General features: G+C 33.8%; 3 protein-coding genes and 2 long non-coding RNA genes across 6 annotated transcripts; 4 read left to right on the top strand and 1 right to left on the bottom strand.

The window, feature by feature from the left end:
- Positions 1-7,927: 7,927 nt before the first annotated feature.
- LOC132603893 (uncharacterized) lies at positions 7,928-15,554 on the top strand. Its single transcript, XM_060317196.1, has 3 exons — positions 7,928-8,246; positions 10,571-10,651; positions 14,851-15,554. The coding sequence occupies exons 1-3, from the start codon at positions 8,088-8,090 to the stop codon at positions 15,247-15,249; spliced, it is 639 nt and encodes a 212-aa protein (XP_060173179.1). The 5' UTR covers positions 7,928-8,087; the 3' UTR covers positions 15,250-15,554.
- An 18,827-nt stretch (positions 15,555-34,381) lies between these two features.
- LOC132603895 (light-harvesting complex-like protein OHP2, chloroplastic) lies at positions 34,382-36,859 on the top strand. Its single transcript, XM_060317197.1, has 2 exons — positions 34,382-34,953; positions 36,531-36,859. Exons 1-2 carry the CDS (start codon positions 34,532-34,534, stop codon positions 36,643-36,645), a joined length of 537 nt encoding a protein of 178 aa, XP_060173180.1. The 5' UTR covers positions 34,382-34,531; the 3' UTR covers positions 36,646-36,859.
- Positions 36,860-41,303: 4,444 nt separating this feature from the next.
- Positions 41,304-43,561, bottom strand: LOC132603897 (uncharacterized). The gene is made up of 2 exons (XR_009568566.1): positions 43,041-43,561; positions 41,304-41,917 (listed from the first exon to the last, which is right to left on the bottom strand). It is a non-coding gene; the product is annotated as an uncharacterized LOC132603897 (long non-coding RNA).
- A 4,190-nt stretch (positions 43,562-47,751) lies between these two features.
- LOC132603898 (uncharacterized) lies at positions 47,752-48,468 on the top strand. Its single transcript, XR_009568567.1, has 2 exons — positions 47,752-47,891; positions 48,056-48,468. It is a non-coding gene; the product is annotated as an uncharacterized LOC132603898 (long non-coding RNA).
- Positions 48,469-67,022: 18,554 nt separating this feature from the next.
- LOC132603896 (uncharacterized) lies at positions 67,023-68,078 on the top strand. Of its 2 annotated transcripts, none has more exons than XM_060317198.1 (2): positions 67,023-67,153; positions 67,571-68,078. In XM_060317198.1, exons 1-2 carry the CDS (start codon positions 67,072-67,074, stop codon positions 67,915-67,917), a joined length of 429 nt encoding a protein of 142 aa, XP_060173181.1. In that variant the 5' UTR covers positions 67,023-67,071; the 3' UTR covers positions 67,918-68,078. The 2 variants fall into 2 exon arrangements, with proteins under 2 accessions (XP_060173181.1, XP_060173182.1); XM_060317199.1 differs by having other exon boundaries at positions 67,574-68,078.
- Positions 68,079-72,089: the final 4,011 nt, after the last annotated feature.

Below are 72,089 nucleotides of genomic sequence, written 5' to 3' on the forward strand. Positions count from 1 at the left end.
GATGGGAAGTGAGGCGGTATTGGTGCCGTGCTCCTTGGCTCTTGAGGTGGGGTATTGGAGACGCATAGCATACCCAAGTTTCTAACACGTTCAACTTCACCTTGCACATCAGCAATTTGTTGCTCCAAACGAGCAATATGTTCATCGTTAGTAGTGGCATCCTTAGTTCCCGAATATCATATCATGAGCTTTAGGGTCTCTAGATTTAGATTCATCGTCACCATTATCACTTTCATAACGCGTCTCTTATCATTATCTTATGGGTAGCTCTTAATAATCGTAGACTTATAATTTCCGGAATATGAGAAAGTCATCGAAAGATAAAGGAAGTCATATTATAGGAATCATGCCGTAGAAAAAAAAGGGACTAGCCTCACATACCTTTACGTCGCTCTAACTTCACCGACTAAGTGCTCCCCTCCGATACTCACAATTCTACATTCAAGAGAATTCGTACTAAAATTAGATAACCGGAAATATACTTGAAGCTAAACTAAGGCGACTAAGAGCTAACGAAAATTGGGCAGCACTTCCTTTGTTTCTACAACGTTCTCCATATAATATAACAGCTCCCAAACATCAATAACAACATCCATAATATTATAATCAATAAATTTTGTTAAGCTAGACATTATTCATTCTCAAAATTGCCTCTCAAGGTCATCCATAACCATAGTTATCACCCAACGTCATGTTCATTCACATATAATGCTTCTTCAATACTCTTAATATCATTCATAACAAGATTATACTCATTTCATGCTAAGAATCATGACTCCAATCAATTTACTACTCAAAATACCATTTTTGCCATATTTGAGCTCATATTATGTCTCCTTCTCTAATCCAAGTCTTTCAACTACTCAATAACTTTAATAACATGAAACAAGTGTAAAACTCACCTTTGATTGTGCAGGAATGGGTTTTGGATGGAAATGCTTCACTTGGAGAAAACCCCAACTTCAATTCTAAAGAAATTTCTAGCTTTCATTAACCCTAGTTAGCATTCTTGCACTTGATTCTACTAGTTTTTGGTATTTGATCTTTGATTCACCTTGGATATGTGTTAGTAAGGTCTATGGAGTGTTCTAGAGGTTTCAAGAAGTAAGGAGGAAATGAGGAATGAAAATAATAACTTTGGGTCTTATATTTATAAAATGGACAAAGCTGCCCGACGAGAATTATACGGACCCTTATACAGTCCGTATAACTTATACGGTCTGTATAAGTGGCCGTATAATACCTCCAGTGAAAGGCCCCTCTCTGGACAGGTTATCCGGTCCCTTATACGGACTGTATAAGTTATACCGGCCATATACGGGTTGTATAAGTGGCCATATAACTCAAAAATTCTGAAATTGCTCCCATTGATTCGTTTAACTCCCAATCCTTATGGAGCCTTCTTAATACTTGTTTAATACTTCACTAACCATCTAAGGGGAATTATAGTTTCTCCTCGAGACATTACTAAATTAACATTAGCTCGGTACTTTGCAAAACCATTCCAAAATGGGACTTGGGATTCACTTTCCTCAACGAACTTTCTTCTCTTGCCCCGAGTGTCTTTGGAACCTTAATTAGAATCGTTAAGTACCCCTTCTTACTTGTAGGAATATCATATGCATCTTACCCTGCGTTAGTCTATTTGCCTCACAGCGATATGAAATTTTCCGAGGTGAAAAATCATCCTAAGGCAAGAGAGGAAAAGCCCTAAGCCCCAAGAACCCTCCAAGGTAAGTTCTATGACGATTCTAGGTTAATTTCAAGTCTCTAATCCCTTTCTAACTTGAGTAAACCTTTCTAATCAATAGAGTTGTGATTGGAACATCATAGTTGAGTGAAGAAACCCTAGAACTCTAATTCAAGAGGATAGAACTTCAAAAAGGTAATATTTCTACTCTTAATCACTTATAGTTGTGAATTTATGAGTTCTTGGGAGAATAGTAAATGAGTTTGATAAAGAGAATCATATGAACTATGCTAGGCTTTTGGATTGTTAACTTGAGATTGATGTAATCACATGGGTGATGAAAAATGATGTTAGTTATATCTATTTGGGATGGAAGAATCATCTAGAAGCAAGAGAATGAAAATTAGGTGAAGAAAACACCATTAATTAAGGTTGTGGAGCTTTATGCGCACCGAGTATTTGATAAAACGCTTAGATGACCAAAGCATGAACATTATTGCTAATATGGAATCCTTTTGACTTGTATTGCTATATATTAAAGTTGAAAAGGTTGACAAACGTTGTACTACGCTCAAAAGCAAAAAGTTAAGGTATGTAAGGCTAACTCTCTATGTTTGGGAATGTTAATGATTCTCCCTATGCCACGTTCTTTTACGACGTTACTAATTGCCTTAGAAATATAGTTAAACTTAGTTTCTTGAATAGTTGCAGAACTTCTATTCTCTGGTTTCGTAATTCGTTCATGACTTTCATTCCGAACATTGTGAGCTCAGTACGTAATCAATATAGACTTGTGTTTGATACCCATAAGTCTCAGTCTAGAATACTCAGCATGTTTATAAATAGTTAAAGCTTCAGTTCTCATAATCAGTTCATGAATACATCTCTCAATGAATCATTGCTCAGTATGTCAGTGTTGTACCTTTCAGCATGATTCTAAGTTCTTTTATGTAAATTGTTTTAATGTTGAACACCTGAGTTTTGGGCCTAAGGGCCACATTTATGTATACATATACTTGGGCCTGAGGCCACAGATTATGTTTTTACTTACACAAGTGATTCACCATTTAGAACTGGAAGTATTCATATATTTACTTCTTTTGTTCATTTCAGTTATTAGTTATCAATCTCAGTTTCAGTTTCAGCACTTATTACATGTTTATTGATTTGGGTTGCCCTTTCCTCGAGCACCCCACTTACAGTTCTTTTTTCCCGTTACTTTAATACTAGTGCAATTCAAATGTATTGACGTCCCTTTTGCCTGGGGCCTACATCTTACGATGCAGGTAACGATTTACAAGTTGATGGGGCAGGGTGCTAGGATTCTCGTACCAGCTATTTGGTGAGCACCAATTCTTTCGGGGCATTATCATTACTTTACATTCTTTCAGTATTTACAAACAGTCAATGTTTTCAGTACTTCATTAGCGACTTCATAAACTAGAGTAACAGTTAGACAGAGTCGCAGGTTTTTCATGTTAAGCAATGTTGGCTCCAGATATGTTTCAGACTTATATTAGTGTTTTGCACTTTGATTTATATCATTCAGACTTTTAGCATATTAGCATGTGTTAGTTTGTTTTCCGCATTCAGTATGTTATGATATCGCATGTTGATTCAGCCAGCCAGTTGATTCGCTCGGTCACATGTAGTTAGGTACTGGATGCCGTGTTACGTCTAGACCCAGGTTCGGGGCGTGACATAGATATAGTCTTGTGGGCTAAGGAAAATCTCTGCGACCCGAAGTTTTTATCCAAAAGGCAGCCCGATTTTGACAGGATTGGACTAAGCCAAGAACAGCAACTTCTAATCATATAGCGATGGGAACTGACTTTGCAATTAAATGGTTTCCTCCTGATGAGAATATTCTTAAATGTAACATTGATGCTTCTTTTGATCTTGCTTCGGGAGTAGCAGGAACCGGTATGCTAGTCCGGAATTCTAATGAAAACTTCATAAGCGTCGCTCTAGTCGGTTAGATAGGCCACCTGACTCACTCATGGCAGAGGCTTTGGGTGTTCGACAAGCACTAAGCTGGCTAAAGAATCACTTTACATCAACACCTATTATTATGGAGATTGACAACCTTTTGATTAAACAAGTTTTGGAGAAATCTTGCAGCAACAACTCTTATTTTGATGTTATTATTCATGATTGTAAAGCACTCATGTGTGACTCTACTTCTATTTCTTTGTCTTTGGTCAAAAGATCAGCGAACAAGTGTGCCCATCTGTTAGCTCGAGCTTCGGGTTCTATGTCTGATGCTATGGAGTGGATACTAGATCCTTATATTTGATTCATGATGTACTCAACTTTTATTTGATTAATAATTAATCAAAATGCCTTTAAAAAAAATATGGAGAGAGGTAATATGGTGAACGAAAGAGTAGTATTAAATTGAGATCAAAGAATAATTAAGGATAATTTATTAAGATTGCCCTTTTAGTTTAACATTTTTCTTAAGGAGCGTGTAAAAGCAAAACAAAACAAGTAAGATGGGCTGTAGTTGCTGAAATATGTGCACGTATTTTTAAAAAACTTAAAAGACAGATAAAATTTAATTGGTTTGATGTGGTTCAAATATTTTAAGAAAACAACTTAAACAAATTGATTCTTTTCACAAAAAATCGAATCAAATCCAACAGTAAATTGATTCTTTTCTCGGAAAACCGACTCAAACCCAACATTAAATTGGTTCTTTTCACGAAAAACCGTCTCAAACCCAACAGTAAACACTCCTAATTCAAAAGAACTTTAAATTGCTTACAAATTTGAATTGGAAATAACGAAATGGTTAATTCAAATTTGAAACTTCTAAAAAAATCCAACCAATCCAAACTTATTTGGTAGAATTTGAAACGTTAATAATCATCTAATTCGGAAAACTCATAAATTAAAATCCAAACTTTTGATAATCCAATGGCAACAATTATTCTAACTTGAGTAAACCCTTCTAATCGATAGAGTTGTGATTTTAACATCATTGTTGAGCGAAGAAACCCTGGAACTCTAATTAAGAGGATTGAACTTCAAAAAAGTAATACTTCTACTCTCTAATCACTTATAGCTGTGAATTTATGAGTTCTTGGGAGAATAGTAAATGAGTTCGATAAAGAGAATCATATGAATTATGTTAGGGTTTTGGATTGTTAACTTAAGATTGATGTAATCACATAGGGGATCAAAAACGATGTTAGTTATATCTATTTGGGATGGAAATATCACCTAGAAGCGAGAGAATGGAAATTAGGTGAAAAAAGCATCATTAATGAAGGTTGTGGAGCTTTATGCCCACCAAGTGTTTGATAAATTGCTTAGATGACCAAAACATGAATATTATTGCTTATATGGAATCCCTTTAACTTTTATTGCTAAGTTGAAAGGGTTGACGAACATTGTACAACGCTCAAAAGCAGAAAGTTAGGTATGTGAGGCTAACTTTCTACGTGGGAATGTTAATGATTCTCTCTACGCCACGTTCTTTTACGACGTTACTAATTGTCTCAGAAATATAGTTAAGCTTAATTAGTTCCTTGAATAGTTACAGAACTTCTATTCTCTAGTTTCATAATTCGTTCATGACTTTCATTCCGAACATTGTGAGCTCAGTACGTAATCAATATAGACTCATGTTTGATACCCATGAGTCTCAGTCTAGAATACTCAGTATGTTTATAAATAGTTAAAGCTTTAGTTCTCATAATCCGTTCTTGAATACATGTCTCAGTGAATCATTGCTCAGTATGTCAGTGTTATACCTTTCAGCATGATTCTCAGTTCTTTTTATGTAAACTGTTTTAATATTGAACACCTGAGTTTTTGGGCCTAAGGCCAAAGTTATGTATATGTATACTTGGGCCTGAGGCCACAGACTTGTGCATTTATTATTGGGCCTGAGGTTACATATTATATTTTCACTTACACAGGCGATTCTCCATTCAGAACAGAAAGTATTCATATCTTTACTTCTTTTGTTCATTTCAGTTATTAGTTATCAATTTCAGCACTTATTGCATGTTTATTGATTTGGGCTGCCCTTTCCCCGAGCACCCGACTTACAATTCTTTATTTCAGTTGCTTTACATACTAGTGCAATTCAAATGTACTGACGTCCCTTTTGCCTGGGACCTGTGTCTCACGATACAACTAACGATTTACAGGTTGACGATTCAGAGCGCTAGGATTCTCGTACCAGTTATTTGGTGAGCCCCAGTTCTTTTGGGGCATTATCATTATTTTACAGTCTTTTAGTATTTACAGACAGTAAGTGTTTTCAGTACTTTATTAGAGGCTTCATAGACTAGAGTAACAATTAGACAGAGTCACGGGCTTTTCATATTAAGCAATATTGGCTACAGATATGTTTCAGACTTATATTAGTGTTTCACACTTTGATTTATATCATTCAGACTTTCAGTATATCAACATGTGTTAGTTTATTTTCCGCATTCAGTATGTTATGATATCACATGTTGATTCAGCCAGCCAGTTGGTTCGCTCGGTCACATGTAGTCAGGCACCGGGTGCTGTGTTGCGTCCAGGCCCAGGTTCGGGGCATGGCATAGAAATAGTCTTATGGGGCAAGGAAAATATATGCGACCCGAAGTTGTTATCCAAAAGGCAGCCCGATTTTGACAGGATTGGACTAAGGCAAGAACAACAACTTCCAATCATATAGCGACGGGAATTGATTTTGCAATTAAATGGTTTCCACTTGATGAGAATATTATTAAATGTAACATTAATGCTTCTTTTGATCTTGCTTCGGGAGTAGCATGAGCTGATATGCTAGTCCGGAATTCTCATGGAAACTTCATAAGAGGTCGCTCTAGTCGATTAGATAGGCCATATGGCTCACTCTTGGCAGAGGCTTTGGGTGTTCGAGAAGCACTAAGTTGGCTAAAGAATCACTTTACATCAACACCTATTATTATGGAGATTGACAACATTTTGATTAAACAAGGTTTGGATAGATAGGCCACATGACTCAACAACTCTTATTTTGATGTAATTATTCATGATTGTAAAGCACCCATGTGTGACTTTACTTCTATTTCTTTGTCTTTTGTCAAAAGATTAGCAAACAAGTGTGCCCATTTGTTAGCTCGGGCTTCGGGTTTTGTGTGTGATGCTATGGAGTGGATACTAGATCCACATCTTTGATTCATGATATACTCAACTTTGATTTGATTAATAATTAATCAAAATGCCTTTAAAAAAATTGCAGAGAAATAATGTAGTGAAAGAGAGAGTAGTATTAAATTGACATCAAAGAATAATTAAGGATAATTTATTAAGATTACCCTTTTAGTTTAACATTTTCTTAAGGGGCGTGTAAAAGCAAAACAAGACAAGTAAAATGGGCCGTAGTTGCTGGAACATGTGCATATATTTTTAAAAAGCTAAAAAAATCGACAGAAAACCGAGTCGGCGATAAACCAATTAATTGGTTTGATGTGGTTCAAATATTCTGAAAAACAACTTAAACAAATTGATTCTTTTCACCAAAAACCGACTCAAATCCAACAGTAAATTGGTTCTTTTCACGGAAAACCGACTCAAACCCAACATTAAATTGATTCTTTTCACGAAAAACCGACTCAAACCCAACCGTAAACCCACCTAATTCAAAGATTGAACTTTAAATTGCTTACAAATTTGAATTGGAAATAACTAAACGGTGAATTCAAAATGAAACTTCTAAAAATAATCCAACCAATCCAAACTTATTTGGTAGAATTTGAAACGTTAATAACCATCTAATTCGGAAAACTAATAAATTAAAATCCAAACTCTTGATAATCCAACGGCAACAATTATTGTTTTCATACCCAAACATTTGCTTTACAAATACAAATACACACCAATATCCGCTACGAATCTCACAAATACAAAAACCTGGCAAGTAAAATGGGCCGACAGAAGTAATTAATTTGGTAATATTATACTGGAATATAATTGCCGAAATATGTGCACATATCTTCAAAACAAAAAGAAAAATCAACAAAAAATCTAATTGATGAAAAACCGACTTAATTGATTTGGTTTAAATATTTTAAAAAATCAACTTACACGAATTGGTTCTTTTCATGGAAAAAAAAACCGACTCAAACTCAACCGTAAACATTCCTAACTCAAAATTGTAACTCTAAATAGCCTACAAATTTGAAATAACTAAACCATTAAATTTTAAAAATAAATTGAACATATTTGGTAGAAGTGGAAACGTTATGTTGTACTACCAAATAAATTATAGAAAATGGAAACTTTTCACAATTCGAATGGCAACAATTATTAGTGTTTTCAGACCCAAACAAAATTTGGTTACAAATACTCCAATTTTGACACCAACCTCCGCCTTGAAATCTATCGCCTCAGATAAGAGAATATCGTATCGATGGGGAAGAAAAGGAAGTCAGTAGCATCTAGGCTTGATGAAGTGGATCGAACCATGTATTCCACTTTCTGTAGCGCTGCTAATTCGCTATCACAGCTTTATACACAGGCTATGAATCAACAGAAACTTTCCTTTCTTTCTGGTGAACGCCATGGAATGGTAACCCTTTTTTTATAATTATTTGTTCTTTGTTGGGTGTGTAGGTTTTTCTTTAAATTTTGGTGTATCCAGGATTCTCGTAAAGTTATTGTCACGTGACGAGAGGTCATAATAGCTATAAGGATTCCTATAGTAAATACCAACTAGTTTGGATTGATGTGTATTTATTTTTCATGTTTGAGGATTGGGTCATAGTTGATTCACTTCCAACAACATCAATAATAACAACATACCCAGTGAAATCCCACAAGTGGGGTCTGGGGAGGTTAGAGTGTACGCAGACCTTATTCCTACCTTGGGAGGTAGAGAGCCTGTTTCCGATAGACCCTCGGCGCAGAAAAAAGCAGGTCACATAGGAAAAAGGAGCAGCAACTACAACAGAATAGTATGCTAAGCGAAGCCCAAGAGATGGTGAATAATAACAGAAATCGAAGGACAAGAAATTACGGGAGAAATACTACGACTACTAGTAAGGAAGGATAAGCGAGACACCGCGCTGCTACCTACTAACCTTCTACCCTAATCCGTGTCCTCCACAACCTCCTGCTCGGTAAGCTGCAACTGCGCCATATCCTGGCCAATCACCTCTCCCCAATACTTTTTCGGCCTACCTTTCCTGAAGCCATCCAAAGCCAACCTCTCACACCTCCACGCTGGGGCATCTGCGCATCTCCTCTTCACATGCCTGAACCATCTCAACCTCGCTTCCTGAATCTTGTCCTCCATCGAGGCCACTCCGACCTTTTCCCAGAGCTTGTGGGGAGGGAATTTCTCAAGTCCATATAAGGAGACCAACAGCCCTCTCCACTGCCAATGTTGGACTCTAAACCACTCTAACAAAGTCATTAACATAAGCAGTAAGGAATTTTTATGCAGTTAGTTTGCAGAAGGAGATAACTAATGGATAAAACATGCTTTAGACTATATAGGAATCACATTGTGAAATGACATAGGGATTCAGTTTCGGGGAGAGGCGTGGCAGAACAATTCTAGAGGAAGCATTCCCCCAGAACTTGAAGTGGTAATTAGCACTATGTTACTGCGAGATAGCTTAACGTAGGACTATTGATCTTTGGAGGAGATTGAGGAATTCTTCACTGGTGCATGAGCGGCGTACACGAGGTGAAGGGGATGATAGGATAGTTCTCCTATTTTTTGATTTTTTTTGTTTGGGGGGGCGGGGGGGGGATTGATGAAGTCATCTACCCTACACACATAAGCAGGAATGGTGATGGGGATAGAAAGGAGGCAGGGAAGAAGTATGGGATACCAAGGCACCTAAGAACTTTATTTTAATTGGTTTGTGGTGCAACATGCAATATTAGCAACATATAATTTAAGGAAATCAGGATTGTGGTGAATTAGTCTTGCTTGTGTATAGAATCGGAGAGAGCACAGACCATAATCTGATGCATTGCATGGTCACTGCATGGATTTGGAATATCACACTTTTTTTGGTTTGGTGTTAGATCGATAATGTCAAGCAGAGAACTAAGACGACGATCCAACATGGAGAAAAGGCAATCTGAAGAAGAATGCCATCGTTTTTTTTTTTTTTTTGGGGAATTTGAATTTAGAGGAACAGGAGATTATTGCATAATTGAGAGAGTGTTCTCCATGTTTAGATGTTGTATATCTTGATTGACAATTGGGTTGAGCCACTCACACCCTTCGTAAAGTACTTTTGATGCTGACTTGGTATGTAATTAATGAACGGTCATGCCGGTAAAAAGAAACAAAGGGTCTATGGATCTTGATTGGACTGTGCTATTGTGAAGTATTTCCTGATACTTAATGATACTTAGGTGCCGTTTGGCCATAAAAATTATTCACTTTTTTCCGGATTTTTTTCACTTTTTTCACTTTTGGGCGTTTGGCCATAAATATTCCGAATACAACTTGAAGTTGTATTCCGGAATACCAAAAACTCAAAAAACTTGTTTTCCAAAAAAATTTCACTTTTTTCACTTTTTTACAACCACATTTCACCAAAAACTACAATTTCAAAATCTATGGCCAAACACAACTCCAACTCCAACTTCAAAAATTCCCAAAAAAGTGAATTTGTTTTTGGTATCTATGGCCAAATGCCTACTTATAATATGTAGTTATGGCTTTACATTAGCTCGTAACAGTAAGTACTTTTGGTTTCTAAGTATAGATTTTTCTAAGGCTTCTAGTTGGTTTTCTTAGAAGACATATGCTGTGATCTTTAATGTAAATTGCTCTACTTTTCTTTGTCAGTATTCTAGTTTTTGATGAATCTCGGCATATTGTCCTTTTGATGGTGTTTCATGATAACTAATCTCACATTGTTTCAATAGGAAAAAATGTATCAATGGATCTTGAGGCAACAGGAGGGCGGATCCAGAGTAACAACTGTTGACATAATGAACTACCTGCAGGTTTCTTTTTTATTATCTCAATTATGTAGCCACATTTTTCATGGTTGATATGTTTGATTTTCCTTACATGTTTTTAGTGTTATCTAAAGCGAAAAGTGCAAAAAAGCTGTGAGGTCCATTGGGGCTTTAAGCACAAAGAGCAAATAAAGCGTGGGTTTTAATAAAAAAACGCGCAAACGGAGAAATAACACAAACATATATATGTTTAGTCCAAGACTAATAATTATAACCATGAATAACAAATATATGGACAAAGAAATTGAAAAAAGACTATGATAAAGTGAAATATCAATTGTTTAGTGTCGCTTCTCCAGAAGAGGCTCATTGGCAAGGAAAAGTATGTCTTAGAGCCTTGATGACGACACTGAAGCGCACATTAAGCGAGGCGAAGCGCTTCACACGTTTTGAGCCTTGCTTCAGGGCGTAAGCACGCCTTTGACAACACCTGTGCTATGGAGCTTCATCTTCTTAGCGAAGAGCAGACAAGTTCCTTATTCTTCTAAAAGTTTAATATACTCCTGAAAGCTTGACCTTGATTTGTAGTCCATGAATCACCACGTGATCCCTTTTCTCTCCGAAAAGCAAAGCGAAAAAAGTAACTTGGAGTCTCATTCTTTTTTTGCTTTGTCCATTTGAAATGTTGGCACTGTTACAACTCACAAATTTCTCATTTGTGGGTGGAGATATCGTGTAGATTACCTAACAAACGAACAAAACTTGTTTTTGTATGTTAATCAACAATTTCATCTTGAAATCCGGAAAATAATATCAATAGTATGTTTGTTTGGTTTGAGGAGTTGTGTTCTCTGTTTTACTACTTGGGATCAAGAACGGAGAATGTCCAAATTCAATTTTTCAAATTTACTTAGAAAGAGTAAAAGGGGTAGATTTAAATACTTGGCAATTTGGAAAGGGCAAATGGATTCAACATTATCAATAAGTACAGGAATTAAAGAGCATGAGGTTTTTGGTATTACCCAGATTCATTCTATCCAAAGATTCTCATGATCTGGTCATCCAGAAGTCCTGCAGCTACAGATACAGTTGAGACTTTTTGAGTTTTGTTACAAATGCCTTATTGCTTCTAGGAGAGAGTGAGAAACCAGTGGTTCCTCTGTGGTTTTTGCGTGTGCAATCATTTGAGGTAGAGCTTCAAAGCATGCTGGGCATTATGTTGTTGAAACATTTGCCCTCATCATTCAGTGAGTGAATGAATCACACGAAGAACCAGTGTGGACGGTAATTTGACCCTCTTCCATAGGTAGTTCTAGTGTCAGTCTATCACTGCTCATGTTCTTCTAGAGCCCAACACCATAAGGAGTGTTTATTTTCTTAATACTCTAGTGATTATTTTTCCCATAATTAGCATCAATGATATCATTTCATAGCCCAAGTTCGTCTCGTCATATCTCCATAGCCATTTCAGGAGCATGGTTTGTTGTGTAATTGCAGATCTCTAATATCCAAGCCTCCTTAAGATCCTGGTTCAGTTACCTTAAACCATTTCACCAGTGGAAATTTGTATCTCTTACTGCATCCCTCACATAAGAATTTCTCGTGAGTTTGCCCATCTGCTTTAGATCTGAGCTTGGGATTGGAAACAGTGACATGTGATATATGGTTAGACTGTCTAAGACACTGTTAATTAGAGTTAATCTCCTTATCAAAAAAAAAAAAAAAAATTGGAGTTAATCTGCCATCCACAGATAGGTACTGTATCTGCCAGCTTGCAAGCCTCTTTTCAAACTTCTCTATGACTCCACTCCTAACTTTATTAGATCTGTATTTGTCCCCAAAGGGGGTCCTTGACTCCTAAATATGTGGTAGGCAAGGTATTTGTTTTGCAACATAGGGTTTCTGTCAACTCTTTTATGTTAGGCACTTCATTCACAGGATATATAATGTTTTTTATCATGTTGATGTGGAGTCTAGGTAGTGCATCAAAGATCATCATTGCTAAGTTGGGATTCAGTACTTGTGAACTTTTAGTACCACAAAAAATGAGAGTATCAGCTGCAAAAAGCAGGTGAGAGACTGCGACTGAGCTACCATGATTCGTTCTCACTTGAAAGCCTTGTACCCATTGCAGCTGTTTAGCCCTCTCCAGCATTTTAGTGAGCCTTTCTATAGCCAGAATGAAAAGAAAAGTGGAGAGGTCTCCCTGCCTTAGGCCTTTTTGAAGAGAGAAAGAACCAACAGGGCGTCTATCACCCAAAATAGAGTATTTGCCAATTGAAATGCAATAGCTGATCCACCTTATCCATTTTCCCCGAATGCCATACTTAACTGATCAAACGCCTTTTCAATGTCCAGCTTACAGAGTACACCAAGTTCCCCCATTTTCATTCTCCGATCAAGCACCTTTTCAATGTCCAGCTTACAGAGTACACCAAGTTCCCCCATTTTCATTCTCCGATCAAGCACCTCATTAAGCAATTGAGGCATCGGAAATCTGCCTATTCTTGAGGATGACATTTTGTTCCCCAGAAACTAGTTTGTCAATTACCTTCTTTGCCTCTCTGCTAATATTTTGAAGTCAGTATGTACACGCTGCCTATTAAGCTAATAGGCTTGTAGTCCTTGAGTTCTATGTCACCCTTCTTCTTTGTAATTAGGGCAATAAAGGTAGCATTGAAGACCTAACCATATGAAAGCTGTGATGAAAATGGCTGAGGGCAGGCATGATATCTGTTTGAATGGTATCTACTTTTTGGTAGAAATCCATGGCGAAGCCATCTGTTCCTGGTGCTTTGTCAGGAGCGCATGATTTCCAGGCTTCAAGTACCTTTATTTCTTCAAAGGGAAATTCCAGCCAGTCCTTTTCCTCCATGATTAGTGTAGAGATGCCTTCAAAGTCAGCATCGGGCCCTCAAGGTACCTTTTCATTGTATAAATCCTAGTAAAATTCCTAAATTTCCTTCTTGATCAATACTTTATCCTCAATGGTAACATTCCTATCTTCAGCTTATCAATAAAGTTACTTCTTCTGTCATAGTTCGCTTTTCTTTGAAAGTACTTGGTGTTTTGTCTCCCTCCGTCGGCCACAGACACCTTGATTTTTCTCTCCAGGAAGTTTCTTCCGTAATTGCAATCTGTTGCAGTTCCAACTTTACATTAGTTAGACAATTTTACTTTTGGGGTTTGAGTAGTTCTATTCTCTGAGATTTTATCCAGATTTTTCCGCTCATCAAGTTCCTTGCTTCTCCTAGCTTGAATTTTACCAAAAGTTACCCTGTTCTAGTTGCAATGTCTTTCTTAAGATACCTTGGCTTTTATGTGAGGATAAATTCTGGGTTCCTACCACACTGTAGGATAGCCACCAATCTTTAACCCTATACATTAATCCCTCCGCCTAAAGTCACATATTCTCAAATTTGAAATACGAGGGAGCTTGCGTCTTCAAGAATTTTGTTATATCTTGAATGGGTCTTGTAGCTGGTTTTATATGTGTTAATCCCGTTATCTCTTGAATAGTGCTTTATTTGAGATTATATAATAACTGGATTAGCGATTGCAAGAATCATTTTGATATATTTGATTTGATTATTTCTGATTCATAGTGCTATAGTGACGAGTTGGTTCTTCAGAGAAATTGGAAATCATTGGCTTTTCAGCTATACTTGATCTTCCTGTCCTGCTCATGTTTGAGAAGTTTTTTTATTTATTGGAAAAAAGGATATTTTCTTCTAAGGCTGTATCTCTCACGATGCAGTATGCAGATATTTTACAAGTTTTTTTTGTAAAATTAGATTTACTTAAAATTGTACTACATAAAATAAACTTTGTGCAACTAGCAAAACTTTCACTTCGTGTATATGGTTGAGTGAAAATTATTAAGGAAAAAAGGGAAACAGGCAGCAGACTGTAATGATAGAAGTGTGCTCTTGACATGCTTAAATCTGCCTTGTTTAGCTTTTGGCAATTTATGGGGGATCAAACTTGTGGAGATCTTTTTATTTTAATTTGTAAATAAGAACCTGATTTCCCGCTTTCTTCAATCTTAATCATATATGTTCTGTTTACCTACTATGCTGATGTGCATAGATCTTCTGGAACAGTAATTTCTTTTGGTTGCCTATTTCACCATTCTGGTTGCCAATTTTTACTGGTTATACTTATATGGATACCTCCAATCCTTGTTTGATCGTTGACAGCCTGTTTTGATGTGTCTAAAAATATTCATTTGCTGATCTTGTCAGTCTGAATTGGATTGTAATGGAGAGGACCAGTCGATGTCACCTAGGCCACCACCTCAACATCAGCATGCCCAACAGTTGCATTTTGCAAACTCAGGCCTCCAGGTGTCTTCAGGTCCAATTGGCGTAGCAGCTCCAGGACATGGCTTACGATCTGATCATGATCAGCAACCAAAGAATAATGTTTTCTCGAATGCTCTTTCAAGCCCTGTTCGCCGAAGCCTACAAAATTATCACATTGCTCAAGGGGGTCACTTTTCGAACAATGCTCAACCTCCCAATGGTACAAGACACAATGAAACTAACTCCCAACACCAAAATAGAGATTCTAATAGTTACAACTCTGCCGATGCATCTATGGATATGCATTCCGATAGTCCAGGTCACGACTCTACTTACTGATGAAGTAATGTTTTGGAAGCTGCCTTTTGTCATGCCAGGGTGTTCATACTGCAAGTTCAGGTAAGTTATGTATACTGTCGTGCAGGTGTTAAAGGTGAAAAAGTAGATTATGAAATTGGCTGCGTGATGATAAGACAAGAAGTGTCGAGACATCGATATCATTGTGCACATGCTCATAGATGAGAGCACCATACCTTTTGAATACACCTGTTTTCGGACCAGCTAGTTTTATTTTGGATCTTTTGTGATATTTGTGAATTGTTTCATTAGTTACCAAACTATGTGATTTGGTGTGGTGTTGGTTCCTTCCTTGTGTTTCTGCCTTTCTACCGAAGTAGCTGTATGGAATATTTCTTAGACCAAATTTTTAATGATTCTACAAGTTATGCCAGTGTAAAGAGAGATATAACCTTTAATCAAAGTGAAAATAGAGCATAATCCAGATTCCAGAACCAGGTTTATTAGCTTTTAATTTATGCTGCTCTCTGCATTTGAGTTATCATTGTTTGAGTACTTGTCATTGTTCAGGGTCTTATCCACTCCACTTTTGAAGTGTCTCCTCCTTAAATCTAAATGAGAATAACAAAGCATTTAGTAAATTATACATACATATACATATATAAATAGATATATAATATCTCAAGTAATCATGTATGTACTAGAGTCCTGCTATCACAATAAAATGCCGCTGATTAAGATGTTAAAAGTAACAGAACATACTCTGCTACTTGGAAACTCAACCATTAGGCTTAATACCTAGATGGACCTTTAAACTTGGCATGTTTTGTAAGATAGGCATATAAACTTATAAGGTGACCAGATAGACACTTAAACTTACTCAAAGTGTATTTTTCAAGTTCTTCAGTTGTTTTGAAAACAAAAATTATATTTTTCAAACACTCACAATTTTCATGGCCAAACAAGCCCTAAATATATCACAAAATATTTTTTTTAAAATGCAAAAATAAGGCAAACGCATATACATGAGACTATAAATGTGCACTTAAACCAATAAATACTCGCTAATCGCAATTTTGCAGCTTTCAATTAACTCGGATTTTTTTTTACACTTGAATAATTAAAAAACAATAACTTTAACCAATAAAAATCCTTAAAAAAAGAAATTTCAAATTAAGAAATTTCTAAGTTCAGTATTTCAAGTGTAAAAGAAATTTCAAATTAAGAAAACTGTAAAGCCGAGAAGAAAATCCTTAAAAAAAAGAAATTTCTTAATTTAAAATTTCTTTTTTTAAGGATTTTTATTGGTTAAAGTTATTGTTTTTTAATTATTCAAGTGTAAAAAAAAAACCGAATTAATTGAAAGCTGCAAAATTGCGATTAGCGAGTATTTATTGGTTTAAGTGCACATTTATAGTCTCATGTATATGCGTTTGCCTTATTTTTGCATTTTAAAAAAAATATTTTGTGATATATTTAGGGCTTGTTTGGCCATGAAAATTGTGAGTGTTTGAAAAATATAATTTTTGTTTTCAAAACAACTGAAAAACTTGAAAAATACACTTTGAGTAAGTTTAAGTGTCTATCTGGTCACCTTATAAGTTTATATGCCTATCTTACAAAACATGCTAAATTTAAGGGTCCATCTGGGTATTAAGCCCAACCATTATTTCAGTAGTTAAAAAGAGGTGAAAGTTTATCAACGTACATCAGCTATCCAACAAATTTCCCTTCAATGATTAAAAAAATACTAAAGACAAAATAAAGAATTCATAGTGAATAATCTCGTTTCAATTATTAATTTAAGGGCAAAGGGTCAAATTTACCCTCTAAGTATGGTTTATAGTTTAAATTTACCCTCCATCAACGTTTGGGATCAAATTTGTCCTCTCCGTTAGGATATTTGATAAATTTGCCTTGATTATGGATGGAAGTGTGACTAGGACTCCTTATCAGTCCACATAGGCGCCATGTGTATAAATAAATTTATTTTTCCTTTAAATCTTAGTGTAAAAATCATACTAATTAAATTTTGTGATGTATTTTCTTTTTTTAATCAATAAAAAATAAATACAATATCTAATCTTCTTTTCCGTCAAACCATCGCTTCCCCTTCTTCTTCTCCCCCACTATCATCACCGTCCACCGCCCTCCACCATCAATAGGGACCCTGAATTTTTCAATCAAGAACAGAGATATTTCACCACCCATAATTCCCAAAACAAGAAAAGAAGAGAAACTCATGTAGTATTTCAAGAATTTGGTACACCTCAAGTAGAAAAGTAACACCAAAAGAAATGTAACAGCGGTAACAACAACAAAGACTAAAGCATTCAAAACAACAAAGACTAAAGCATTCAAAAGGGCACCTTTTAATTTGTCTCAATTTAAGTCAGAGCTGTTTTCAGTATAGGCATATGTGGATATAGAGGGAAATGAGGTGCCTGAGGAATCTCAATCATTGTTTAGTACTGAAACAAGAATGACTACCAAGAGCATGCAAATTGAGACTGGTTTTTACATGCAAAGGGCGGTGGACGGTGATGATAGTGGGGGAGAAGAAGAAGGGGAAGCGGTGGTTTGACGGAGAAGAAGATTAGGTATTGTATTTTTTTTTTATAATTAAAAAAGGAAAATACATGACAAAATTTAATTAGTATGGTTTTTACACTAAGATTTAAAGGAAAAATTTACACATGACACCTATGTGGACTGATAAGGAGTCCTAGTCACACTTCCATCCATAATCAAGGCAAATTTATCAAGTATCCTAACGGAGAGGACAAATTTAATCTCAAACTTTGACGGAGGGAAAATTTGAACTATAAACCATACTTAGAGGGTAAATTTGACCCTTGGCCCTTAATTTAATAACCTCCAGTGCTACATACTCTTCTTCAAAAAACCAGGGCCATATGTCAACAATTTAGCTCTGGGAGGTAAATTTGCTTTAAGTTGATCATCAGCACACTCTCGGTGATGGGAATAAATAGACTCGCAAAAATAATATTCACGGTATTAGTGATAAACGCGGAACACTAACTTATGGTTAAATCAGCAAGAATAAAATGCAGCAATAATGACACCAAGATTTTATGTGGAAACCCTTCTGAATAAGGGGAAAAACCACGGCCAAGAGGAGCAGCTGATATCACTATAGAGGAATTTTACACTGTGTAGTAACGAGTACAAATACTCCTAAGACCACTACACCCTCAAAAGAAATAACACTCTTTTGATTTTCCCACCTCATTACAATATCACTTACACTCTATTTTTCTTCACAGACTATTTTCTTACAGTCTATGGAATACCTCACTTTTGCTCTCACTCAGATGTATTGTCTGAGATTTTGGTGTGTTACAAATGAACCATAAGCTGCCTATTTATAGGAATGAATTTCCTATGGTGAGGTAAGCGCTTACATCACGATTATGATGAGGTAAACGCTTACATCATGAAAATGTGAACAAAGAAATTGGCTTGTTAGCCAAGTCCACAATTGTTGCCAATGTATAATTTGTCAAAGGAAGAAAAATCTTCCTTTCTTAAAATATGGGATAGGGGACTGGACCCCACAAATCTCCCCCTCCAGTCCTATTCACCTGAAGGAGGGTACACTGGCTTCTAATTTGAGTGCATGCCGACAAGTTCTTTGCACGATTCAAACTTGTCTCTCGGTACCGCCTTGGTCAGCATATCTGCAGGATTTTCATTCGTGTGAATCTTCTTGACTTGGAACAATTCGCTTTCCAATTGCTCACGAATCCAATGATATCTGACATCGATGTGTTTTGTTCTCGCATGGTACATGAAGTTCTTGCTCAAGTCTATTGCACTTTGACTGTCACAATAGACAACATACTCCATTTGCTGCAATCCGAGTTCTTGAAGGAATCTCTTGAGCCATATCATCTCTTTGCCAGCTTCAGTAGCCGCAATATACTCCGCTTCCGTTGTAGACAGTGCGACACACTTCTGCAACTTCGACTGCCATGATATAGCTCCCCTTGAAAAAGTAAACAAATATCCAGTAGTGGATTTTCTGTTATCAAGGTCACCTGCCATATCAGAATCTGTATAGCCCTTCAAAATTGGATTTGATCCTCCAAAACACAAGCATTCATCTGATCTTCCTCTTAGATACCTGAGTATCCACTTCACAGCTTCCCAATGTTCTTTCCCTGGATTTTCGAGAAATCTGCTAACAACACCGACTGCATGAGCAATATCTGGTCGAGTGCATACCATTGCATACATTAAACTTCCGACGGCAGAGGAATAAGGAATCTTGGCCATTCTCTGTTTTTCCTCTGTTGTTGTAGGACACATCTTTTTGCTCAATTTCAGATGACCAGGAAGAGGTGTGCTAACCCACTTAGCACTCTTCATATTGAAGCGCTCTAGTACACGTTCTATGTACTTTTTCTGCGACAAATAAAGCTTCTTTTCATCTCTCGAACGAGTAATTCTCATGCCCAAAATCTGCTTAGCATGACCCAAGTCTTTCATTGCAAAAGACTTACTCAACTGTTTCTTCAACTCGTCAATCCTGGAAGCATTTTTGCCTACAATCAACATATCATCCACATATAGCAGAAGGATGATAAAGTCACCATCAGAAAATCTTTGTACAAACACACAGTGATCTGAAGAAGCCTTCTTGTAGCCTTGCTCCCCCATAACAGACTCAAACTTCTTGTACCACTGTCTGGGAGCTTGCTTCAATCCATAGAGACTCTTCTTGAGTTTGCATACAAGATTTTCTTTACCTTTTGCCTTGAAGCCTTCAGGTTGTTCCATATAAATCTCCTCTTCTAAGTCACCATGAAGAAAAGCAGTCTTCACATCCATCTGCTCAATCTCCAAATCAAGACTAGCAGTCAAACCAAGAACTGTCCGAATGGAGGACATTTTCACGACAGGAGAAAATATTTCGTCAAAGTCAATACCTTTCCTTTGACCAAATCCCTTAACAACCAATCTAGCTTTGTATCTGGGCTTCAAGCTGTGTTCTTCGGCTTTAACTTTGAACACCCACTTGTTCTTCAAAGCTCTCATGCCCTTAGGCAAGTTCACCAACTCATAAGTATGGTTCTCACGCAGAGATTTCATCTCATCTTGCATGGCTTCAATCCATTGATCCTTGTGCTCATCTTCCATGGCCTCCTCATAACATTCAGGTTCTCCCTCATCAGTGAGTAATACATACTCATTAGGTGAATAACGGGAAGAAGGAACATGCTGTCTAGTAGACCTTCTAAGTGGAATATCTGACTCATCCACGACTTCATGAGTAGGAGCATCTACTTCATCAATAGCAGCATCGTTATCATCATCAACATGCTGATCTGGAACATGATTCTGGGCATCACCATCGTCATCGAGCCCACCAACTTCATCAGCATTTGTATGAGGAACTTGATCAAGATTAACCAAACCTTCAGAACTTGAAGATTTTATCTTCTCCGCTTTGTTAATATCTTCAATGGTTTGATCCTCTATGAAGATAACATCACGGCTTCTCACAACCTTCTTCTCAATTGGATCATATAGCCTGTAACCAAACTCATCAAGGCCATAACCAATGAAGATACACTGCCTTGTCTTGGCAGTTAATTTCGACCTTTCATCTTTAGGCACATGTACAAAAGCTTTACAACCAAACACTTTCAAGTGGTCATAGGAAACATCCTTTCCATACCAAACTCTGTTTGGAACATCACTTTGCAAAGCAACCGCAGGGGATAGATTAATAACATGTGCAGCGGTCAATAAAGCCTCACCCCAAAAGGAATTCGGCAACTTTGCTTCAGAAAGCAAACATCTGACTCTTTCCATCAAGGTCCTGTTCATCCTCTCTGCTAAACCATTAAGCTGAGGAGTCTTAGGAGGAGTCTTCTGGTGTCTGATACCCTGTTTCTTGCAGTATTCGTCAAACGGTCCACAATATTCACCACCGTTATCAGTACGAATACACTTCAGCTTCTTTCCAGTTTCTCTTTCAACTGAGGCCTGAAACTGCTTAAAGACACCCAACACTTGGTCTTTAGTCTTTAAGACGTAGACCCAAAGTTTCCTTGAGCAATCATCAATAAAGGTAGCAAAATAAAGTGCACCACCCAAAGTCCTTGTCTTCATTGGACCACATAAATCTGAATGCACCAACTCAAGCAACTCTGTCTTTCTTGAAGGAGGATGAGACTTGAAAGAAACTCTATTTTGTTTTCCAGCCAAGCAGTGCTCACACTTTTCTAATTTAGCACTTTCGAAATTTGACAATAATTTCTTTTTGGCCAGAACATTTAGTCCTTTCTCGCTAATGTGGCTAAGCCTCTTATGCCATAACGTTGAAGAGCTATTGCTCTCAACTGCATTCACCATATCAACACAGGTAGAGGCCGTAGTCCAGTATAGACCACGACGCTTTTCGCCACGAGCCACAATCATGGAACCTTTAGTAAGCTTCCACTTTCCAGCACCATTGGTACTGACATATCCCTCATCATCCAAAACACCAACAGAGATCAAGTGCAAACGAACATCAGGTGCATGCTTTACATTGTTTAAAACTAGTTTAGTTCTAATACTAGTTTTCAAACAAATCGTTCCAACACCAGCCACCCTGGATACAGTCTCATTACCCATACTCAAAGTTCCAAAGTCACCCGGAGTATAGGATGAGAAAAATTCCTTTCTTGATGTCACATGAGATGCGGCACCACTGTCCACAACCCAGCTTGACTCATCACAAGCAATATTTATCAGATCCGCATCAAGGACAGTAACAAGATCTTCTGTAGTGACAGCGGCAACACGATTGCCATCTTCTTTCTTTTCCTCCTTTTCTCTATTCTCTTTTTTCAAAATCCGGCAGAACTTCTTTGTGTGCCCTTTTTTCCCGCAATGATAGCAGTCAATATCTTTAAGTCTGCTTTTGAACATGCTTCTATGATGTTCTCTATTTTGAGAACCACGATTCTTGCCTCTCCCCCTAGTGTCAGTCACCAAGACATCTGATGAGGAGGAACCTTGAGATTTTCTTCTCATCTCTTCATTTAAAAGACTGCTCTTGGCAAGATCCATAGAGATCACACCATCCGGAGCAGAATTTGATAATGAAGTTCTAATAATTTCCCAAGAATCTGGTAGGGAACCAAGTAGAAATAAGCCTTGAATTTCTTCATCAAAATTAATACCCATAGCAGATAACTGGTTCATGATCCCCTGAAAAATATTCAGATGATCTGTCATTGCGGAACCATCGTGGTATTTTAAACCCAGCATTTGCTTTATCAGAAACATCTTGTTATTACCAGTTTTTCGAGCATACAAACTTTCAAGATGCTCCCATAGGGTCCGAGCATGTGTCTCTCTAGAAATATGGTTCAACACATTATCGTCAACCCACTGTCTAATAAAGCCGCAAACCTGCCGATGCAACAAATTCCACTCTTCATCTGATTTATTATCAGGCTTTTTATTTCCAAAGACAGGTTGATGAAAATTCTTGACATAGAGCAAATCTTCCATTTTGCCCTTCCAAATGGCATAATTTACGCCACTCAAAGTAACCATTCTACTAGTGTTGGCTTCCATCATTTATCACAAATACAAATATTATTTTATTCGAAGACCAAAGTAATTCTTTTCTGATGTGGAAGTTCAGACTGTGCTGCAACCACAGAGCATACTCAGACAAAACCTTGGCTCTGATACCACTTGATGGGAATAAAATAGACCCGCAAAAATAATATTCACGGTATTAGTGATAAACGCGGAACACTAACTTATGGTTAAATCAGCAAGAATAAAATGCAGCAATAATGACACCAAGATTTTATGTGGAAACCCTTCTGAATAAGGGAAAAACCACGGCCAAGAGGAGCAGCTGATATCACTATAGAGGAATTTTACACTGTGTAGTAACGAGTACAAATACTCCTAAGACCACTACACCCTCAAAAGAAATAATACTCTTTTGATTTTCCCACCTCACTACAATATCACTCACACTCTATTTTTCTTCACAGACTATTTTCTTACAGTCTATGGAATACCTCACTTTTGCTCTCACTCAGATGTATTGTCTGAGATTTTGGTGTATTACAAATGAACCATAAGCTGCCTATTTATAGGAATGAATTTCCTATGGTGAGGTAAGCGCTTACATCACGATTATGATGAGGTAAACGCTTACATCATGAAAATGTGAACAAAGAAATTGGCTTGTTAGCCAAGTCCACAATTGTTGCCAATGTATAATTTGTCAAAGGAAGAAAAATCTTCCTTTCTTAAAATATGGGATAGGGGACTGGACCCCACACTCGGATCGCCTTCTTCCTTGTGGAGGATGGCCAAAACTCATTTAGATCATCTAAATCGGTGTCAGAACAAAGGGTCATTCTCTTAAGAGATCTAGCAATTCGCAGCAAAATGCAAAGCAAGTTCATAATCACTTGGAGACCCAATAAAACCAAACCACTTCACTACCTTTAGACATTTATAACAGGATGTCATAGCTTCTTGTGCTATAAGATCAGCAGTGCGCGCTTTCGCCTGGCCCTTCTCAAATGAGTCATGCAAATCTCCATAACCCCGTACAACGTGTCCCTTAGTGCCAGTAGAGAAGAAAGGAAGGAATATTAACCGGATAGTTAATCTAGACAGATGAGGAGAACATTTAATCAAGAACATGAAGAAACAAATTCCATCACCAAACTTTGATGTGATATCTAATTGCAACATTTTAAGATGGCAGAATTGATGAAATTAATCGGGAATCACCTTGCAAAAGGAAGATACCTTTGGAAGACACTTTCAGTTTAAGCCTCTTCAGGTTGCTGCAATAGGTCGAATGCTCTGGAGTACTCTTAATAAAAGAAATGGCATAAAAACCTCCAAAAGTTAGGTTAGCTTAGATAGGAAGGGAACTTCCTCAAAAGACACGAGACTTGGAGCACGAAACTTCAATGTCTTCAAATGTTTACAATGAGATATTTCCATGGACCTTAGCTTAGGTAATGAACCAACAACCTTCAAACTCTTCAGAGAATTTGAGGATGAGATAGAGACTTTTGTACAATGGAATACAAATCTGTGCAACTCTTTCAACGATTTTTTTAGGGTTAAGGGTAAAAAATGTTGGGTGTGCGAACAAAGTACCACATTGATAGCTGAAAAGAAAAGGAAGCTATTTATAAGGAGTTGGATACTCTTAATGATGTGATGCCTTTTGGGGAAAACCGTGCAGACTTTCGGACAATATCACATTGTGTTAAGAGTATCTTTGGACCGTTTAGCCTAACAACTGGTATCAGAGCCAATGGTTTGGCGGGATGAGTATGAAGATAGCGGAGTGTGGCGTGGGGACCGGCTTAATGCCTTACCCGTAGCTGTAGTATGATAATGAGCCACGTGGAACTTAGTTCAAGGGGGAGATTGTTGGGTGTGCTAACAAAGTACCACATTGATAGCTGGAAAGAAAAATGAAGCTATTTATAAGGAGTTGGATACTCTTAATGATGTGAGGCGTTTTGGGGAAAAACCGTACGGGCTTGGCCCAAAGCGGACAATATCACATCGTGTTAAGAGTATCTTTGGACCGTTTAGCCCAACAACCGGTATCAGAGCCAATGGTTTGGCGGGACGAGTATGAAGATGGCGGAGTGTGGCGTGGGGCCCGACTTAGTGCCTTTGCCCGTCTATGGGCCGGTTTACGACCTTTACCCGTAACTTTGAAGACGCATTCATAGCCTTTGGGCGTCGGTGACCGTAAATACTCTGACAGTGTGGGTGGCACACAGACATGTTGAATCTCTGACCCGTGGTATGATAATGAGCCACGTGGAACTTAGTTCGAGGGGGAGATTGTTGGGTGTGCAAACAAAGTACCACATTGATAGCTGAAAAGAAAAGGAAGCTATTTATAAGGAGTTGAATACTCTTAATGATGTGAGGCCTTTTGGGGAAAACCGTGCGGGCTTGGCCCAAAGCGGACAATATCACATCGTGTTAAGAGTATCTTTGGACCGTTTAGCCCAACAACCGGTATCAGAGCCAATGGTTTGGCGGGACGAGTATGAAGATGGCGGAGTGTGGCGTGGGGCCCGACTTAGTGCCTTTGCCCGTCTATGGGCCGGTTTACGACCTTTACCCGTAACTTTGAAGACGCATTCATAGCCTTTGGGCGTCGGTGACCGTAAATACTCTGACAGTGTGGGTGGCACACAGACATGTTGAATCTCTGACCCGTGGTATGATAATGAGCCACGTGGAACTTAGTTCGAGGGGGAGATTGTTGGGTGTGCAAACAAAGTACCACATTGATAGCTGAAAAGAAAAGGAAGCTATTTATAAGGAGTTGAATACTCTTAATGATGTGAGGCCTTTTGGGGAAAACCGTGCGGGCTTGGTCCAAAGCGGACAATATCACATCATGTTAAGAGTATCTTTGAGCCGTTTAGCCCAACAAAAAACACACCTCAAGTATCACCTTTTTTTGAGTTTTCTACCTAAACTATCACCAACTAATTTGCAAAACGCACCTCAACTACCACTTGTTCACTTTTCTTGCTTGATCTATCACCAACTAGTTTGCAAAACAAACCTCATTAAAGTGAATAACTGATAGTTGATGTGTGTTTTGCTAACTAGTTGGTGATATTTTAAGTAAAAAAAGTGAACAACTGAAAGTTGAGGTGTGTTTTGCAAACTAGTTGGTGATAGTTTAGGTAGATCGCAAGTTCAGGTAGGAAACTCAAAAAAGGTAATACTTGAGGTGTTTTTTTTTACCATAATCTTAGTACCAATTCAAATTTCAATTTGTATCGGTGCTCATCATCAGAATAGGTTTTCTCTAGGCCAAACATGAAGATCCAGTCCATTCTATGAACCAGTATTGGTCGTTCCGCCTGATATGACATTTATTATTTACCAGTGAAATCTATCGCGCTTCGCAAGTTCGCATGGATTACTTCCGAATATTAATTTCTTAAAACTTTCTTTAAATATTTAACACTTAGTTTATATAGTTTACTATGGTCTTTCATTACTTAAAAAGAGTTTTGTCTTCTAAAAAACTTGTAAAATCTATGCATGGGAAACAATATTTTTTCCCTCTTATAAAAAATATCTTAAAACAACATGGTTACTTCATTGTACATTTATTATATGCGTATAATTGGAGAAAATATATGCGTTTTATCATCTAATATTATAAATCTCTTCTGTAATTTTCGCCTTATTTTTTATTTTCTTTTTCCCCTTTTAACCTCTTTATCTTTTATCTTTTATCTTTTTTCTTCTTTTTTCTTCTTTTTTCTTTCATACTTCCCTATATGAATTGCTCATTTTCTTAAAAAAAAATATCAAATATTATTTTCTTTCTTCTTTTAATAAAGATAAATAACCAAAAGATAATATTCTAAAGTCTAAACATAAATAAATAAATAAGTATATATATATATATATATATATATATATATATATATATATATATATATATATATATATAAGACGATATTAAAGAAATAGTGCCTAAAAACATATTATAGAATATGAAGAGGTATATATATTATTATCCATTGATTATTCAATTTAATTTGAGAATATGTAAAGAATCAATATAGTTCGCGACATGATAATGACCAAAAATTTCGAGTGTGTAACAGTGAAATAATTCTTTTTTAAAATGATCGGTCGAAAAATCAATATTTTGTGAAAGACTATTTGAATAATCTTTCATGAATGCAATACTTTTTGATTGATCACCATAATAATTATCAAGTAAAGCGATTCAGAAGATCAAAAAAACAAAAGGATAAGAAGATGAAAAAGTTAAATAAATGCATAACTTAATATGAGCTAGATCTCAATCTAAAAAATCTTAGTGGTCTAATTGTTGGCTAACTAAACTTTACTATACTGGTGAGGATTCAATTTTCTTATGTTCCTCATTTCCCTTTCCCCTCTTTTCTATATATAATAATGTAAAAAAAAAAAAAAAAAAAAACTTTGTCAACAAAAAGAAAAAAGATAAGAAACAAATAAAAAGAAACTTTGTTTTGCAGACAAACAATTTCTTGCTTTCTTAATTGCTGTAGAAATGACAAAACAATCTTGGCCTCCGATGTAAACTAAAACGTAGAATCGAGAAATAATTATATATAGTTTTTGTTTGCTAAAGAAATATTATCAAAGAGCCTAAATAAGTAGAGTAATTGGGTAGAAATAATGCAAAAAAGAACTCATTTAGTTTCTCAGGTTGAAATGAGCTTTCGGACAAAAACATACTTCAAGATTCCTCCAAACTAATAAGTTTATCTTTAAGATTCCTCCAAATCAATATCTTTCTCCTAATCAATTTCTTTTTATTTTATTTTATTTACACCATAAGACCATTCTCCTACTTAAAGATCATAATTTCAAGCTCCTCTTTCAGCAAAAGTTCATCCTGCTGTCAATAGAAAATAGTAAATATAGTTAAAAATTAAGTTCATTTACATCAACAAAAAAAAGTCATGTTCTACAGCTTATATTCCATTTCACAGCAAACTCTAGGCAGATCATCATTTCTAGATTTTGCCTCTATTTTTTCGAACATTAAGTTAAATATAGTTTCCAACATTATACCATGTCAGTTTCTAAACAATCTAATCGAAAAAATTATGCATTGTAAAAGAAATTAGAACAAAATTAATAGGAGTATACAAAAGTTAATTATTGAATTTAGAGAGCGCTTATAATTACCTTGAAAAATTGTATCAACGTTGAGGTAAATACTACCACTGAGTATACCAGGCCTTTGATGCTGATAACATAGCACGAAACACCAACATGTAGCAAATACCGAGCAAGAAATAATTATGAAACGTAAAAGTGTGTAAAGTTTTCAACCAAAATGTTGGAAAAGAATGTTGTCAAATCTTTTGTGGCTAAGAAATGAGTCAATTTGAATTTACAGGCAAGATAGCACATACAAGTAAACTCAATCAAGATAAAAAATTTACTAACACATAAATTTCACAAGATAAATTGTTACTATACAAATTAAAAGAAATATACTGAGGACCTGATACTGGCTCTAATGCAGCATTGGAATGGAGGTAAGATGGATGAACCATATATGAATAGGTTAAGTTAGTTCTTCTCTTTTTATCTCCTCTCTTAATTAGCACATTACTACACATCAATAAGAATTAATGAAAAGGAAGGGAGAAGAACTAACGTTTTTTATCTTCCACCTTTAGGACGTTATCACCATAATGCTTAGAGAATTTAATAGAGATCGACCCCTAGGCATTTTAATATAAGCTAAATTAAATTAATAGGATGGAGAAGAGGAAAAAATTCAAAAAAAAAAAAGGAGAAAAAACATAAATAGCATTTTAGGCCATAGAGAGGTGCGACATCACCTTATCTATGCCTAGCTTTATATTGTATATAGATTACTTAGGCCCCGTTTGGACATGGTTTGAAACCATGTTTGGACATGCAATTTGGATATTTTAAGGAGTATTTTCTCTTATATACATAAAAACCCCACAAGTTGTGAAAACTATAAAAACATTCTCAATTCTTATACAATCTTACCAAATGAGCAAGTCATAGTTCATAACAAAATTAATACGCTAATTCATAACAACCGGCTCAAAATTAAAACTGGAAGACCTTTCTAAAAATAAAACATCAATTGATCAAATTTTAGTTCAATAAATAAAATTAAACTATGGGTCTTTTTTACAAAATTAAAAGGTTGGTAGACATAAATAAAATTTGGTGGAAGTTAATGAAATTGGTAAATGATTGATGGGGGTAATTGTTAAAAATATCTACCAACTTCTGGGTCTTTTTTTACAAAATATAAACTTATGGGTTAAAATTTTATATTAAAAAAATTGAAACCATGGTTTCAAACCCCAAATTATGCCTTTTTGGATGATTTAGGGTTTGAAATCATGGTTTCAAACCATGCGTAAAAACGCATGTCCAAACGCTGGTTTGAAGCCATGGTTTCAAAAATCATGGCCAAACGCCTACTCAGAAAACAAAAAACAAAAAAAGTTCACTTTGATCACAACTTTTTAATATAGTTGTAACTTATTTAGTAGTAACACTTTTTATCTAATTTATAATTATGTAAATTTTATTTTAAAAGAAAACAATGTGCTAATAGGAACCAAAAATTTAAAACTTGAACTTTCTAATGAACCCTTCATTTATTTTGATACGAAGTGATTGCAAAATAACCAGTAATACTTTTTTTTTCTCAATATAATCATCTTACTAACTATTTTGATGAATCTAAATTTATATCGCCTAAAAAGGAAAACTTTCCATAAAAAAAGTTTCTCCATTTTGATATCCGCTACTGAGGACCCTTTGGACATATCCATGTTTGTTTATATACTACACTGATTTTTTTTTCTCTTTAATGAGTTTCAAGTTTGAAAAAGTGATTTTGACTAGTTTTTCAAGTGAAATTTATTTTTCACTCACAAAATTTCTATTTTTTTAAGTTAATTGCATGTACAAACACAATTTCAATTTTTATATCTTTTCCAACTTATTTTCAAATATTCTGTAGATATTTTTACAAATATATACAACCTAACATAATATATTATCGCTACTAGAATCAAAGGTTTTCCCCCTTGACGTTCAGTGGGAAATTTGTGCTACAAAATATGATTTTCTCATTTCATTTCCGACGAATCGGCTCACTGAAAAACGTATGGTTGGAAACAAGTTCCCATAGAAACGGTGAGAAACTTTCTAATATTTCTATGTGAAAACACTATTATTTAGGTTTTTTCCACTGACATTCGGTGAGAAATAACCACTAAACATTTTTCAGTGGGAAAATAAAGATTTTTTAGTAGTGTATACCTACATATATAACTACTAGTTACACGAGGCCCGTGCTAAGCCCGGGCCCAAACTCAAGATATAAAAGTAGTAATATTTTAATTAAAAAGGTTTAATTTATATCATATTTTTTTATTGCATAATTAATATAATTCAGCGGCATGTTAAATATGTATTGTTGATAAGTCTTCTTAAGTATTAAAGTTTCTTAGTCACTTAATTAGATAATTTTTAAACAAAAAATTATTTATGAAGAAGGAAGTTTGGTAGGAGAATTATGAAATATCAAAGAGATGCAAGTGACTCGACATTTTGTAAAGTAACATGATCTAATTTTTATTAAATAATTACGACTCGGTGAAAATCATAAATTGATTTTTTTTTGACATTTTTATGAATTTATGAGTATATGATTTCCTTATTTATAGACAGAAATAGATTTTTTTTCTTATTTATTAAGTTTTAGTTTCACTCGTGATATTTCATGCTGCCAGAATTTATGTTAGTTAAATGTGGTGATTTAAACTTAGTTTTAAACTAAGTTTAAGAAAAAACTAAATTTGTTAAATGAATCTCAAAAATGAATTTAATTCTTCATATGAATTAAAGAGCGTAAGGAGCTAAAACAAATTGACAAAATACTGCAGGGTCCACGTCAAATGGGCCGAAAAAAACAATTGAATGTTAAAACTTAAAAGTGGGACAGGCTCCTACCAAAAAAAAGAAAAGAAAGTGGGACACAAGGAAAAGGCAGCAACAGCCATGTGTAAGTAGCAACCAATCAAAAGTTTTGTTTTACAATGTGAGGACGACAAAAGATTGAGATTAGCTCTTATATAATATATAAATATTTTCAGTTTTTACTCGCATAACTGATTTTTTTTTTTTTTTTTGCAAGTGTTTATACACACAGTATATAACATTATACTGTTATATTCCGTATTTTTGCATATTCGGAAAATTCGAAAATAATTTTGACTTATAAGAAATAAGGCCACATTTTGATTTTATTTAATATATATGTGTTGTTCATGAAATATTGATGCGGAAATAACGAGGAAGGCCAAAGGGCCAATACAGCGCGAACGCGCCCCCACGTGGCGCGAACGCGCTGAACAAAACTCTGAAAATCAAGTTCGGAATGAAGGTTGTGTTATGAGAAGGTAATAATAACATATATATGACATTTGGAGACCATATGGTATAAATTAGTTCACGTGTTATTTGATGAAAAACCCTCGTTGCTGCAAGCCAAGTGGGGCCCACATATCGGAGTTTTATAAAGGACATATGACGAGACATATGAATAGTATATGGAAAGTTGAGTAAGTCCTAAGAAGGACCCATAAGCCAAAAATGAGTGTAGACCCTCCAAAGGGACGATTTAAGAAAACGTTTTTGGGTGATCCGACTTGGAGGGGCAAAGCCGGCATTATAAGTTTGGAATTTTGGAAAACCCCCAGAAATAAAAGTTGTAGATAATTGAATTAGCTTTCCAACCATAGGTCGTGGGCCCTCATACGATATCGTGATCAAGAGTTATGACCATTTTACTGAACGAAGGTCCAGTCAGAAAAGTTAACTCTGCGCGAACGCGCAGAAGGAATTTATTTAACTCTGCGCGAACGCGCCCACAGGGGGCGCAAACGCGCAGAAGGAATTTTATGTCGGTTCCAGCAGAACCGAAAACAACTATAAAAAGGGGGAGACCCCCTCATTTTCAGCCAAAACCCACGAAAAACACTCCAAAAATCTGGAGAGTTCTCCCCAACTCCCCAAATCAAATTTTTGCCCAACCCAGGTATAATTTCCCAATTCCAGTCCGGATAGCGTATAGTTTTTACTGCAGAATCGTATAGCGGGCGTGTGGTGGCCTAAAATTAGCGTAAAAAGGTGGAGATACAGCAATATTAAAGGGAGAATGGTATGAATCTCTTCCTATTTGTGTTAATACTAGTTTATTTACGAAGAAGACGCGATTAAATAATTGTATACTGAGTTAATTAGTTGTGGAAAGTTGGAAAACAGCGTGTGGGCTGTTTTATGGAATATTTTGATATGGAAAAGGATATTATTGATGTTGGTATTGTTGTTGTGTTGTTGGCTGCTGAATTAAAAATTCGGGCTAGGCATATAAACAGGGGAGATGCTGCCCAAATTTCTGTAGAAAAGTGTTACTTTAAGATTCAATTCCTAAAGGCTTATAATTAACATTTGGTAATTGTGACCAATCGTAGATTTTGGAGGAAACCGGATTTGAGTTTGGACAAGCGAAAAAGGCAAATAAGGTATGTAAGGCTTCACTTTTCCTTCTTTTGGCATATCTTAGACATTTTAAGTTTGAATACGAGCCTCGGGGACGATTCTATTCCTAGAAATCCGAGTTTGAATTTGACCCCTTTTCATTCAATAGAATTGAACTAAGTTTTGCACGCCTTGTTGAAATAATTGCATAAACACCTATAACTTGCCCAAATGGAACCGAATGACACTAAGACTTTCATAAGTGACTCCATGAAGCTTAATGTACGTAATTTGTGTACGCCACCTCTGTTGACCCGGGGTGGGTTCACTATTCCCGAACCCTCTCCTATTGTTCCATTTGACTTATTCCCGTACGATAGTTAAAGGAAATTTTTTGTTATTGTTCCAACTACTAAACGATGGTTGTTTTAACTATTCCGTTGAGTTCTATGATATATTTGGACTTGTACAAACGGTCTCGAAAGGTTTTGCTTTGATATAAGTCCGTCGGATATAATCGAGATATTATACTATTGAGTAATGACATAAGTATTCTAATATAAGTATTTTGATATACGTATTCTGACATAAGTATTCGGATACAAGAATTCTGATATAAGTATTCTGATATACGTACTTTGATACAAGTATTGTGATACAAGTATTTTGATATAAGTATTTTGATATGAATATTTTGATATAAATATTCTGATATAAGCATTCTGTTTAAGTAATCTGTTACGAATGTTCTGATAGCACGTTCAATCATTCCATCGAGTCTTTGTAAATGTTTTATGATGCATATAGTTTCTCACTACTCTATTCGTGGATGTCTCAATGTTTCCTTCACTGAGCCCGGGCCAAGATATGTTATCACACGTATTCCACTGCATTGTTCGCCGTGCCTCGATGTGAGGGGGCAGGTATATATGTACATGGGTTGTGGAGTATGATGTGCCATGTACACACATTCTGATATATGATGATATGATATGATATGGCCATCTGATATGTTTGATATGTGCACATTCTGATATGATATGATATGTTATGGAGCTATTCCCTACTCTGGAGTATGCTGTGTTGTGGCGCCAGTGACGGGGTGGCGACCACATTCTGTTCACCGTGTCCCATAATGAGGGCGGATATGACATATGTTCTGACATGCATTACCTATGTTTTATGAGTAAGCATTTTTGATACTCCGGTTACTATACTTATTTTCTGTATCCTCTGTTCAGATTATGATTCTGTTTATTGCACCTTATGCTTTACATACTCAATACATATTCCGTACTGACCCCCTTTCTTCGGGGGATGCGTTTTCATGCCGCGCAGGTACACCCAGATGATGCAAAGTTATTATAGAGGATGTTCCAGCAGAATTGGCAAGCTCCTTTTGCTCCTGGAGTGCTGCCGAGTCAGAGTGTATGCTATGTTTTCTGATTATTTGTTAGAGACTTTGCAGACAGAGTCGTGGGTATAGTATGTCAATTGTGTATGCGGCTTCATCAGCCGATATGTCATTCTGTATTATGTGTTAGATTCTGTATGATTATAGATTCTGTTTGATTCGGAAAGCATCGAACAAGCATATTTTGAGAGTTTATTATATATTTTATTTTTATCTGATTTAAAAAGTCTACTAAGATTTTGTGTGTCCCGAAAGTCTGTGGATTCGCTCGGCTCCGGATGTGGGGCCGGGTGCCCATCACACCCTAGTGGAATTGGGGTGTGACATATACGACATTATACAAATATTACATAGGATTATAAACTTATAGTAAATAACGTGTCCACCTTGTATAAAATAACGTGTCCACCTTGTATAAAAATGTATAATAATGAATAAGAGGTGTTTAAGAAAAACTGAACTAAATCACATAACTAAAGAAAAATTGGGCTGAACCAAATGAATATTCTTTCTCAATAGGCATAGAGCGTAATTCCCCCTTTCCAAGCGCCTACTAAGTGAGAAAAAAACAAACTGAAGAATTTCTTTGAGAGTTTATGACTATTCTTGATTTCTGACTAGACAGAGTAGTTGACACTTGACAATCACCTACGAGACTTGGCCACATGTTATCCACAAAACACTTCCACTTCCATACAATCTCTTTCTGATAACACTTGAAAAACCAAACACTATCCATTCTTCTTCCATAATCTGACATACAAAAACACAGCACACAGGAACAAAAAAATCAAGAAAATGTCAGTAGCATCATCATCTACCTTCCCTTGCATTAAAATCCAAAACTACCCTTCTTCATCTTCTAGTTCTTCTTGTTACACTTTGAGATTTTGTACAACAAACCCCACAATACTTACTATAAGGAATTCTCAAGCTGAAGGTCCATTTAGAAGACCAGTTGCACCATCACCACCTAAGCCTAATATCCAACCACCATCCTCACCACCACCACCACCACCACCACCACCAAGTAGTACTACTAATGTTCCACCTAAGAATGTGGCTGTGACAACTTCTGAGGGTAAGAATGTAATTACCTTGGAATTTCAAAGGCAAAAGGCTAAGGAACTTCAAGGTTACTTCAAACAAAAGAAACTTGAAGAAGCTAATCAAGGCCCCTTCTTTGGTTTTATTGCCAAGAATGAAATTTCCAATGGCAGGTAAATAAATAAATTCAAGAATTCATGTTTGGGATCTTTATGGAAATAACCGGCCGGATTCACTGTTTGCTTTTTCTAGCTGGTATACATAGATTATACACTAATTATATATGGTTAATGTTATACATGCATTATACATATATTATACATCCAAGGGCTATTTTTAGTTAAAGTGGTTGGGTAGGTGGTTATTTAGGTTAGTTCTTTATAATTTTTTTGTAGTAACTGTCTTTCTATTGCTCCAAATTTGAAGTGGGAATGTGTCAATACTTTTGGTTTTGGGCATTCCATGCTGGCATACTGTTTTGGTTTGTTTTCTTGTAGTAGGATTTTAGCCTTAATTTAATGTGTGTGTGATGCTATATTTTTTTTTTTCGGTTGAAGAAGATATGTCATAATATTGAAAGAATTCTCACTGTGGGTTTCAAAAGTCCAGCTTGGTGTAACTATTGACTTAGAAGAATGACATAGGCACATAGCTCTGTTCGGTGGCGAAATTGGAAATTTCGCTAAGGGTGTTCCAGGTTTAATATATATGTATAAAGGGTAAATTTTGACTTATATATATGGTATAATTTTCCGATGAGGTGTTCAACTGACGACCTTTCACTCTATGTGTCTAATAGGTTTTGTCAAATTCCTACTTTGGCATGTGAAAGCCTAAAAATTAGACCTTAGAAGTGGAATTTGAGATAACTTTAAGCATTTTTTGCTGGCACTTTGGCAATTCTTTATCAATTATAGGTGTTCTTATTTATTGAAAACACACTACGGCCTGGCCCCTCCCGATAAAATGCTGCTGAAAGTAAAATATTGGAAATGAAAGGTCTGTTTGCTTGAAGCTGTGCAATGTCTAATTATGAGTACTGTTTCTTCGGCTATAAACTTAAATTGGTTGCATCCGAAGTATGTGCGGAAACTGAGCTGAATGAGAAGTATTTTTGATTTTGTAATCGTGCTTCAGTCCATGGACTCTCCACTGGTTTTAGAATACCTACTTTTCTTTATCGCGTACAAAATAAATTGTACATTTCATCAACTAATAAACTAATATCATTCCATTTGGCAATCACCGTCACGTGATGGAACTCTGGCTAGATCATGATTCAAATGCCATTTTGAGTTATAGCTGCATTTTCTTTCTCTTTAAATGGAATAACATAACAATGTTAATTGAAACAGAATGTACAACAGTAAGTAGACTCTGGGGCTGTATATTAGTAGTGCCAAAGATGAAATTCCCAATTTTGCTTGTGACATATATTCATACACTTATAAGCTTACTTTCATAAGTAACCTTTAGAACTATCTGCATCATTTGATCGTTGAACCTTGGAAAAGAAAGAAATCCTAGATGGTGCCAGAACTTGAGCTTACAACCTTTTTTCTCACTATTGGAGTGAGACAGACGAATAGATGGGCAATAAGTGGGAGAGTTACTTCTGCATCATTTTGAAAAAAAAAATTGTGTCTACAAATTGAATAGTTCTATTTGCTTTGAGCCACGCCTTTGGATTCTTTGTCTTCACATAGTAATCTCTAACTTCTTGTCATAATCTTGAATATCGGTTGAGCAGATGGGCAATGTTTGGTTTTGCTGTGGGGATGCTAACAGAGTATGCAACCGGTTCTGACTTTGTCGATCAAGTAAAGATCCTTCTCTCGAATTTTGGGATAGTAGACCTGGAATGAGACTCTGCTGTATATGTATCATCATGAGAGCTTATAGATTCTCTCCTCTGTAATTTAAGTGATAAAAATCCATCGTTTTTTTTTTTTTTTTAAAACTTGTCTGTCCAATTTTTCAAGTTTATTTGTTTGAGCCACTTATATTGGAGTACAATTGTACTACCTTACAACTTCTTTTACTTTTGATGAATATAGAAAGTTTGTAATTTTTGCATAACACCTCATTTTCTCTCAGTTTGTAATATAGTGCAACTCTTTTACCGCTCGAATTATCTGCTAGTTTGCTTACTAACAAGGGAGTGTCTGAGAAATGAATGATCTTGGTTCATATGCTGGAACATTACTTTGATGTTTTGTTAGGTGCCTCAGGCTTCTACTGATATTGGTTTGCTAAATTGATGAAACTTTTAGCACATCCAGAAAAAAGGAACGAACTTGAATAGTAGTAGCAATACTGTCCTCATTGTCAACATCTTCCTTTTCCCCGTTTCATCTTTTTCACTTTGAAGGAGGTACTTTTTGGACGCTTAGTCTTGTCACAACGGCCGCCTCCTTTAATTATACACACCAACTTTAATTGGAATAACTCTGAGGTTTACGACTTATTGAGGCTGATGAGTATAATTAAAGAAGATGACATATTTAAGTTGTTAACTTATCCATGTAATGCGTGTTTGAGAACACGCACAAAAGCTTTTTAAAGTTTGAGTTGGAAGTGTCTAATAAGAACACTTAATCATGTGTTTAGGTAATTGGAACGAACCTTAGTTCGAGTGTTTAAATAAAATATATTGGTAAGTACTAGTCATTTTGACCACAAAGTTTTTTCAATTTCACCAATTAGGAACTTTATTTTATTATTAGTTAACTATTTAATAAGAGTGAGTCCCATAGTACGACGAAGGGTAGTTTCATAATATCATCATTTTCTATGGGCATTTTGGTACTTTATGTCCAACCCTTTTTATTCCCTTTGTTGGTGACATGTGTTATAAGCTTCCATTTTAGGGGGCCAATTAATTATAGGTAATAAAAAAGTTTTAAAATTGAATAGAGGTAACTCAAGTTTTAAATATTGAGTAGAGGTGATAAAATTTGGATTAGTAATTTAGAATTTTTTTACCATTTTTCAACTTGCCCAATAATTTTGTTTTTAATACTTTAGCCCTAAGCATTATTTTTAACATCTAAGTTTTATTTTTTACACTTTGGCCAACTTAATAAAACCCTAATTACCTAAAATTGGTGAGGGAAAAACCCCCAAAAAACCCACCAGCCTCCCCCTCCTCCCTCCGCCCGCACAACACCCCCTTCTCCCCCCCCCCCCCCCCCCCCACCGCCCCCCAACCAATTTTTTTTTTTTTAAAAGTTTTGAAAAGTTTTTTTTTTTTGCACCACCCACCCCCCGCGACCCAACATCCCCACCACCCCCACCCTAAAAAAAAAATTGTTTTTAAAAAGAAGTTTGAAAAGTTTTTATTTTTGGTCCCCCCCACCCCCCACCCAAACCCCCCAAAAAAAAAATCTTGAAAAGAAGTTTTGAATTTTTTTTTTTTTTGGGATTCTTGCTCCACTCACCCACCCAATTTTTTTTTTTGTTTTAAAAAAAATTTGATTTTTTTTTGGTTTCTTACTCCACCCACCCACCCCGCCACCCCCTCCCCCCTCCTCTTTTGCTGCTTTCTTCTTTCATTTAGAAAAAAGTTGTTCCAGAAAAAAAAAATCATCCAATTTATGTAATTTTAGTAAGTAAAATAATGCTATTTTATTTCAATTATTCATCTGGGTATAGCTGTTGATTTTCCAACAAGTTACAATTGTTGCAACAAGTGCTAAAGATGTATAAGAGCTTCTGAATTTATTGCAATAGCTGTTGTAGTTTTTGCAACAATTGTAACAATTTATGCAGTTGTTGCAATTTTTGTACTAATCTGTTACAACAACTGATAAAATGTGTATAAATAATTTAGCCTACTTGTTACAACAACTGTGAAAGCTGTTGGACAACTTCTACTCTTTCCAACAACTCACTGACTTGTCGCAACAAGAATTCGAATTCTTGTTACAACAACTACATTAGTTTTTGGACATATTTTACAGCTGTTGGATGAAATAGAGACAACCAAAGCTATAACCAACAACTAAGTGATCAGTTGCAACAACTCACCTAAGTGATATGTTGATCTTGTTCAAACCACAAATGTATGTTCTGTTGTTAATTCATTGCTGAAACTTTCCAACAAGTAATAAATCTGTTGCAACAACTCTGCAACATGTTGGGGGGTTTTCCAACAAGTAACAGGACTTGTTGCAACAACTAGTTAGTTGTTGAACATATCACAACAAATAGGAGGACTTGTTGCAACAACCATTTATATGTTGGACTTTATATAACAAGTGACAGGACTGGTTGCAATTAACAAATCTGTTGCAGCAACTAAGTTACTTGTTGGGGTTTGTCAAACAGGTGACACAACTTGTTACAGCAACTAGGTTGGTTGTTTGAGTTTTTCCAACAAGTGGAATGACTTGTTGCAGAAACTAGGTAACTTGTTTTGTTCTATCCAACAAGTGATATGTCTTGTTCAACAACTATGTTACTTGCTGCAACAAATATTGCAATTGTTGTAACATATACTACAATTGTTGCAACAACTATGATATGATTCACCCATATTTAGTGATCAACAAAGAAAATCAATGAATATTTAGTGATAAACAAAGGAAATTAATTATATTTAGTGATCAATATATATACACTTAATCAATTTGATGGTATTTTGAGTCCTGACAGATGATCAACTAAGTCACTATACACTAAATCGAGTGATCAGTAGAGTGATTTGATGTGAACTACTTAATTCACCCATATTTAGTGATGAACAATGGATATCAATGATATTTAGTGATCAATATATATATATATATATATATATATATATATACTTAATCAATTTGATGGCATTTTGAGTCAGGACAGATGATCAACTAAATCATTATGGACTAAATCGAGTGATCATTAGAGTGATTTGATGTGAACTATTTGATTCATCCATATTTAGTCATAAACAAAGGAAATTAGTGATATTTAGTGATCAATATATAAACTTAGTCAATTTGATGGTGTTTTGAGTCAAAACAGATGATCAACTAAGTCACTATGCACTAAATCGAGTGATCATTAGAGTAATTTGATGTGAAATACTTGATTCACCCATATTTAGTGATAAATAAAGGAAATTAATTATATTTAGTAATCAAAAGATATATATATATATATATATACACTTAATCAATGTGATGGTATTTTGAGTCATGAAAGATCAACTAAGTTAGTATATACTAAATCGAGTGATCATTAGAGTGATTTGATGTGAACTACTTGATTCACCCATATTTAGTGATAAATAAAGAAAATCAATAATATTTAGTGATCAACATATATAATTAATAAATTTGATGGTATTTTGAGTTAGGACAGATGATCAACTAAGTCACTGTGCACTAAATCGAGTGATCATAAAAGTGATTTGATGTGAACTACTTGATTCGCCCCATATTAGTGATAAACAAATGAAATCAATGATATTTAGTGATCAATAGAGTGAATATTTTATAACAACCAAGTACATTGTTGCAACAGATGAGCCATCTGTTGTAACAGATGACTAACTTGTTGCAACATTTGAGCCGTCTGTTGCAACAGATTAGTAACTTGTTGCAAAAGCTTCAACAACTGTTTTGATTTGCAACAACTGAGCCATTTGTTGCAACAGATTACTCAGCGGTTGCAACAATTTACTCAGTTATTTATTTTTTACCGACAAGGTCAGGAATCTGTTGCAACAGATTAATCAGCTGTTGTGACCATTTACTCAAAGCAACTCTTTGATTATTTCCAATAGTTATTTAATCTGTTGCAACATATGGAAAATCTGTTGTGACATCTGCGGCAATTGTTTGATTATTACCAACAGATTTGGAATCTGTTGCAACAAATTTGTAACTTGTTTGAAACTACTGAACATAAGAAAGCTGTTGCAACAGGTGAGGAATTTGTTGCAACAACCTCAACAACTTTTTGATTTTTTCCAACATGTGAGAAATCTATTGCAACAACTTTCTTGATTATTGCAATGACTTTATGACTTGTTTGAAACTGCTAAACATAGTTTGAACAACTGAAATACATACTGAACATATAATATATTGATATTGAACACACAATATATATATATATATATATTGGAAACTCTTGTTTATTTCCGATAAAACTCTAACTATCAAGTACACAATTCAGAAAACGTGAGGAACTAAGATGACTGTTTAAAGTGGCTAAGAAGAAGATACTATCGATATAGAATCTGAAAAATGATCAACCGTATGAGAAAAGCAAAAAGGAGATTTTTTGGCAACCAAAACAATTGTTTGGTGTGATGTATCATTCGTAGGCCATGGTCAAGAGCAAAGATGCTTTGATACTGTTGAAGAGATTGAAAATTTCTGTAGATGTTGCAATGGTGATTGAAAGAGATAAGGAAAAGATCCATAACTGTGAAGGTCCTTTGATCATGACAACGCTTGGAATGGTTGTGATGTATGAAGTCTTAGAAGGGTTTGTTTGGTCGTAACTGTTAACATGCAATCGTATGAAGCGTTGGTTCCCTGTAGCGGCTATTTTTTATTTTATATATACACACACACACACATAATGTTAAGTACGTATAAACAATTGTTCGTCCACCCCCCTTAGGGCTCCAATTTGAAGATCTGTTTGGATTTATGCCCATACTGCTAGAAGATTCTGCAATAATATTGGCATTCGCACTATTTTTCTTCTTTGTTCTGTATTCAGCTAAGGTTGTAGACAAGTGATCAATATTTTCTTCTTCATCATCCTTTTCAGTTTGTTCATCTTCTTTGTCTTTTTCATCTTATTCATCTTTTTTGTCATCTTCATCTCCTTTAGTTCTATCATCATTTCCTTCATCTTCTTGTTCTTCTTGTTCTGTTTCTTGCCCATCTTCAGGCTGTTCATCGTGCCCAACTCCAGAAACTTTTACGTGGGAGGTTTTCTAGCTTTCCTCTCCTTTTGAGGGTTGTTTATCAGTTTAACTATCAATTTAACTATCTCTTTCTTCTACATATGCTGATTCACAAATAGCATTTGCTAAACCAGCAAGCTCCTCTAATGATGTTTGTCCTGTGAGTCTTTTACTATCTCTAGATGCATCAGTTGATTTCTTTGCTATTCTTTGTTTTGGAGACATTTTATCTGCGCATAGTAGATAAACAAAACAATTTCAATTGATTTGTGCATCCTTCAAAGTAAAACAAATAATGGATTTTTCCAATAGATTTTGAATTTGTTGTAACAACTGGTTAAACTGTTGCAACAGGTATATAACTTGTTGCAGAAAGTGAATCACTTGTTGCAACAGATTTTGAATATGTTGCAACAGGTGTATAACTTGTTGCAGAAACTGAATCAGTTGTTGCAATAGATTCATAATCTGATGGAAAAAATCAAAACAGTTGTTGCAGCTTCTTCAGCAACTGTTTTGATTTTTTTCAACAAATTGTGAATCTATTACAACAATTGATTCACTTTCTGCAACAACCTCAACAAATGTTTGAGTTTATACTAACACATGAGGAATCTGTTGCAACAAATTACTCAGTTGTTGGATAAAAACTAAACAAAGGCAAGACCCTTTTTCCTAAACCTTACAAAGAAACCAACAACAACAAAAACATCTATTTTTAACTACCAGCATTATCAGTGTACATTTACAAACACACATACAACCATAAAAAATTTAAAAAAATACACAACATTGAAGAGAAACCCAAGTTTTTCCTCTTCTTCTTTAACTAAAATCATCATTTTCCTAACTTTAATTTCAAAGCCCTAACTTTTGAATCAGCAAAAACATCTATTTCACTACAAACACACAACCATTACAAGTTAAACAAAATACGCACTAAATAGGGGTTCTTTAAGCATGCAACCTCAACAGATGTTTGCAACTGTCAAACAAGTGCCGAAGATGCTGCAACAACTTACTCAGCTATTGGAAAAAATGAACAAAATTGCAAGCCATTTTTTTCGAAACCCTAAGGAGAACCAAAAAAAAAAAAAACACAGCACCAAAAATCATAATTTCACAACCACATACACTATTTACAAACACACAAACCCCAACAAGTCAAACAAATACCTCAAATAAGGGTTTCTCAAGCGTGGAACAACAAAATAAACAATATTGAAGGCAAACCCATCTTCAGAGGCCGTGCAGGTCCAGTCTAGTCTACCTTTCCTTTTGAAGACAAACCCATTTTCACACTTTGATTTCAAAATCGTAACTTTTGAAGGGGAAGAAGTTCGTCGATTTTACCTGAGTTTGAAGAAGCAACAACAGTTGAAGAGAGAGAGAGAGAGACGAGAGCAGCATCTTTTGTCAAATTTGAAGAGGAAATTCCTAGTTCTTGAGGGATGGTTTTGATTTTGAGGAAGAGGGTGGGTTTTGATTTTGAAGAAGAGGAAAAGGTGGAACTGCCTTTTGATTTAGAAATAAATGGGTTGGGGGTTGGGTTTAAGTTGAGTTTTTTTTTTTTTTGTATTTTGTAAAAGATTAAGAAGTTTTAAAAAATACATTTTAAATCCCAATTAACTTAATCACAAATTTAAGTGGTCTTTGACTTGGATGGTTAAAGTTGTCACCTTTAGTAATTAGGAGACTTGAGTGTCACCTTTAGTTAAATTTTCACACTTTGGGTATACAACTGGATTCCACTGATCTTTACACTAATCAGTCCTGAGCTTTGGTTTTAATTTTTTGTGTTGCTTTTGGTGCTTTTCCTTTATGGTCGTACGGAGGAAATTTTTTACAAGCTCTAAGATTTGATGCATGCATTTGGAGGTGATTGATTTTCTTCCTTTTTATTTTCTAGGAAATTCCCAAGTCAGAAATAGTGTGTCTCTTCTTCAAGTACAATAAAATCTAAATTTGAATGTATTTGAGATTTCAAATAAAATCTCTAACAACTTTTGTCTGCATTCTCTATGTTCATCTATCATTTGTTGTACAGGAAAAAAAAATCTTATTCTGCCAGTACAATGGAAAAAATATCAACACAAATGACGATTCTCTAATACAAATCTACAACTGTCTATTACGACATATTACAAGTTCTGGATTACCTTTTTTTTTGGCATATTTCTAAATGAAGTTGATTTATTTCCTATTTCTGTGAGATTGGAAATTGCATTGAACTAGAGCAATCATGTTGATTTGTCTATATTCTTTGGATTTGTGTGTTTTTGTAACTCATATTTGGAAGGTTGATTTTTTTAGACTTTACAGGTATGCATTTTCTACTTGGTCCGTCAAGCACTTAACACGCTTGGTGAACTCACCTACTATCTAATTTATTTATATCATAGAAATTTTGAGTAGATATGAAGCTTAGTTACTATCTTATTTTGGATCCGACGAGGTATTTTGTGCTTATGCTATGAGAATCTCTTCCATCCAGTCAAGTATAGTCATATAAATTAACGGACTTAGATCTTGTGTGTGCAAATTGTTCTGTGATTATTTTAGTACCTCAGTCGTTTATTTTGAAAGAGTAGAATAAATTGTTGACTTAATTATTCTTGCTTATTTGCTTTTGCTTCTTGCTGGAGCAGAAAGAAGAGAGGGTAAATTTATGTAGTGAAAACTTCAGTTTCTCACTAATTGAGAAAAGGAAAGAAAGCAAGTTAATCTTCTCATGCTAATTATTTAGGCAATTGATATATCGTGTTCACGATTCTGAGCTGGCCGACCAGCTTTTCATGACAAACAAATTTGACTAGCTTTCTATTACTTACAGTAATTACTATAAGCCATAGTACGTCATTTTACTAGATTATATAATTCTACACACTCATAAGGTAGCCTTGCCTTGTAATTTTTTTTTCAAGTAAAGGTTTATTTTACCTTGTAATCTTTGATTGAATTAGGGGTTTGCTACATTCATAATTTCGAGTAGCACATTTTGTTGCATCTTGCTCATATATTTGGTTGTTCTTATTCTGGACAGAGGATAATACCAGCACTCCCACCAAGGTTAAAGTACCACTGCTGGTGATTTTCCATTGGCATGTTTATGATCATGAATGACATTTTTCATGGAGGTGTACGAATAGAACCTGCCAAATTCCCTCGATTCGCAATATTGCTTGTTAATTACTCATTTTCACTGATTGCACTTTTGCAATTTAGCAATCCTAAATTGAAAAGGCTTCAACTACTTTTGGGGTTATCTATGAAACTTTGCATTTTTTATGTTAGACAGAAGCCAATATAACAAAGTTCTCTTGCCTACCCAAATATGTTTCTCTTGTGGCTCTACTGTAAAATTACTCAAGGCTGCAGATATCGAGAAAGTTCTCCAATGACATGAGATATGGGCTGTCTTTGACAATTGAAAGCGCAAAATGCATCAAAATAGCTCATGACAGAGGCCGCAAAGGAAAAGAGAGTTCTTTTGTTAATTACTTGCTAAATATGCAACTGGTAGTTGCTGAAAGTCGATTGGCATATAAATAAAAAAATCTTTACACTAATTCATTGATGGTGTAAAACTAGGGGTGGGGTTCGGTTTTTCGGTTCGGTTTTATCAAACTTCGGTTTGGCTATTTCGGGTTCGGTTTTTTGAAGATGGACACCGAACACCGAATCAAACTAGTTCGGTTCGGTTCTTTCGGTTTCGATTTTTTAAAGTTCGGTTCGGTTTCGGTTTTTTCAATTCGATTTTTTGATATAATATTATAAGCGATTCCATTGACACTAATTTATATTCTCAAAAGCAATAAAACATAAAACTGATAAATTGAAATCAAAATCAAACAAACAGGATACACAAGAACAAAAAACTATAATCATGATATAGGATTACTAGGTGTTATATACATACCGTAAGAATAATTAAGAAAACACATAAATGACATACATTAATCCTAAAGACACATCCTAGTTACCTTTCTTTGTTAAGGATATTTGATTTTCTCAATTGAAGTGGAAAATTAGAGATACAAATGCAAAAGAGGACTTATTACAATTGGTTTTTTTGCTTTAAACTTAATGGGCCTGGACTATTTTAATTTTTTTGGGTAATGTATTAAATTTCGATGCGCGTTCGGTTTTTCGGTTCGGTTTTATCAAACTTCGGTTCGGCTATTTCGGTTTCGGTTTTTTTACGGTGGACACCAAACACCGAACCAAACTAGTTCGGTTTGGTTCGGTTTGTTGAAGTTTCGGTTCGGTTCGGTTTTTCGGTTTTCGGTATTTATGTCCAGCCCTATGTAAAACTTGTTAAGTAAAGAATCAAAGATATTAAACGTAGAGTTCTAGAAACAAGTATTCTTTTGGCAAAACTCGGATCAATTACCTCTCAAATTTGCTGTCTTTAATCAAAGCACGTCCTGAGGAACTTTTCGTTGTTAGAATTGTATCTATTAATGGAAATGTTGCAGTATATCCCTTCCAAATAATGTAGTGAATTATGGCATTACTTGACAATTAATCAAAGGAAAAGAGGATTCCACATAGGTTCAGGTAGGAATTTTTTTGTCTGAGTTCATGGTAATGTAAGTTCATGTGGCCTAAATGATTAGTTTTGACCGGTAGAAGCCATTATGCATACCGCTTTCTTTAACTAAACTCTACAACAACTGTCTAATATATGGATTGTGAGAAGTTTGGATTTTTCTTATCTTGTAATAAAGTTGAGGAGATAATTTCTTTCGTCTTTCTGCGAATTGATTGGATTGCACTGGACTAGAGATATTCCGTTGATTTTCTATATTTTATGGATTTGTATGTTTCTATACCTCATGTTTCGATGGTTGTTTCTTTTGGACTTTGCAGGTATGCCTATTCTATTTGGTTCATCGAACACTTAAACTCTGTTGGTAAGCTCAGTTACTGTCTAATTGTATTTATACCATAAAAATTCTAAGATATGAAGCTCAGGAGGTAGATGGCCAGACATAGTAACATGATAAACTAACAGTCAAGTGTATTCATCGCTGCAGCGCCTGGTAGTTGAACATTGGCTCATGGCATTTTCTCTACCCCTTCTTACCCTTAAATTCATATGATATAATGGATTTCAATCTTATGTATGCAAATTTTTGTGTGATTATTTTATCACCTCAACCATTTGTTATTGAAGAATAGGTTAAATTGTTGACCCCATTAGTCCTAATTATCTTCTCTGCACACTGGAGTAGAAAGAAGGTCATATGGTAAATTTATGCAAAGAAAACTTCAGCTGCTCACTAATTGAAACAAGAAAAGATCTTAAATCAATGATGGGGTCTGTTTGACACATCCTAAATGGGCGTCCAAAAAGGCTTACTCATGGATAGCATTTCCGCATTATGCAAACTGCTGTAAAATATGATGTTTTTGTAGATACTCCAGCAAGAGGAAAAAGAATATAGCAAAATTTATACCTTCCCGACTTTATTTTCTATTTCTATTACGTTTCATTATTTGTATCTAATTGGCTCCTCTTCTTATTTTTTTTTTTTTGTCAATTTCAGCATATCGATTTATGCCTAGCATATTCTTTTCTTTGCGTTTTTTAATTGATAAGTTTGTATTTTAAGATAATATGGCGGCTTATTTTAGCTATGTGCTTTCTATTTTCCAAACTTCATATATTTTGCAGAGTTTTCCTAATCATTCTTTGAAACTAATACAATTATTTAGCCAACTATTTTTCTTTATACAACGTATATAATCAAATATTTTCCGAGTGATCCACAAACTAAATATACATTTTAGCTTTTATTCATTTTGGTCTTTTGTGATGACAAAATTACAACCACATCCTTGTTTCATATAAATATTTTGCAGTTACATGCATAAGATGACCATCATTGACTGAAAATTTATGACATGGACCGGTTACTTGGAAATTAAATTTCATATAGAAGAGATGAAATCAGTATAAGCAAATATAAGATGTGCTTGAGGAAAGGACAGTATAAAATTCGGTATTATTTTAAGACCAACTTATAAGTTTAGACGATTGGTATAGGAAACTTTCATGAATTGTTGTTTGTTGTGGAAACTAAGAACTATATAGATCATAATAAATTCTAGTCGATGTTAGTTAAACTAATTGCCTTTGTTTTACAACTATCTAGGGTGATAAGTGGTCCAGCATTACTTGGGTCGATCATCTTCTCTGTGAGTCTCTTACTCCAACACTTTGAACAACTCCCATGATTTCTTTGTGTTAGTTTGAATAATAGGAGATAGAGGAAGGTATCTTCTGTCTTGGTCTCCACTCCCCTTCCCAATTATGTTTTGGTGAATATTGACAAATTATGTAAGGACTTCTTCTTTGGCAGGACACGGGAGGAAGCATAGGCCGAAAAGGTGGTCATTGTACCTGTAGGATACACATCCAGCATCCAGCCATTCGGCTTTTTTGTGATTCTTTTTCGATTAAACAATCATGAAGCTTCTATACATTAGGTTGTCATACGAACATAGTAACTATTAGGTCTAATTGGATGTTGTTACTACACATTTATCTCTGCTTAGTTGTTTAGATTTAGCAACAAATTTGGCTAGGTTACTAAAGAAAAGTAAGGAGGAGTTTGTCTAGAAGATATAAAATAAAGGTAAATCGATATTGTTGTTTCCTTGTTTCTTTTGTTTAGACTTTTTATTTTTTTATTTTTCTTATTTCGATACAATTTCATGTCACGTGGTGTACTTTTGGGAACTATGAACACGATACCTTTTATGTATTTTGCTACGTATTATCTTTGTTTATAACAAGGTAGTCTTTATGCTATAAATTGAAGCCACCATCAGCCCCCCCCCCCCCCCCCCCCAAATATTTAGGAAAATAATAGGGATTTGGATTGTAAAAGCAATAAGCTCCGTGTTTGTGTGCTCTGCCGTTCTATTATTTTAGGAAGTTTTACATAGTATAGAGAGTTCAAATAGAACTCGATCAATATTTGATGATTTGTCCAATAATAACATTTTGAATTTGCTTCTTTGATGTTTGCTTAGATTCTGTAACAATAGGCTTTGATATTTTGTCAAATACAATTGCAAGAGAAGTTTAGGGAATACTAGATTTTCAAAAGGGATGCATCTCCTATTGTCCAGTATGTAACTAGATTTTCTCATGAAACCAAGTGGACTATGTGCAAATGCTCGAAGTTCATATGGTGGATATTTCATAACCTTTTGGATATCTTGTACAACTTCATTCCTCAAGCATGTTTATAAATGAAGCTTCAATAGTTGTGATTATTTATAGCTTTACTCTTTTTTTAAAGTCCTCCTGAATGCTTGAAACAAAGTAAGAAAACATCTTCTTGGTGTCGAACATTTTTTTATAATCTTATAGCTGTATAAATAACACAAACAATTATGTCGGGAATGCCTGTGCCTTGCACGGGCACGAACCACCTGGTATTACTACTATTAAGAAGAGTGAGTTGTTACTCACTCTTCGTCGTCCGTCGTCGTCCATAACAAAAGAAAACAAAAATATTGGGCCCCATATTAAACACGCCCATAACAAAAAAAAATTGTAAAAAAAAAATTGTGGGCCCCATATTAAACATCAATCAGTATTAAAAAAAAACCATCCAAACTCACGGGAAAAAAAAAAGTGGACCCTCAAGCAATATTAAAAAAAAAGTGAATCTCATATTGAAAAAAAAAACTATGTTAAAAAAATAAATTGAACCAGTATTAAAAAAAGGGAGAAGAAAAAAAAGTGGAACCCACTACATCCAAACTCACGGGAAAAAAAAAGTGAATCCCATATTAACAGAATCAAGCAAAAAAAATTGTGGGCCCCATATATATTAAACAACAACTAATATTTTTTTAAAAAATTGTGGGCCCCATATTTAACACCAACCAATATTAAAAAAAGGAAGAAAAAAAGTGGAACCCACCACATCCAAACTCACGGGAAAAAAAATGTGGACCCCATATTAACAAAATCAAGCAATATTAAAAAAAATGAATCCCATATTAAAAAAACATTGTGGGCCCCATATTAAACACCAACCAGTATTAAAAAAAAAAAAAAAAAAAAGTGGAACCCACCACATCTAAACTCACGGGAAAAAAAAGTGGACCACATATTAAAAGAAGCAAGCAATATTAAAAAAAAAAAAAGTGAATTCCATATTAATAAAACAAACAATGTTAAAAAACAAATGCTTAGAAAATCAAACAATTAAATCAATAATGATGGACTCATTGCCACATGTGTATCAACCCATTAGTGGGAGCAAATGAAATTATTGTACAACAACATACTTAAAATACTTATATATTAAAATAAGATAGAATTTAATTACTTTTTCATTTTTTCCTTACTCTAATAAATGTGAAAAAAGAGATTAATGTCATAAAAGAAAAAATAATATTAAATGGAGATCAAATAATTAATAAGCTAAATTAGTGAAATTATAATTCTAATTAACGCTTCCTTAAAAAAACGTGTAAAAAATAACATGACAAGTAAAATGAGTTAAACAAAAAATATTTACTAAAAATTAAAAAATAGAAGTTCTTCATGGCCCCATATTAAACACCAACCAGTATTAAAAAAAAAAGAATAAAAAAAAGTGGAACCCACCACATCCAAACTCACGGGAAAAAAAAAGTGGACCCCCTATTAACAAAAGTAAGCAATATTAAAAAAACAAAAAAGAATCCCATATTAAAAAAACAAACAATGTTAAAAAAAATGCTTAGAAAATCAAACAATTAAATCAATAATGATGGATTCATTGCCACATGCGTATCAACCCATTAGTGGGAGCAAATGAAATTATTGTACAGCAACATACTTAAAATACTTATATATTAAAATAAGAGAGAATTTAATTATTTTTTCATTTTTTCCTTACTCTAATAAATGTGAACAAAGATTAATGTCATAAAAGAAAAAATAATATTAAATGGAGATCAAATAATTAAATAGGTAAATTAGTGAAATTCTAATTCTAATTGACGTTTCCTTAAAAACCCGTGTAAAAAACAACATGACAAGTAAAATGAGTTAAACAAAAAATATTTACTAAAAATTAAAAAATAGAAGTTCTTCATTTAGATAAAAAAATCAAATTTCTACTTTGTTTCATCTTAAACATGTAAAATTAATATAATAATTTGAATTAGAATTATCCAAATCAAAATTTGATAAAAAAAATTATATGTATTACTTCACTATTACTACTATATAGAAGAGCCGGTTTATAGAGGTAAGATCGTCGTCCGTGTTCGGTCCTACTTTTTTATTTAAGAGTAAAAAAATCTTTTGTGGTCCCACCCACTTTTTTATTTAAGGGCATAAAAATGTCGTTTTATACTTTATATTACCAACTCTTCTAAAAAGTAGATAGAAATACTTTATTATATTTCTATTTTTCTACTATATAGAAGCATCGGTTTACCTATGCTTCGTCGACAGTCACTCTTAAAAAAAAAACCTGGACCCCACCCTCCCCAAACTCATGAAAAAAAAAAGATGGACTCAATATTAAAAAAAGAAAAGAAAAAAGGCAACGTCAAAAAAAAAAAAAAAACGTGCATCCCATATACTAAAAAATCAAACAATATTCATGTAGTTCCCAAAGTATCTCCATCAAGTCAATAATAGTGAATTCATTGCCACATGCATATTAACCCATTAGTGAGAACAAATGAAATTATTGCATAGCAAAAAACATGGACCTCATATTATTACTTTTCTTCAAAATATTTAATTGATGTATTTGCTATTCCGCCATGTCATTTATTTGTTATGTTTACTAAAATAAATATACTTAAAATATATATATTTAAAAAATAAGATACAATTTAATTACTTTTTTATTTTTATTCTTACTCTAATAAATGTGAAAAGAGATTAATATCAAATGAAGATCAAATAATGAATAAGGTAAATTAGTCAAATTATAATTCTAATTCACGTTTCCTTAAAAAACCATGCAAAAGACAACATGACAAGTAAAATGAGTTAAACCGAGAATATTTATCAAAAATTAAAAAATAGCATTTCTTCATTTAAATAGAAAATTAATTTCTACTTTGTTTCGTTTCAAACATGTAAACTTAATTTAATAATTTGAATTACAATTATCCAAATCAAAATTTGATAAAAAATAATAAGTATTTTACACTTTTAAATTAATCGAATTAAAATTGAAAGTATCAACTGATGCTTAAATATTGCTATTATTTTATCTCAAAGAAAGGAAAATAGTTTTATTTTAAACAAGTCTTCTTTTTTAAAAAATATTAATAAATTTTCGTAGCAAACATAAATAAAATAAAGTTTTAGATACGGAGCACAAACTACCATGTTATATTAATCGTATTTTGAACGTACTACATATATATATTATCACTATTTAAACACAATTACATCTACATAGATACACTATAATCCGAAGTGCGCACGGGCATAAGCCATCTAATTACTACTACTTAGAAGAGGGAGTTTGGTCGTCCCTCTTCGTCGTCCGTTGATGGGCCCCATTAAAAAAAAAATTGGGCCCTATATTAAACAGGCCCTAAAAAAAATTTGTAAAAAACAAAAAAATTGTGTATCCCATATATATTAAATAACAACTAATATTTTAAAAAAAATTGTGGGCCCCATATTAAATACCAACCAATATTATAAAAAAAAAGTGAATCCCATATTTAAAAAACAAACAATGTTAAAAAAAAAAAATTGGGCCCTATATTAAACATAAACAGGCCATAAAAAAATTGTAAAAAAAAAAAAATTTGGATCTCATATATATTAAACAACAACTAATATTTTTTTAAAAAAAGTGGGCCCCATATTAAACACCATGCGTATTCATAGCAAACACTAATATAATAAAGTTTTAAATACGGAGCATAAACTAAAAAATTGTGAAACCCATATATATTAAACAACAACTAATATTTAAAAAAAAAAGTGGGCCTCATATTAAACACCATGCGTATTCGTAGCAAACACTAATATAATAAAGTTTTAAATATGGAGCATAAATTACAATGTTATATTAGTCGTATTTTGAAAATAATATCTCATATTAACAAAATCAAGCAACATATATAAAAAAAAAAAAAGGTGCAGACTTTGTATTCTTAGCAAACACTAATATAATAAAGTTTTAGATACGGAGCACAAATTACAATGTTATATCAATCGTGTTTTTAACATAGTACATATAAATACGAACATAGTATCCCATATTGACAAAATCAAGCAACATATAAAAAAAAAGGTGCAGACTTTGTATTCTTAGCAAACACTAATATAATAAAGTTTTAGATACGGAGCACAAATTACAATGTTATATCAATCGTGTTTTGAACATAGTACATATAAAAAAAAAAAAAAATGGGCCCCATATTAAACAGACCCATAAAAAAAACAAAATTGTAAAAAAAAAAAAATTGTGGGCCCCATATATATTAAACAACAACTAATATTAAAAAAAATGTAGGCCCTATATTAAACAACATCCAGTATTAAAAAAAAAAGTGGAACCCACCACATCCAAACTCACGGAAAAAAAAAAAGTGAACCCCATATTAACAAAATCAAGTAATATTAAAAAAAAAAAAAAAAAGGTGAATCCCATATTAAAAAAACAAACAATGTTAAAAAAAATTGTGGGCCCCATATTAAATACCGTGCGTATTAATAGCAAACACTAATATAATAAAGTTTTAAAAACGGAGCACAAACTACAATGTTATATTAATTGTGTTTTGAACATAGTATCCATATTGACAAAATCAAGCAATATATATATAAAAAAAATGAATCCCATATTAAAAAAATAAACAATGTCAAAAAAAAAATAGTGCAGACTTTGTATTCTTAGCAAACACTAATATAATAAAGTTTTAGATACGGAGCACAAATTACAATGTTATATCAATCGTGTTTTGAACATAGTATATATATAAAAAAAAAAAAAAATGGGCCCATATTAAACAGGCCCATTAAAAAAAAATTATAAAAAAAAATGGCCGCCCATATATATGTTAAACAACAACTAATAATAAAAAAAATTTGGGCCCCATATTAAACACCATCCAGTATTAAAAAAAAAAAAGTGGAACTCACCACATCAAAACTCACGGGAAAAAAAAAGTGAACCCCATATTAACAAAATCAAGCAATATTAAAAAAAAAAATCGTGAGCCCCATATTAAACACCGTGCGTATTCGTAGCAAACACTAATATAATAAAGTTTTAAATACAGAGCACAAATTACAATGTTATATTAATCGTGTTTTGAACATAGTATCCCATATTGACAAAATCAAGCAATATAAAAAAAAAAATCCCACATTGTAGGCCCCATATTAAACATCATCCAGTATTAAAAAAAAAAAGTGGAACCCACCACATCCAAACTCACGGGAAAAAAAAAAGTGAACCCCATATTAACAAAATCAAGCAATATTGAAAAAAAAAAAAGTGAATCCCATATTTAAAAAACAAACAATGTTAAAAAAAAATGTGGGCCCCATATTAAACACCATGCGTATTCGTAGCAAATACTAATATAATAAAATTTTAAATACGGAGAACAAACTACAATGTTATATTAATCGTGTTTTGAACATAGTATCCCATATTGACAAAATCAAGTTGTTACGTTCACTAAATATACTTAAAATATTTATATTTTAAAATTAGATAGATTTTAATACAAAAGATAACATGACAAGTAAAATGAGCTAAACCGAGAATATTTACTAAAAAATTAAAAAATAGTATTTCTTCGTTTAGATAGAAAATCAATTTCTACAACAAGTCTTCTCTTTTAGAAAATATTAATAAATTTGCCGATTTTGTATTCGTAGCAAATATTAATATATAAAATTTTAGATACGGAACACAAACTACAATGTTATATTAATCATATTTTAAACATAACATATACTATATATATATATATATATAATCACTATTCAAAGACAACTACATACACATAGATGCACTATAATCTAAAGTGTTGGGCCCGTGCGCAGCACGGACATAAGCCGTCTAGTATTTCTACTATTTAGAAGAGTGAGTGAGTTTTACTTACTCTTCGTCGTCCGTCGTGGGCCCCACCATAAATAAAAAAAATTGCCCCCCCCCCCCTAAATAAAAAAAATAAAATTTGGGCCCCCTCCCCCCCCCCCCCCCAATATTAAACAGGCCCACAAAAATAAAAAATAAAAAATTGTAAAAAAAATAAAAATTTTGCCCCCCCCCCCCCCATAAAAAGTGGAACCCATCACATCCAAACTCACGGGAAATAAAAAAAGTAGACCCCATATTAACAAAATCAAGCAATATTAAAAAAAAAAATGAATCTCGTATTAAAAAAATAAACAATGTTAAAAAAAAATTGCGGGCCCCATATTAAACAGCATGAGTATCCGTAGCAAACACTAATATAATAAAGTTTTAAATACGGAGCACAAATTACAATGTTATGTTAATCGTGTTTTGAACATGGTATCCCATATTGACAAAATCAAGCAATATATAAAAAGTGCACCCCCTATTAAAAATATTAATATATACTTTATGTATATATATATTATCACTATTAAAAAATAACTATATACACATAAATGCATTATGATCTAAGGTGTTGAGCCCGTGCTCCCGTCTAGTAGATATAGAAGAGTGAAGAGGTAGACGACCAAGGGTATTATTATAATTTCATAGCTAATATTAATGACATTTTAGATATTTTCCTATAAGCTAATGTATGCTTTTTCTGAACTTGCTGGGCCCATTTTCCCTTATCATTGCAAACTTTTGACAACCTCTGAACCTATATATCGACATAGCTAGCCACGTGGCTTTATGAAGACAAAATTTGTTTGTCAACACACCAAAAGCCATGCCATTATGTTATTGCTATATTTCTAAAATCTAAAACATATCATTAAAAGAGGTGGTTATACATTGATTTAAATTGGCAAACTTACTCAATGATTATCTTATTATAGCTTCCTACCATTTATAACTATCTTTTTAAATATTACTATTTGTAGCTACATTTTGGCAAAACAGTGTATGTTTTCGCGTGTATTTATAGCCAACAAATACATGAGAATATGGTTAAAAAAAAACAGGATCCTTGATTTTAGCTTTTAACGGTGGAGCTATTAAATTAGATATTAATATATTTTTTTGATGTATTTTAGTGATTTCTTTTTTTACTTTGATGTATTTCAGTGATTTATTTGTTTTTTGCTATAATGTATTTTCGTGTCTTTTTATTTTATTTTATGTATTTCAGTGATCTTTATTTTTTTTGATGTATTTTACTGATTTTTTTTTATATATTTCAGTGGCTTTTTTTGATGTATTTCAAATACATTGTGTACATTCCAACTACATATGAAGCTAAATATATTCAAATTTTCGTGTATTTGAATGAATTTCAAAAAATACATTCAGATACAAGATAAAAAAAATTCAAATGCATGACAAATACATTCAAAAACAGTGTGTTTGGCTATTAACAAAATACACTAAAATATACACTCAAAAAATACAAAGACAAATACATTCAAACATAGTGTATTTGTGAGATGTAGATTTTTGAATGTATTTGTATTTGGCTTTTAACAAATACACACGGCCAGATCTGAGACACCACCGCCACCAAAAACCTAATCTCTCCACCACAACCGAAATCCTAATATGAGACACCACCACCACCAAAAACCCAAATATGAGACACCACCACCACCAATAAAACCCTAATCTCTCCACCTTCACGTCATCTTCTCCGCCGCTATCTCAAAATAAGTGCCACGGCCGCCACCACCAACAATACACACTGCCAGATCAGTGCCATCGCCTCACCGGGTAGAGTGAAGAGAGAGAGGGGGGCGGCGGAGAGAGAGAAAGGGGTGAGCACAGAGGGAGAGAAAGGGGTGAGCACAGAGGGAGAGGGAAAAGAGAGAGAGGCGTGACCATGGTGTGGTGGTTGAGAGAAGGGAAGAGAGATTTTTTAGGGTTTTGAGAAATGAAAATCTGAAATGGGTAGTGATTGGAAAAAAGAAAGATATATGTGTTTGGGTATGTATTTTTTATATAGCTACCATTTGTAATTTAGAAAAATTAAGTAGCTACTAAATATAATTAAATAAAAGAATAGTTAATATTAATAATTAGATCTTAAAAGAAGTTACAATGAGTAAAAATTTCATTTAAATTCTCTTTTGGCTACAGTTTATTTTAGTCTTTTCATGGGCTCAATAAAACCCGTTTCTGGAATATTGATTAAATTTTTTAGTGACACTTGTACTTCTTTAGTGATTTATTTTTATGCAGAGTTAAAAGAATTAATTAATGGAGGATAAATGTGTAAATACAAAAAATATATACATACAGCGTGCTAATCTATAAATAATATAAAGCTAGGCATAGACAAGGTGATGTGACACCTCTCTATGGTCAGCATTCATATTTATCTTTTTTCTGGTTTTTATGATCTTTTTCGTCATTTTTTGATCTTTTTCCTAATTTCTTCCTATCCAATTTAATGTGGAAATGGCTTTAAATAATTATTAAAGAATCAGTCATTCCCTATCAAATGAAACGGATTATAACTTTTACTACTATAAGTTAGAAGGGAGCGGTTATGTACTGCATTACCTTTCTTTATAAGATTTTATCAGTTTTTAGGCTTTTTGTCGTGCTTTCTATTTATTTATATTTATATAAGAATAAATGTCCCATGTATTGCTACTCAAATCATTCCTAATAGGAATAAATGTTTCATTATGGCACGTCTCCTCAGCCTCATTTTTTTATTTATATCTATTTTATTAAATTTTAATTACTTTTTCCTCTTTTTCTTCATGTAATCACCCCCTTTCTGATGTTAAAAGACTTTACATAAAGGTCATTATAAAATTAATTATTCTTTCAGTTATAGCATTATGCACTTATGACTTTCTCCACATTCTTTCAGTAACGTCAGTATACATGCATCAGTATGATAGAATTTGAAAGGAATCAACCATTATATTTTGTACGTCACTATATAAACAGACATACCATATCCAAACTTTGCGCAGTAGCAGCATAAATAAGTTTATTGTTAAGATGAATGACGTCAAGTGACCAAGCCATTAGCAATCCAAGGCCAATCTTTAATTTCAAGGCATGGCGAAATGAGGCAGGTGTGTTTAATTTGACGGATATCATAGGGTGAAGCAAAAAGAAGAAAGAAAGCAGGAATCAAAGCATATTGTAGAAGATTTTTTTGAAGCTACAACCCTTGATATATTTTTCCGCATGCACTTCTGTGAATATAATGTTTTTCTAATCTTTCTTCTGTCCTCCCTTGTCTTTTTTATTGAAGAATTGTAAGTTTATGTATTAGACAACACCAACAGTTAGAATTTATAGGGGAAAATGATACAAGTATTCCAGGAAAATACTGATTTTTGGGGATTTTGCATAAATTTAGGAAGAAAATGTATGGCATAAAAAGGGAAATAAAAACAAAGAGGAAAAGGAAAGGGAAGTTCCATTATAAAGTTAGCCGAAATTGAAGTTCTGGAGAAAATAACTCATATTCAGTTTGTTCCATATATAGAGTTGGGTGAAATTGATGTTTAGAGTTACTTTATTTGTCCTTTTTGTTTTACCACTTCTTCTTTATTTATTTTATTTTTAAAAAAAAAAAAAACGAAAAATCAGATACTATTAGGCTGGCATCGACAAATTTAATGTTTAAGAAAAATATTATTACTATATTAGGATACGTAAGGGTATATCTATGCACAGACACATTTATAGAAAGGAAACATACATTTGGTTCAGAAAAAAATGGGAATATGACATTGACAACTATTTCTTCTACTGTATATTATAACAAAAAACAAAAAGATTAAAATTTATTGGGGGATGAGATAAGTTAAGCATGAAACTAAGATCCAACTACATTGGATAACGTCTATTAATTCAAACAAGTTTTTTGCAAAAGAAATAACATTAAAATTTAAAAAACATGCAAAATAACTACTTTACTTAGATCAATAAGTATACCATGGCACAAACATGTGTGGTTGAGCACAATAAACATGATAAGGTTAAATATATGATTGAAAAAAATCATAAAACTCTACAAATCATTTAAGGAAAATTTCATATTCCACATTATTACTATGATCCAACCAAAAAATTCGCATACAAGTACAAATTGATTATTTAGTATGTATGTTTGTTGAAACACAACTTCCTTACCTTAACCATGGCAGCTTGGTGCACTAAGTCTTCGGGGTCTGGGGAGGGGCGGACCACAAGAATTTATTGTATACAGTCTTACGGTAATTCTGTAAGAGGTTGTTTTTATAGCTCAAATCCATGATCTCCTGATCACATGACAGCAATTTTATCAGTTATATCAGGGCTTCTTCTCTTCACATAGACTTTTGCTTTAGGCTTTTTTGTTGATACACTAACTTACTTCTATGTTAATTTCACTAAGTATGTAGTTGATGTTTTTACATTTAGTTTTTTGTTGTTGTTTTGTTTTTGTGAGAAGCTAAGTTTCATCAAAGTTCATAACGGTTGATATATATATATATATAGGAAATTTTTTAAAAGTTTAGATTTCACAAAATATAATTTGTGATTACTTCACTATTCTGAGTATTAGATGAAATTCAATCATGAATCTAATGAGATACTTATGATCGCGCGAAGCGCGAGAAAGTTCACTAGTAAAATAAATAAACTATTGCATCAAAGAACAATAGGACTGTAAAAACTTAGCTATGCCAAATAGTTATATTAAATTATATTAATTTATCATGATTAAGTAATTTAATAAGGTGAAAATCTACAATAACTTAAACATAATTTTAGTGAAAGAAGTGTTGTGCAAATACATATCATGCATTAATTATTTTTATATAAAGATCCAATACAAAATAAAAATAAAAAGTAGAAAATGTGTTGAAGTATGTTAACGAACAACTGGTCTCATGCGAGAATTAAAAGGGCACATTTTAGATGCCACATAAAGATATAAAAGTCGCAAATCTCTACCCTTTATCTCTAAATCTGAATTTTCTCTATTATGTTCCTGACTCTTTTTTTTTTTTTTTTTTTTTAACTTAACCAATTTTTACTTTAAAAAAAATGCATATTTGATAATCAAAGGAAGTATTAAGGAAAATAGCAATTTGAATAATTGTAAGATACTTAATTATTTAGAGAGAATTTATGTTTTTGCATGCAACATCATGATTGTTAAATTATTAGTTTTATGTAATTTGATGATATCCTCTACTTATCAGATTACTCACTTGGTTTGTGCAGGAAAAGAGATTTCAATTCTTTCGGAAAAAAAAAAGAAGGAAAAAATCGAAATAAAAAAAAATAAGAGGAAAACCTTATCAAACTAATCTGACGTTTTGATACGATGAATATGCCTAAACCAAAATTAAATGATTTATCGGACGTAACAAAGACTGTGTTCGGTAACTAAACTGGAATATGTTAAAAACATGAATCCGGCCATCAAAATTAAGGTAAGGCAACAAATTATATTAGGAGTGTCAAAAAATATGCAATATTTAATTCAACTGATTGGTTCATTCTTTTTCAAATGACTAAGCAAGCGTAACACTATTTAAAGTTGATTGGTACAAAATATAAAAGTATATAAATTTTTTTTGAAAATATTTTAAAACGGACTGATAAGATAATAATACCAAACGAATTGAACGGAAGGTGTAACAAAGAGCATATTAATAAGAAAAAAGTTGTTGGGCCCGTGCTAGCACAGGCCAGTGGCATCTAGTTAGAAAATAAGAGAACTTACACGGGGCATTTAAATATAAGTGATCTTTAAGTTTTAAAATTGAGGGGAGGTGATTCAAGTTTTAATTATTGAGTAGAAGTGATGATTTTTTATTAGTGATTAAGGGATTTTGAGTTTGCCCAATAGTTTTATTTTTGACACTTTGACCCTCTAACTTTATTTTTAACACTTTGCCTCAAGTTTTATTTTTAACACTTTGTCCCTCGCCCCTGCCCCCACCCCCACCCGCCCCCTGCCCTTGCCCCCCACCCCTTACCCAAAAAAAATGTTTTTTCGAAAAAGATTTTGATTTTTTTTTTGTTTTTTTGCACCGACCCCACCCCTGCCCCAGCCCCCGACCATGCCCCCTCCCTTGCCCCCCAACCCCTGACCACGCCCCCTCCCTTGCGCCCCACCCCTACCCCCATGCCCCACCAAAAAAAGATTTTTTTTAAAAGTTTTTTTTTTTGCACAATCTCCACCCCCTGCGCCCTTGCCCCAGCCCCCACCACCCCCCATGGCCCCCACCCCTATCCCCACCAAAAAAAATATTTTAAAAAAAAAAAAGATTTTAAAAAGTATTTTTTTTATTTTTTTTTTTGCACCACCCCCACCCCCTGCCCCCAGCCCCCCCCCCCCACCCCACCAAAAAAAATATTTTTAAAAAAAATATTCTTAAAAGTTTTTTTTTTGTTTTTTTGCACCACCCACCCCCCACCCTTCCAAAAAAATTAATTTTATTTTTTGAAAATAAAGTTTTGAAAAGTTTTTGTTTTTGGTTTTTGGCACCATCCCCCTCCCCCTCGCCCCCACCCCCTACCTCCCAAAAAAATTAATTTTATTTTTAAAAAAAAGTTTTGAAAAGTTCTTATTTTTGGTTTTTTACACCACCCCCACCCCACCCCTCCCCCCTCCCCCACAAAAATATTGAAAAGAATTTTTTTTTTCTTTGGTTTCTTACTCCACGCACCCACCCCAAAAAAAAAATGTTTTAAAAAAAAGTTTTGAATTTTTTTTTTGTTTTTTGTTTTTTGCACCACCCCACCAAAAAAAAAAATCTTGAAAAGAAGTTTTGAATTAGAGAGAGAGATACCTCCTTCATATGTTGATCCTAGCAAACCCGGAAAAAGGTGGACAAAGAGGAGGCGTGGAATCGGGGAATCATTGCGAACGAGAAAAAACAAATGCTCCTTATGCAAAACAGTTGGCACAAAGAACAATATGTCCAAACCGAAATGCTCCATAGTTGTTAATTGCACTGTGTTGTAATAATAGTTATTTGTTGGAACTTTATGACATTTTAATGTTGTTCTTTTTTAGAATGATAATTTCTGTTCTTGGTGTTTGTAAACTTGGTTTATATGATATGTTGATCGTGTTCAATCACAAATGTGTGTATTCTTGTTAATAAATTGCCGAACAATTTTCAACAACTAATGAATCTGTTGCAACAGATCTGTAACTTGTTGTGTTTTATCCAACAAGTAATAGGACTTATTGCAGCAACTTGTATCTTGTTGGGTTTTATCCAACTGCTAAAAGATTTTCAACAAGTAAGCAATCTGTTGCAACAACTGACAGGCCTTGTTGCAGCAACTAAGCTGCATTTTGGGGTTTTTCCAACAAGTGGAGTGACTTGTTGTAGAAACTGGGTAACTTGTTGTGTTTATCCAACAAGAGTAAGGACTTGTTCAACAACTATGTCACTTGCTGCAACAGATACTACAGCTGTTGCAACAGATACTACACTTGCTGCAACAGATATTACAGTAGTTGCAACAAATACTACTTGATTCACCCATATTTAGTGATCAACAAAGGGAAATCAATGATATTTTTTGTGATAAACAAAGGAAATCAATGATATGTAGTGATCAATTTATAATACTTAATCAATTTGATGGTATTTTGAGTCAGGAAAGATGATCTACTAAGTCAGTATGTACTAAATCCAATGATCATTAGAGTGAATTGATATCAACTACTTGATTCACCCATATTTAGTGATAAAAAAAATGAAATCAATGATATTTAGTGATTAATATATAATACTTAATCAATTTGATGGTATTTTGAGTCAGGAAAGATGATCTACTAAGTCAGTATGCACTGTGAACTACTTGATTCACCCATAGTTAATGATAAACAAAGGAATCAACGATATTTAGTGATCAGTGTATATACTTAATCAAATTGATGTATTTTGAGTCAGGAAATATGATATATTAAGTCAGTATGCACTAAATCGAGTTATCATTAGAGTGAATTGATGTGAACTACTTAATTCACACATATTTAGTGATAAACAAAGGAAATCAACGATATCTAGTGATCAATGTATAATACTTAATCAATTTGATGTATTTTGAGTCAGGAAAGATGATCTACTAAGTCAGTATGCACTAAATCGAGTGATCATTAGAGTAATTTGATGCACTACTAAGTCAGTATGCACTACTTGATTCACCCATATTTAGTATTAAACAAAGGAAATAAATGGTATTTAGTAGATGGGCAATTCTAAGTGTATTCTTCCTAAATCGAGTGATCATTAGAGTGTTTTGATGTGAAGTACTTAATTCAATCATATTTAGTGATAAACAAATGAATTCAATGTTATTCAGTATAAACAAAGGAGTTCAATGTGATCAATATCATGAATATGTTGCAACAGTAGAGGAGTTGTTGCAACAGTAGAGGAGTTGTTGCAACATATGAGATACCTGGTGCAACATATGAGTAAGTTGTTGCAACATATGAGATATTTGCTGCAACATATGAGTAAGTTGTTGCAACATATGAGATACCTGCTGCAACATATGAGTAAGTTGTTGCAATAATTCAAATCTGTTGCAACAACTAAGCAACTTGCTTAAACATCTGATCCATCTGTTGAAACAGATTAATAACTTGTTGCAACTTCTTCAACAAGTGTATGACCTGTTGCAACAATTAACTCATATGTTGCGACAAATTTTTTAGTTTTTGCAATAATTTAAGCCATTGTTTTATTTTTTCCAACAACATGAATAATTTGTTGCAACAACTAATTAACTTGTTTAAAAAGATTAGTAACTTGCTGAAACAGATTAGTAACTTGTTAAAACAAATTAGTAACTTATTGCAACTTCTTCAACAACTGCATGCATCTGTTGCAAAAATTAGTAAGCAAAATAAATAAGTTCACAAATAGAAATTGTTCAACAGCCACCTTGGTTGCAAATACCACAACTAATCAAAATAAATAATTTCATAAACATCATTCACAAATAACATAAAGGACAAAAAAAAAACAGAATTGTTCAACAACAACCTTGGCTCCAAATACCACAACTTAAGTAATAATTTGTTCAGCAACTGCCTTATAAGGTGTAGCAGATTTCCTTGATCTACTCCATCTCCTTTATTTCCATCATCAGTTTCTTCATCTTCTAGTTCTTCTTCACTTTCTTCATTTGTATCTACTGCTTCTTTGCTCTGTTCTTCATCTCTTTCTAAGGATTGATTGTCAGTTTGGCTGTTTAATTTGACTATATCTTTCCTCAACATTTGCTGATTCATAAATAAATTGTCTACTTGTTGCAACACGTGTAGAAATTGTTGCAACAACTACAAATCTGTTAGATATCTTCTACAAACAGAACCAAATAATTGAAGATATGTCCAACAGATTTGTAGTTGTTGCAACAAATTGTCTACTTGTTGCAACAAGTGTAGAACTTGTTGCAATAATTACAAATCTGTTGGATATCTTCTACCAACAAAACCAAATAACTGAAGCTATGTCCAACAGATTTGTAGTTGTTGCAACAGATTGTCTACTTATTGTAACAAGTGTAGAGCTTGTTGCAACAACTACAAATCTGTAGGATATCTTCTACAAAAAAAACTAAATAACTGAAGCTATGTCCAACAGATTTGTAGTTGTTGCAACAGATTGTCCACTTGTTGCAACAAGTGTAGAACTTGTTGCAACAACTACAAATCTATAGGATATCTTCTACAAAAAAAAAAAAACTAAATAACTGAAGCTATGTCCAACAGATTTGTAGTTGTTGCAACAGATTGTCTACTTGTTACAACAAGTGTAGAACTTGTTGCAACAATTACAAATCTGTTAGATATCTTTTACAAACAGAAGCAAAGAACTGAAGCTATATATGTCCAACAGATTAGTGAGTCGTTGCAACAGATTGTTTACTTGCTGCAAAAAGTGTAGAACTTGTTGCAATAACTACAAATCTGTTGGTTATCTTCTATAAATAGAATCAGAAAATACCAGGACACGAAAAAAAAATATCTGTTGGATATATTTTTCTAAACCCTGAACCATACCAGACAACAACAGAAAAACCATCTATTCACTACAAACTTTTCCTAAACCCCCAAAAAAAAAAAAAAAATTCCTTTCAAGATTTCTTTTGGAGGGGGATGGGGTGGGGGGGGGGGGGGGGAGGGGGGGACAAAAAAATAAAAACTTTCCAATACTTTTCTTTAAAACAAAATTAAATTTTTTTGGGGTGGGTGGGGGGAGTAAGAAACCAAAAAAAAATATATATTTTTTTTTGGGGGGGTTGGTGGTGCAAAAAAAACAAAAAAAATTCAATACTTCTTTTTTTAAAACAATTTTTTTTGGAAGGGTGAGGGGTGCAAAAAAAAAAAAACTTTTCAATTTTTTTTTGTGGGGGGAGGGGGGAGGGGTGGGAGGAGGAGGAGTGGGGACCGGTAAAAAAAATCAATTTTTTTGGGGGTGGGGGTGTGGTGGGGGGGGGGGGCTGAAAAAACAAATAAAGAAAATCAATACTTTAAAAAACAATTGGGGGGGGGGGGGAGGGGGGAGGGAGGGGGGTTGCTGGTGAAAAAGCAAATAAAATAACAAAACTTTAAAAAAAAAATGGGCCGGGGGGGGGGGGGGGAGGGGGCGAGGGGTGGAAGGAAGAAGAGTGGGGACTGGTAAAAAAAAAATTGGGGGTGGGGAGGGGGAGGGGGTGATTGTGCGGGGCGAGGGTTGGGAGGATGAAGGGGGGGGGGGGGGAGTGAAAAAACAAATAAAGAAATAAAAAAAAAAACAATTTTTTCTTAAAAAAAACAAATTGGGCCGGGGTGGTGGGGGTGTGGGGGTGGAGGAGGGGGTGCTGGTGAAAAAGCAAATAAAAAATATCAAAACTTTAAAAAAAAAAATTGGTGGGGGGGAGGGGGGCGGTGAGGGTGGGGCTGCGGAGGGGCGGGAGGAGGAGAAGGGGGGCTGGTGGGTTTTTTTTATTAAGTTGGGATCTTTTTGTATTTTATATAAGATTAAGAAGTTTGAAAAAAATACATTTTGGACCCAATCTGCTTAATCCCAAATTTAATTGGGTTTTGATTTGATGTGGTCCACACAAATCACCTATACTAATTTCACAACTAAAAGGTCACGTTTAGTTAAATCTTCGAACTTACACAAATACTAGTAAGTATACAACTATTTACAGAACCTACAATTATTTTTTAATTTACAGAATCTACAAACTATACCCTATAAATGATAAAAGCAAAAAATTAATAGATATGGTCAATTTAGTATAAATATGATAAAAAATTTATACAGGTTATTTTTTTCCTTAATTTGTCCCTATAAATTCTCCTTTCCTGCCTATAATTAATAATATGATGAAGGCAATAATATTAAGTATTCAATTTAGTACCATATTTATACAAGTTATATTTTTTCCTTAATTTGTCCCTACAATCTCCTTTCCTACCTATTATGATGAAGGCAATAATATTAAGTATCCAGTTTAGTATAAATAAGGTAACAAATTTATGCAGGTTATATTTTTTCCTTAATTTGTCCCTACAAATTCTCCTTTCTTACCTACCATTAATAATAGAATTAATTATATGATGAAGGCAATAATATTAACTATACATATACCATATAAACTAAACATAATATACTAAATACTATATTAAAAATAATATACTATATACTATATACTATATACTATATATATGCATATATGCGCATTGATATACTATATTAATATAAGTTAAGCAAAGTGCATTGATATACTACATATTTCATTTTATGAAATACATTAATATAAATATATGTCTATATTGATATTTTAGGAATGTAAAAAGTTGTATTTATGTAATTAAAAAGTTCAAATTTTGAATAAGTTATATTTGTATACTCTTTTAAAGTAGTTGTAATCTTTTTAATTATCATTTTGAAAAATTGTATTTACGTAACTTCTCCTTTAATTTGAAACTAAAATGAGCACGTGGACCTACCTAGTTCGGTTAGAAAGACAAAACTTGCTACTGAATTTAATAGTTTACCAAGATTTCCATATGCTAAGAAGTCAAAATGATTAAAATCTTACCAGCCTTTGACCAATGGTCAACCGATTTTTGAACTTGCGCATAATCAAATGTGAACAAGGGCTTGATCTTTTATTTAGTATTTAAAGGGCGGACAAAGTGCAAATAATACCATATCTTTTTTCAGAATTATTTTTCTAAACACTAGTCAATAGCCACCATGATGAAGGATGTTGCAAGAAAGAATTTTGTTCTTTTGAGAACAATCTTTTTGCTATGCTCCATTTTAATGGTGACAGAAGGTAATTCCACCCTTTTTCATTTGTCATAATTATTTCATCTTAAAAGTATATAATCGTGATAGTGATACTTATTTTCTTGAGTTAATGGTCAAACACACACCTGAATTGTTACTTTTTTCATGAGTTTCACACACAACTATCACCTGTTTTCTTTTTCTAGCTGAACTATCGTCATTTATATATTAAAACACACCTTGAAGCTAACTAGGCCAACTATCAATGTTCTGTTTTCCTACCTGATCTGTCAACTAGGTGTGTTTTAATACATATACGGTGATAGTTCAGGTAGGAAAAGAGGACAATTGATAGTTGGGGTGTGAAACTGGCGAAAAAGTGATAGTTCAAGTGTGTTTTTGACCATTATCTGTATTTTTTCTTTTTCTCTTTTTCCCCCTATTCATTTGTTATCCTCATCAGCAGGAATTGGAAGAAGAGAGTTGGAATTAAAACAAGCTTATGCAAGTGGAACAAAGAATTTTGATATGGAAAATGATACAAAGTTTCAAGTTGATGATTCAATAGTGATTGACTATGCACCAAGTCATCAATCGCCAGATATTCACCATGGTGGATCACCACCATTTAACCGAAGAGAGATGGAATTAAAACAAGTTTATGCAAGTGGAACAAAGAATTTTGATACGGAAAATGATACAAAGTTTCAAGTTGATGATTCAATAGTGATTGACTATTCACCAAGTCATCAATCGCCAGATATTCACCATGGTGGATCACCACCATTTAACCGTCGTTATCATGTATAATTTATTTACGACTTGTTTATGGTCTAAATAATGTCTTAGGTTAACTCTGAGGTAATACTACAATGTTTTAAGATTAGTAAGGTAAAGGTTGGGCTTTCTTACCAATTGTATTTGTCATTTTGAGGACATTGCTAATAAAAGTCAAGCAAGTACGTACTGTGCATTGGTGCGTGGTTATATGAATTCTAAAAAGAAATATGCTCTGTTTTTTCTGATAATCCAGTATTAAACTAAACCCGCCCATAAAATCATGATCCGCCCAACCCGTTAAGGTTGCGGTTAATGACTCGCTTATTTTATTAACTCGAACTCGCTTATTTTATTAACTCGGTTCATTTTGACCCGCTTAGTTCAGCTTATTTGAAAACTGGGCTGATATGCAATCTAAATTGACTAAATGAGAGACTTTGTTTAAATATTTTATAAAAAGACATTGTTTTATTTGATATGCCATATATACTCGTAATATAAGGAAAAAAGTTTTGTTAGGAACTCAAATAAATTATGAAAAACAAACAAAGAAATGGACGGGTTGGGTTATGATCCGGTTTTATTTCAACCCAATCCTTTCAGTCCAAGTAATTTTTGGATGGGTCAATGACCCGCTTTTGACATGCCCAATTTCAACCCAACCGGACCATTTGGCACCCCCTACATACGATCAATATTCTAACAAAATATAGCTAATTACAAAGTACCCTTACATACATCACACTATATAATTCCAACTTCAATACGCTTAGTGGAAACACCAAACTTGCTATTGAATAATTTAATACAGTTCACTAAGATTGTCATATAGTAAGAAGTCAAATTATTATAATCTTAACAGACCAATGATAAGCTGATTAATGAATTTGCTCTAAATTTTATGTGATGGTCAAACTTGTTATTGAATAACTTAATACAGTTTACTAAGATTTCCATATTGTAAGAAATCAAATAATCTTATCAGCCTTTGGCCAATGCTAAGCTGATTAATGAATTTGCTCATAATAAATGTGAAGGTGCATGATCTTTTTAGTATTTAAAAGGCTGAACACTGTGCAAATAAAACCTTATCTTTTTTCAGAATTGTTTTTTTCTTTTTCTTTTCAAAACACTATTCAATACTCAATAGTCATCATGATGAAGGATGTTGCAAGAAAGGATTTTATTCTTTTGAGAACTCTCTTTTTGCTATGCTCCATTTTAATAATGACAGAAGGTAATTCTCCCCATCTTCCAATGGTCATAATTATTTCTATCTTAAAGAGTATATATAATAGTGATAGTGATACTTTTTTTTCTTGAATTTTAATGATAAAAAACATATCTGAATTATCATTTTTTCGCGAGTTTCACACTTCACTATCAGCAGGGGCGGAGCCAGCTTATGTCCAGGGGATTCATCCGAACCCCTTCGGTGAAAAATTATAATGTATTTTCAAAGTTAAAATTATTTTATTATGTATATATAATAGATGTTGAACCCCCTGACTTCTTCGTATATTTACCTTTTAGAATTTTTGAACCCCCTGGATGAAAATCCTGGCTCCGCCACTGACTATCAGTTGTTCTTTGTTTCAATCTGAACTATCACTATTTATGTATTAAAACACATCTCGAAACTGACTACGCTAACTATTAGTTGTTCCCTTTTCCTACTAGAACTGTCAACTAGATATGTTTTAATACTTAGATGGTTATAGTTCAGGTAGGAAAAGAGAACAACCGATAGTTGATGTGTGAAACTCGCAAAAAAATGATACTCCCTCTGTTCCAATTTAAGTGTCTTACTTTTCTTTTTGGTCTGTTCCCCAAACGAGTGTTTCTTTCTATATTTAATAAGTTTTCAATTCAAACATTCTATATGACAAGTTTTAAATCACAAAAATAAGATGGACATTTTAGTACATTACACACGTCTTTAATTTAGGACCGCAAGATTTAAAAGTCTCTTTTTATTCCTTAAACTTCGTGTCCAGTCAAACTAAGACACTTAAAAACGGAAGAAGTAGTTCAGGTGTGTTTTTTACAATTATCTCTATTTCCTTTCATTTATTTTTCTCTCGTCTTTGTTATACTTAGCAGCAGGAATTGGAAGAAGAGAGATGGAATTAAAACAAGCTTATGCAAGTGGAACAAAGATTTTTGATATGGACAAAGATACAAACTTTCAAGTTGATGATAAAATAGTGATTGACTATCCACCAAGTCATCCATCGCCAGCTATTCACCATGGTGGACCACCACCAGTTAAACGTCGTCATGATATATAATTTATTTACGACTTGTTTACTGTCTAAATAATGTCTTAGATTAACTTTGAGGTACTACTATAATGTTTTAAGATTAGTAAGGCAACGCTTGACTTTCTTATTAATTGTATTTTCCATTTGAGGATTTTTACTATATAGAAAGGTGAAGTTTTGCAAATCTAACTTCATTTAAGGGCAAATTTATAATTGTATCTCAATAGAAAATTTTAGAAGCAGCGTCATTTTGCTCATAATACACCAGCCTAAGGTAAAAGCAACAACAATAGGGAGACCCACAATTGTACTTCATATCTCCGTGTGAATCCATAGAGTTCCTTAATTAGTTTTTTTACTTTTTCTTTTTCGGTACACAATTTGTTAATAAAAAATAGTAAATCTAATAAATTCCATTTTATCTTTTAAGTAAACAAAGTAAATGCAATTTCTATATCAAGTGTTTTACTCTGTGATATAAAAAAATGTGTGGTAGATAAGAAAAATACTTTAACACTATTCTAAAAGATGAATTAATTATGAACATTATAATTCTTTGGTGTAAACAATGAAAAAATGATGCTTACAACTATTCTTCTAATTTTTTTACACTTGTAATAATTTAATATTTTGTAAACACGATTGAATAAGATAGAAATGCATTAAAAAAAAATGAATCGATATATTTATTTAGCAAAGGAAACTTTTCATGAAGTCATTCCTTTGAAGAGATAAAATTAGTCTATGAAAATATGATCCGCTTAATCCGTTCAACTTTGGGTGGATTAATGACCTTACTACTTCGTTTTTTTAACTCAATCCACTTTGACATATTGATGTGCCGTGAAATTACGGGATATTCGATGCTAATTTCTTAAGCTTTTGTAAATCTTCAAGCACTTTTGTTGTTACTTTTTGTGTATTTATGTCGTTTTGTAGGATAAGATGTCCGGAGAGCATAACGGAGCAAAACGGAGCAAAATAGAGCAAAAATAAAAAAAGCAGCACTTTCTGGCAGCACATGCTAGCAGCACTTGCTGCAGCATGTCGAGCATGCGAGCAGCATGTCGTGCATGCGAGCAACACTTGATGCAGCATGTGCTGACAGAGATATTTGCACAACATGCTATAGTTTGGCACAACATGCGGCTGGCATGTTGCACATGCGACACAAGATGCGAGTAGCATGTTGTGCACGCAGGGTATTTTTTTTCCAGATTTTGTTCTCGTTTTGGCACTTCTAAAAATAGAATGCTAGGGTTTGTAAAACTCATCTTTGGCCATTTCATACAAGTTTTGGAGACTAGGTTCCTACACCACACTTTGGGGTTGAAGATTTGGTTGAGCATTTCTTAAACCTTTAATTCATTTCTTCAATTCCTTGCTTTGTATTGTATATCTAAGTGTGTAGTATTTATTTTCTTCACTTGAATGTTGTTTATGGAAATATTCTATGATTAAAGTGTTGGATGAAACTCTTGTTTTGCTTATGTATTAAATGATTTTTATTGCTATTGAAGTGGATCTTTGTTGATTTAATTAATCTTGTTCTTTAATGTTTCTTAAGGGATTAGCTAACCCTAAGACTCGCCCATTTACTTTGATTGAGCTCGGAAGAGGAAATCTAGGTTGGGAAAGATTAATTAACAAGAATTTGGGTCATTAAACCCATCTAATAACTTAAGCTAGGAATAGGAAAGTTACTTGAGATTCAATTGGTTGTGCTTGATATCACACTCTAAGGCTTGGAAAAGCTTAGAGTGAAATTCATTGATTTGGTTGGAAGACTTTCAATGAGATTTTAGAAACCATTATCTATTAACATAAACCCGCTCTTAGTTGTAATATCATAAAATATATTGGATCGTTACTTGAGAGCTCCTTGTATCCAAGCTTGTGGCCATTGATCATTTTACCCGCTTTCTAGGTTAGTTTACA

The sequence above is a fragment of the Lycium barbarum genome, chromosome 7 (assembly GCF_019175385.1).
Source record: "Lycium barbarum isolate Lr01 chromosome 7, ASM1917538v2, whole genome shotgun sequence".
Lineage (NCBI taxonomy): Eukaryota > Viridiplantae > Streptophyta > Magnoliopsida > Solanales > Solanaceae > Lycium > Lycium barbarum.

Bases quoted from the DNA above. Each gene is read 5' to 3' on its own strand.
- LOC132603893 (XM_060317196.1), top strand. From the start codon at position 8,088: ATGGGGAAGAAAAGGAAGTCAGTAGCATCTAGGCTTGATGAAGTGGAT. The intron at 8,247-10,570 runs GTAACCCTTTTT...TTGTTTCAATAG, and splicing joins CTGGTGAACGCCATGGAATG to GAAAAAATGTATCAATGGAT. The intron at 10,652-14,850 runs GTTTCTTTTTTA...TGATCTTGTCAG, and splicing joins ACATAATGAACTACCTGCAG to TCTGAATTGGATTGTAATGG.
- LOC132603895 (XM_060317197.1), top strand. From the start codon at position 34,532: ATGTCAGTAGCATCATCATCTACCTTCCCTTGCATTAAAATCCAAAAC. The intron at 34,954-36,530 runs GTAAATAAATAA...TCGGTTGAGCAG, and splicing joins AATGAAATTTCCAATGGCAG to ATGGGCAATGTTTGGTTTTG.
- LOC132603896 (XM_060317198.1), top strand. From the start codon at position 67,072: ATGATGAAGGATGTTGCAAGAAAGAATTTTGTTCTTTTGAGAACAATC. The intron at 67,154-67,570 runs GTAATTCCACCC...TATCCTCATCAG, and splicing joins CATTTTAATGGTGACAGAAG to CAGGAATTGGAAGAAGAGAG.